The 72089-nt window shown below is 36.4% G+C and overlaps 3 protein-coding genes across 6 annotated transcripts in view; all 3 read right to left on the reverse strand.

Annotated features, from left to right (window-relative positions):
• Nucleotides 1-703: 703 nt before the first annotated feature.
• wdr54 (WD repeat domain 54) lies at nucleotides 704-8339 on the reverse strand. Of its 2 annotated transcripts, none has more exons than XM_016234472.1 (10): nucleotides 8109-8339; nucleotides 7540-7825; nucleotides 7348-7410; nucleotides 7202-7268; nucleotides 7008-7064; nucleotides 6781-6908; nucleotides 6534-6634; nucleotides 5660-5822; nucleotides 4872-4946; nucleotides 704-3047 (listed from the first exon to the last, which is right to left on the reverse strand). In XM_016234472.1, the coding sequence occupies exons 2-10, from the start codon at nucleotides 7771-7773 to the stop codon at nucleotides 2916-2918; spliced, it is 1020 nt and encodes a 339-aa protein (XP_016089958.1). In that variant the 5' UTR covers nucleotides 7774-7825; nucleotides 8109-8339; the 3' UTR covers nucleotides 704-2915. The 2 variants fall into 2 exon arrangements, with proteins under 2 accessions (XP_016089958.1, XP_016089959.1); XM_016234473.1 differs by having other exon boundaries at nucleotides 8282-8302.
• Nucleotides 8340-24112: 15773 nt separating this feature from the next.
• aqp3a (aquaporin 3a) lies at nucleotides 24113-30581 on the reverse strand. Of its 2 annotated transcripts, none has more exons than XM_016234474.1 (6): nucleotides 30313-30581; nucleotides 26015-26141; nucleotides 25760-25897; nucleotides 25543-25667; nucleotides 25151-25368; nucleotides 24113-25009 (listed from the first exon to the last, which is right to left on the reverse strand). In XM_016234474.1, the coding sequence occupies exons 1-6, from the start codon at nucleotides 30418-30420 to the stop codon at nucleotides 24826-24828; spliced, it is 900 nt and encodes a 299-aa protein (XP_016089960.1). In that variant the 5' UTR covers nucleotides 30421-30581; the 3' UTR covers nucleotides 24113-24825. The 2 variants fall into 2 exon arrangements, with proteins under 2 accessions (XP_016089960.1, XP_016089961.1); XM_016234475.1 differs by lacking the exon at nucleotides 30313-30581 and adding an exon at nucleotides 28368-28440.
• A 30333-nt stretch (nucleotides 30582-60914) lies between these two features.
• The window catches only part of mob1ba (MOB kinase activator 1Ba), an 11964-nt gene continuing 789 nt past the window's right edge, over nucleotides 60915-72089 (reverse strand). Inside the window, exons 2-7 of one of the 2 annotated variants that reach the window (XR_001604867.1) lie at nucleotides 70318-70484; nucleotides 67695-67788; nucleotides 63716-63849; nucleotides 63299-63462; nucleotides 62208-62359; nucleotides 60915-61861 (exon numbers count right to left, since the gene is read on the reverse strand). Coding sequence is in view for 1 of the 2 variants with exons in the window: in XM_016234477.1 (XP_016089963.1) it covers nucleotides 62282-62359; nucleotides 63299-63462; nucleotides 63716-63849; nucleotides 67695-67788; nucleotides 70318-70484 (637 nt within the window). In the remaining variant the exon portion in view is untranslated. Of the gene's footprint in view, nucleotides 62360-63298; nucleotides 63463-63715; nucleotides 63850-67694; nucleotides 67789-70317; nucleotides 70485-72089 lie in introns of both variants that reach the window. The other variant, XM_016234477.1, reaches the window with a different exon arrangement.

Here is a 72089-nt window from a genome sequence, read left to right on the forward strand (position 1 = left end):
ATCAGGATTATTAACTAAAACTAAAACAATTAAAAACCTTTCTGTTATATGAAATAAAGATTTACTGAAAAGAACATTAAAAACCTTGATATAAAATAACTACAAACAAAACTGAATTAATAAAAGCTATAGACAATAATAAAAATGGCAAAAACACAAAAAAAATGACAAAAGCTTTAACTCAAATTAAAATAAAAATGGAGAAAGGAAAAAAATTATTCAAAATATTACTAAAAACTATAATAGTAGTACCTTGATGAATGAATGAATTATTCACAATAAGTGCATATTATCAATACATATAGAAAATAGAGGGAATTTTCATTTTATGCTGACTTTCACATTCTTTTTTAACATTAAACAGATTATATGCATGTCAAATTCTGTGATTTTTGTCATTTCCAACATAATTTCCATTGATTCACACTGATGTGTTAAATGGCACTTTATGGAAATGACATTTACAGATTTTTGTTGATAAAATAGCATATCTACATAATTTGACAACATTTCCTCTTGACTGGAAATGATGCAGAGCAACATCTCTTACTGATTTTTATGGGTCTGAGTGAAGGGTACAATAAAAAAAAAAATTTGAATTATGATTTAATGAAACCTTCTTACAACAAAAAGAGAGAAACTGACATTTTATAATAAAAATTCCTTGGAAATAAAAGTGGCCATAGTAGAAAGCACAGAAAATAACTTCTGCTTAAGTGTAATAAATGAACATCTTGTGTCCTTTGGAACTGCATCGTGCCACGCCGACTGGAGGTGCCCCATCCCCGAAGCCCACAGATCTGATGTGTCTGGAGAGCACTATTGAATTTTACATGGCCTGTAGACCAGCCATAGTTTTTATTACCACAGATCCCACTAAACACAATAACCTTAAACACATCTCGCTGTGCTCTAGTGCTGCATGGCAGTGTTACATAATTCCATTAAACCCACAGCCAGTGGAGGTCTCATTGACGCTCTCCGGACTCCCTCCCTTTCTGTCCACCATCAAATTTGACGGTCAGCAGTCTATTCTCTACCCATTAGCTCTGTCCCTCTGTGTCATTGATATTCACCCTCTCTTCATAACAGATATAGGGCACACACAGTGTCATCCATAGGACAAAGTTAAAAGTCTTACATAAGAGACCATTGGGTTTTATCAACAACAAGCTGGAAAGAGAGGTCATGTGTGGATAATACTATGAGGGAACAACAGAACTATGGACATAAATATTATGGGGAAAATACAGTCAAATGAGCATTGTAGATATTTTAGTGGGTAACTGATAAAACAGCTTGGTGTGATAATCTGCATTCCTCTGGTGTTCTGCTTTGACCTATAAAAACAGGAACCTGCATAGATGAAAGATGTAATGACAACAAAACATAACAGTGTGAAAACAGGGTGTAAATCAAGGACAAGGGCTCATCAGGGCCTCATGGCAGGTGCATGAAGGACACATCTGACAATCAAAGTCTTCTTTTATAGCTTAACAGAGAGGCACAAAGGGACAAAAGTTAATGGTTAATAAGTTATATTAAAACAGTCATGGACGAAAATGCTGCTTATTTACAAATTTGCTCTTGAAAGTAAATTTTGTCATGAAGCTGATCTAAATTATTTTCTGTTCACTTCATACCTTAAGGTTACACAGAGATAACCCTGAGGACCATTAAAACCCATTGCACACAGGTTGGGTGACCACGCATCCTCTTTTTCAATGTCTGGTTTTTATAGATGCTGAAGTTAATGTAGCTTACACCCAGGCATTGTACATAAATAAATCGTAAATCGTTGTACATAAATCGACCAATTGTGGAATGCGAGAAGGTGGGATCTACAAACAACTGTCAAAACAATGCAAATACATGTACATATAATGTATGAGGACTGTAGAGAGCACATCAGTTGGAAAACAAAGCCTTGTCTTTTTAGGCATTTTAGACATCCCCAATTTATGTTTGATATTTTTTACATTTTGAATAGAAACGAGTGCTGGACATGTTCAAATATGTTCTGTGATGCGTTTCACAGATGTTTTCATATGAATCAATGCACTTGAATGCACTTATGCTTGAATTAAATACGCTAATTCTGATCTCAAAAGTTACAAATCTTCAAAATGTTTCAGAAAACCATTAAAGATATAAGATCTATTGCCATCTACTGGTACACATTTATAACGGCAATAAAAGTCACAGTAAACAAGTTTTTTTTTAATTGTCACTGACAATTGTTTACAAAGAAACAGAAAATAGCAAAAACTATGACAACAACACAAAATATCAAATATGTGATTTAACATCAAGCTAGATACAATGCTTTTGTTTCTAGACAAATATAAAGAACATTATAATTCCATTTGGAATAGCCTCTGCCGTATTTAATATTTATAATGAATAAATACTTTACAAACTATTTTGATATGTTTTGTTTTCTGAATCACAAATATAATTACATGCCATCTGATTCAATTGCACATCCAAAATTGTTCAATGAGGTAAAATAAATTGTTCAGTAAATACATTTACTAAACAAATGATGTGAGAAGAAAACATTAAAAGAACAACCACTTCTAACATTTTAATGCTTCATTTTGAGATATGTTCCGTTTAACCAATGTTATGTATTTTACCTTAATATCAGAGCACAAAAGAGTATTTTGAACTTAGCACAACTGCCAATCATGTAGACCTACCATACTTAACAGTCACCTGGTTTAAGTGTGGCTTTTTAGTGCCTAAGACATTAGAAGTAGATTTTAGGGTTACTTTCACTCCAACCTGATCCTGCCTATCATGACTGTACAGCAATATATTCACCAATATACTGTCAAGACATGACCTTCCTTCTGCAGGTGATCCTCATATGACCAATGGGAATGTCCTAGAAGTGCATGCTGTAATCCTGACTAGGCTTGTGTGTAGCGGATGATCTCACTCAAGTCATAGCCGGTCACTGCAAAGGCGTAGCCGTCCCCATCACAGAACTTGGCTCCACAGATCTGTGTATCAGTCACACACTCATTGTACATGTGCTCAATCTAGAAAGGGCAGAGAAAAATGTGGGAGTATATTTCAAATCAGCTGAACACACAAAATGCTTTGCAACGAATGTTCATTTAATGAAACTACTAATGAAGTTTTAGTGCATGTAGTCCACCAATCAAAAGTTTAGGGTTGGTAAGATTTTTTAAATGTTTTTGAAAGTCTTATATGCTCACCAACAGTAATATTGTAAAATATTATTAAAAAATTTTTTTATTTGAATTAATTGTTAATAAATTAGTGTTATGGCAAAGTTGAAATTTTCACCATTACTCCAGTCTTCAGAGTCACATGATCTAGCAGAAATCATTCTAATATGCTGATTTGCTGCTCAAGAAACATTTAATATTATTATCAGTGTTGAAAATAATATTCCTGCTTAAAGGGGTCATATGATGCGATTTCAAGTTTTCCTTTCTCTTTGGAGTGTTACAAGCTCTTGGTGCATAAAGAAGATCTGTAAAGTTGCAGACTAAAGTCTCAAAACCAAAGAGATATTCTTTATAAAAGTTAAGAGTTAACCACTCCTACCTAAAACGGCTTGTTCTAACACGCCCCCACATATTTACGTCACTATGTAGAAATATTAGCATAATGCCGCCCAAATGTGCATGCAAAGAAAGAAGGCGTGGTTTCAGGAACAGCAGTAGTGTTGATGCAGCCATGTCAGGGAGACGCTGTGTGTTTCAGTGCGAAAGCAAAAGCACTTTATTTGGCCTTCCGGAAGTAGATCAATTAGGAATCATTGGTTAAGATTTATTTACAACAGAACAGCACAACCCAGATGTTCGAATTTGTGCAACGCATTTTATGGACGACAGTTTTTTTAACCTAGAAGAGTACAAGGCTGGCTGTGCACAAAGGCTATTTCTAAAAAAAAAAAAAAGGGGTAAATTCCGACTTTGCTATGACAATCTGGCGCTTCTGAATCAACGACTGTAAGTATGTTTTGTTATTAGTTTTAAGTATTTGCTACTGACTGTTCAAATGCAAAGTTTTGCGCAGCGCAGAGTAACACGTCGTGTGTGTGTGTGTGTGTGAGAGGGGAACAGGTTCACATCACAACTGTTTTGTTATTAGTTTAAGTATTTGCTATTGACTGTTCTAATGCGGAGTTTTGCGCAGCGCAGAATAACGCGTTGTGTGTGTGTGTGTGTGTGTGAGGGGAACAGGGTCACATCACAGGAGAGTGAACTGTCTGTCAGAAATCATAGCACGTCAGCTGTCTTAACCGCGGCTTGTGTACGGCATCATCATTGTGTCTGTCACGCGACTCTGTTGCCCTTTCAGGCTTGAATTGATGGTAAAACTAATGACAATATTAACGGTCTTGATATTTACTTTGAAAGCTGAAGCTGCGATTATGGTAAGGGGCGTTACATTTGACACTCCTTTGACTGCGCTTGTCAAAGGAGGGGACTTTGTTGAAAATGACGTGTTTGAGAGAGGCGGCGCATAGAGGACCTACAATAATGTACAGTATTTGAAAAATAATGTGTTTTTTGAACATTAAAGCATGTCAACATATTCTGTTACACCAAATACACAAAATAATGATCTTTAAAATAGCATCATATGACCCCTTTAATACTTTTGTAGAAACATACTTTTTTCAGGATTCTTTGAACAAAGTTAAAAATAACTAATAAATAGCATTTACTTGAATTAGAGATAGCATTAACTTTATAAATGTGTTTGCTGTCACTTTTTATCAATTTAATGCATCTTGCTGAGAAATATAATTAAATTATTTAAAAAAAAATCTGACTGACCAGACTTTTGAACGGTGGTGTACTGTATTTGTCTGTGAGTGATTTTACCTCTACACTATTAGTCTCTGGAGTCAAGCTCAGATGCCATACTCTAACCCAGGAGTCTTCTGCTGCAGAGATCAGCTTTTTCATTGAACAAAGGAAAACACTATCAGTATAAGAGAGTTTACCATTATAAATAAATAAACCATAATAAAATAATAACATTTATAATCAAATACATCTGAATGCAACAACTTCTTCATTAAGACTATTTGTGTTCTTAATTACTACTTAAAATGTACATATGTATAGTTGCGTACATTAACTGTGCGACATACAGACTGTATACATAATTCTTCTCTCACCAGTCCAGTGAACGGGGCGATGTCCAGTGAGTAGATCCAGCGTGCATGGGCATTGACTTCTGCATGCAGTATACCTGTGACCCCCTCATACAAACGAATCTGTCCTGTCCCATAGCCAGCAATGACTGTGCCCTTCCAGAGTTTTACTGAAGAACAACTCGTGCTGAGAGATACGTATATACATATTATATTAATGATGTACTGGCATAAGTATAGTGGGCCTATTTCATGAAACACAAGCAGATGAGTACATGCACATGAGCTTTTGTGTAAATTGTTTGTAAATCAGTCCCACGTGAATTTTCAGATTAATGAAAAGGTTTAGGAAAACTTATGACACTGCATTTTGATCAAACTTACCATAACAATATATAATCACTAAATTAAATAATTTAATCACTAAATCAATAAATTAGTAAAATGTACATATGTATAGTTGCGTACATTAACTGTGCGACATACAGACTGTATACATAATTCTTCTCTCACCAGTCCAGTGAACGGGGCGATGTCCAGTGAGTAGATCCAGCGTGCATGGGCATTGACTTCTGCATGCAGTATACCTGTGACCCCCTCATACAAACGAATCTGTCCCGTCCCATAGCCAGCAATGACTGTGCCCTTCCAGAGTTTTACTGAAGAACAACTCGTGCTGAGAGATACGTATATACATATTATATTAATGATGTACTGGCATAAGTATAGTGGGCCTATTTCATGAAACACAAGCAGATGAGTACATGCACATGAGCTTTTGTGTAAATTGTTTGTAAATCAGTCCCACGTGAATTTTCAGATTAATGAAAAGGTTTAGGAAAACTTATGACACTGCATTTTGATCAAACTTACCATAACACTATATAATCACTAAATTAAATAATTTAATCACTAAATCAATAAATTAGTTATTTAAGGTAGGTGTAAAATAAATTTCACTGCTAAACAAAAATGAGACATAGTCCGTTTTTGATTTGATCATAAAACACTATTAATTTGAGCACCAGCATTAGTCTGCAAGCTTAACACGTTAATTATAGAATTTTTGTTAGGAATATGGCCATTTACTATTTTGCATTCATGTAATATATTGGAGTCAAACCTGAGAAGGGAGTCCAATTGATCCTACAGGATTCTGTACACATAAATCACATTGTAATTTATAGGCAGGGATTTTACTAATAATCAATGAGTGTGTAGATTAACCTCAATTCTGAGGTTTAAAAACTGTACGTGGAAACAGGGGAAATTTTTCAGGAAGGTCCACCTTATGTACAAATTTTTCAGAATATACTAATATATTTGCGAATGTTTCCTGAATGAAACCCATTGTCTCTTGTATAGTGAGTGTTAATTCCCAACATACTCAAAACCAGTGATCTTGTTGAGCAGTTGAAAATCTTCTCCTGATTTCCACACACAGAGGAGGCCAGAGTCATCAGCACTAACTAAATCAGCAATGCACTCCTAAAAAAATAAATCATTTTAATAATAAAACACTTGAGCCACCAGTAACTTAAACCAACTGAAGAAAACATGAGGGGAAAAAAAACTATAAATAAAATAATAATAACAAAAATAACACTTATATGAAAGTTACTGTAAGTTAATACCAGATTGCCTGAGCACTCAGAGGCCATGTCTGTGATTGCCTCTTTATGTTCCTCCAAAACCTCAGACAGGGTGATGTTACTGCCTTTACTGGGAACGTCAAACACCAGCACTGAGCCAGATGAGACCCCTGAAGGAAGTGTGAGGAATTGAAAAGGGCACATACTAAGCTAATATGTAAATGGATTAGAACAGTGTATAGCCACTGCTGACTGATGAAGCCACTCACCTACACAAATATATTTTTCCTGCACCGCTGCAATTCCTCGGGCAAACACTGCTTTCGCTGGAAAATTTTAACAGACATTGTCAGACAGGTACACAGTACTCACAACCTAATTCCCCACAGTTAAAGGATGTGAAAATGAAAAAAAAAATGAACACATTTACTGTATTTATAGAGACACAGAAGTGTGCACTGACCAGTAGGGGTCTCTGGCGTGTCCAGTGCATGCCAATAGACCATAATTGATCCATCTGATTCATACATCTGATGAATAAACACAGTTCAAGTCATGTTTACTGGGCAGATAAACAATTTTAATAGCCTGGCATAACACTTGACCCACCTGGATCCCCTTCTGAGAGGTGAGAACAAGAAGATCTCTTGAAGGCAGGACACACCAGGCTGCCTGTGAGACAAAAAAAGTGTCAGATTAGAAATGTAGTGCCAGCGGTTAGACACTGTAGGCAAAACTGCTCTAAACCAGTATAATCATCAGCCTTTATTAGGACTCAAATGGTACTTTAGTCTGACTTACCTGCATGATAAGTGAGGAGCTGGTGGCCACGTTGCCCTCTTTAGACTGCAGCTGTCGGTGGGAATAGTTCAGTCCGTCCCAGGAGGCGCTGACCATGTTCACCACGTTGGCGTGGACCACCGTGAAATAGGTGAGACATCGCGGCGCGATGCGCAGGACGCTCAGGTTGTTGTAGAGCGCCGACGCGCTGCTCTTTATCTGAATGCTTTTATCTTTGTGGTACATTTTCGCCATTTTTTTGGGGAAGAGCGCCACTTGTTTATTTTATAAACTAGAGATGTCGGTTCTGAAAGACAAGGCAGGACATGGAAATCAGTTGTGAAGAGTTTCCTGAGACCGTGAATTCGAGGCTGTTCAAACTAACAGTTGCGTTGCACTGCACTAAATCGGATTGTAGCAGCATGTCCAGATGGATGGTCTCTCGACAGCAAGATATGAAATAGGCTACTGCTTCTTTTACAATAACAACACTGACATTTAATTAACCTCAAAAATAATTATATACCATGTAATTGGGAATGATTCATACATATAACGTTACATAAATCTAAGCAGCTAACGTTACCAACCCTGAATGAAAGCAGCTGATGGGTTCTCCTGTTAATCCTCTTCGTTTCAGAGCAAATACTGAACTAAATGGCTCCAAATATGAAAATGACATACGCCGTTTCTGTTATTAGACAAAAGAACGGCAGATAAGAGGTATTGTGGATATACTAATTGTATTTAAGCAAGCTTTTACCATCTCGCGTCTCTTGCAGCCATAGTGACGGAGCAGACGTGTGTAGAACGTCACAGTTATCTGCGGTGCACGGAGTGACGCAAAGTTCTGAGCGTCTGAAACGTTTTAAAAACTTTCGCATCTACAGCGGGCTATACTGTATTCCATGTATTTATTTTTATGAATGTTCTTCTTTGTTTGTTTCTTTCTTTATGCATGTTTGTATGTATGTTCTAAGGCTATATCACTGTTCGTGTGCGTGTGTATTCATACCCTTCTTTGTGACGATGGTCACTCTAGTTGAGCTCCATGATCATATGTGGAGATAGGAGAAATCTACAGAAGGACAAACATCACTGCAACACTCCACCGATCTGTGCTTTATGGCGGTGTGGCAAGACTCAATCCTCTCCTCAGTGAAGACGCATGAAAACTGCAAAATTTGCAAAAAGCACCTAGGACCCTCAGACTGTGAGAAACAAGATTCACTCATTCTGCTCATCACCTGCAGAGTATCATCCCAGAAGTAAAGTGTGGTTGTAGCAGCCTCATGCTGTGGGGCTGTTTTTCAGCGGCTGGGACTGAGGGACTCATCAGAGTAGAAGAAAAGCTCAATGCACCAAAATATAGAGACAGTCTTAATGAAAACCTAGTTCAGAACATTCAGAACCTCAGACTGGGCAGAAGGTTCACCTTCCAACAGGACAATGACCCTAAGCACAGCAAGAGTGGCTTGTAGACAACTCAATAAATGTCTTTGAGTGGCCCATCCACAGCCCGGGCTTGATCCCAATCAAACAATTTTGAAGAAATCTGAAAATGTCTGTCGGCCCCCATCCAACCTGACAGCTTGAGAGGTGAAGAGGTGAGGAGAAGAATGGCAGATAATTGCCAAATGCTAATGTGCAAAGCTTGCCGCATCATACCCAAAAAGACTTGAGACTGTAAAGGTGCTTCAGCTAAATATTTATGAATATAATATTTTGAATACTTATGCAATGTACTTATTTCAGTTTTTTATTTTTAATAAATGTGCAAAGTTGTGACAATTCTGTTTTTGCTTTGTCATTATGGTGAGAAGGTTCACCTTCCAACAGGACAATGACCCTAAGCACAGCAAGAGTGGCTTGTAGACAACTCAATAAATGTCTTTGAGTGGCCCATCCACAGCCCGGGCTTGATCCCAATCAAACAATTTTGAAGAAATCTGAAAATGTCTGTCGGCCCCCATCCAACCTGACAGCTTGAGAGGTGAAGAGGTGAGGAGAAGAATGGCAGATAATTGCCAAATGCTAATGTGCAAAGCTTGCCGCATCATACCCAAAAAGACTTGAGACTGTAAAGGTGCTTCAGCTAAATATTTATGAATATAATATTTTGAATACTTATGCAATGTACTTATTTCAGTTTTTTATTTTTAATAAATGTGCAAAGTTGTGACAATTCTGTTTTTGCTTTGTCATTATGGTGTATGGTAGGGATGCACCGATATGAAAATTTTGGCCGATACCGATAACCGATTATTCTTTATTTTTGAAAGCCGATAACCGATATGTTGGCCGATAAATCTATATCCAAATTGTTATATACTTTTTGAGAGCCTGATTACAAAAAAGGTCTCATCATTAAAAGCCACATCCCAAACACTTCAACATTATATATATATATATATATATATATATATATATATATATATATATATATATATATATATATATAATTTTTCAATACAATTCAAAGAATTTTAGTTGACATGACAAATTTAATAGGTAGACAAGAGTTTGCTGAAGGATGCATGGATTGAAGACTAGACTGACATGGGGTCGTCATGCACTGTGCTGTTTTCAAAATCATCCGATTTGATGTCAAGGAGACCTGCCAGGCAAGAATACAAAAAAATTGTGACATTTGAAAAAAATGGGTGAAAGGACCCATTGATATACAATCCTGATCCAGTTCAGAGGTTGTTGCCCCTTCAAACAATTCATGCAAAGTAACCCTGTCAAATATTAAAGTCTAGGCAGCCTGTGATGCCAGTACAAGCTGTGCCTGAAATATGTAGGTCTTCACAGACAAAATTTGCTAGGGCACAGCCTGAAAAAAATCAGGACAGACACACTGTACTCCAAATGACAGCTTGTCTCCAGAGACACAATAACTTGCAACACTTTCTTCAAATGGAATGCCCTTGGCACAAGGCTTCTTCAGAGAAAATTGACCACAGTTGGAATTGTGTGTAGGAATAAGCCAAAGCTCCTATCTTTAGACAAGACACCTTGCTGGCCCATGGCACTGTTTTTCAATATGCTGGATGTTTACATGTACAATTCCTTTGTGCTGTGGAAGGAAATAAATCTTTCTTGGATTCAAGCAAAGAGCTACCTAGGAGGTTTTTCTGGATGAGCTAGAGAGCACTGGTTACCCTTTATTCAGATGTGAAGGGCACAGTTATGGCCTTCTGATGGTGAGGAAACTGGTCATCGTCTTCTCAACAACTAGGGATTCATTACCAAATCTACAGCGATTTAGTGGTTAAACCATGTCATTACATTTGGCTTGTTTCTCTCCTGATTCCTGCTCCTCCTTATTGAAGGCTGACCAACTGAGCATATGCAAAACATTTAGACAATTGCTACCAAATGGGTTCAGTAGATGTAGTGGTTGTTTTTGAAATACAATGGATCCCTTCTTGCAAACATGAACTCATGGCTGTAAAATTAAAACTCGAGAGGTTTAATTTATATACTAATTTTAATTGTGATTTGGATGAGATAATGTGATGATATGATATGGGGATGATTTGGGATAAGTGCATAGAATTTGCTGTCAAAATCCTTGTGAAATGGCAAAACTAGGTCTATGGTAATCACAAAGACCTGATGCCAAGTAGGACTTAATGCAGATGCAGGCTTTCAAATAGCCTAAACAAAATCACATATTATTTATTTACCAGTTAATCATGAGATAAAAACAATTTTTTTTAGGTTCAACAACCTCATTTTACTTTTTGCAGCACAATGGCAAACAAGAAGCTGCCTGTAACCCTCCTACATCATACAGCTATCAAAATCTCTTTTGATATCAAGTTGTGAAAGACCTAATTGTTAGCATTCTGTGGGAGGTACAAAGTTTCCTCCTTCTGAAAGACCTGAGCACAATTTTATTTTGTCCTCTCTCTGAAAAGCAAAATACAAATATAAATTCTGAAATTTTCTTGAATAAAAACTAATTATTAAAAAGGCATAAAAGCAGTAAAACAAGCATGCAACAAAAAACAATTAATGAAAAAAGCGAAAAGGAAAGGTTAACATGTAACAATATACAGTATTGTCAACCTCACACGATAACCACATTGTAAACTGTTTACCACAATGTATATGTGTGCATTTGTAGACAGCAATGGAAAATGAATGACTTTGTGCACAAGAGGTCTGTCAGAGAGTTCAAAGGTGTATATAGGCTTGTGAAAGTATTAGTGAGCATGGGCCCCATTATGTAAAGAGATGGGCATCAGAGGGAGGGAGGCAGAGAGCAGGATGGAGTCCAGGCCATCTTTTGTTGACCATATAAAGAACAAAGGCCTTAGCATCTGAAATAGTATAAACTGAGATAAACAATTCAGATTCTGTAAAAAAAGAAAAGAAAGAAAGAAAACAAATCATTTGCAGGATATGTACAGGATACTGTAAATAGCATTACTGATTAGTAGTAGGTCTACTTGTCGCACAATTCTTACAGTATGATTTAAAGTTCAGTTCTAGAGAAATGTCCTCACTTTGATGTGATATTTTCATACATCATATCTTTTGACTGAAACTGTATGGCAGTTGTCTTGGACTTATACTGAGATCTATCTGTGCAGAAGTGACTTTTCAGTTATCAGTGCCAGTGTAAAAATGCTCTACTAATAAATGTATTCAGTAACAAAATAATAGTGGTACAAAGACAAATCGTCTTCAGGTTGAGCATAGGCCTACTTTTATTTTCCTTTCAAAAGTGGCATTTTACAGTGACTATCCATACTGTTTGACGCACAGTTGGTAGTCTAGAAAAGTAGCATTTTGTAGCATTATTTTACAGGTTCGGCACCATAGAAACACAAATATGTGGAAACATGCTGTAAGTCTTTTCGTTCGCGCTCCCATTCATATGGCCTGACTCAGTCAACACCAACTTAGAAACAACATAGCAACGAGAACAGAAGCTCTGTCATCTCAGCTTGAATGGAATGCCATTCAAATCGTTGAACCACATAAAATGATCTTCCTCTTTGTACATCTGTAGATTACAGTTCAGATTTCTTTCCCATTAATGTTTATGCTGAAAATAAACGTCTTTTACATTAATGTATGTGATGTGCACAATAGTTGGTTGTTGTTTTGTTTTACTTGGCTAACTTAAAATGTAATGCCTTTCCCCAAACATAGCAGAACACTTAATTGTCTTTCATAGTCTCTTGTTAATTAGTATTCTGCACTCACTCTTTGAACACTTTTGCGCTTCATGCGCCATAAATCTACAGTCTTCTCTCAAGTGAAAATCTGGTTGTGCTACAGTGTCCACTATCGGTTGGATCAACATTGTCGCTCTTCACTCTGTGCCTTGCTTTAGGGGAAGAAATAATACTTTATTCACTATCTTTATCAGAACAGATCATAACTGTAATCTGTAAATCAACCATTTTAGATTTAGTGTTGTTATTGCGCCACAATACTCGCAGTGATGGATGTCATTTGGAGAGGATACTGCACTTTTGTTCTCACAACACTTGTTTTTCAAGGTAAATAACATGTAATATCAGTAGCTAATATATTAAATGACAACAAATATCGTTTTTTGCATGTTTAAACTCCTAGAACTAATTGTATTTGTCGATAAACAATGTCATGAATTAGCTTACTATTTGTCAGTACACAGGCTAGTCGCTAACTTGGCTGTATTACAGGAATTCTTAATTGAAGGTTTTAAAAAGTTCTGTTTCGTAAGTAAAGTTATGATGGTTACTAAACAGATAGGATAAGATTATGAGTTATGATGTTTCTACAATACAGGTCGCAGTTTAAAACAAAGTATAGCTCCACGAATGTATTTTTTAAATTCATAAATATGTAATAATGTTATTGCTACAGTGTTTAAATTTAAGGATATGGTCTTCTAACTTGATCAAGGCTGTTGTGTTTTAAGCTTCTATCTGTGAAGTTATTTGTATAGTGCTGTTTGCAGCAGATGTACTACAGACCTGCATTGGTGGCTAATTAATTGTGATTGAGCAATAATTTTTCAAAAGAGGGAAGGGAATCCAGGGAATCACTGCCAATTCCGTGATTATTGCCAATTTCCATGTATTTATTTATTTGATATGCAGCTGTGGGATAAGTGGGATAAAGTTATTGCAAGAAAATAAAGATACAGTCTCACAGTTATTATCACAACTTTAGCACCAGTATATTGATCAGGACTCAGAAGTCTCTGTCTTCTTGCTTAAAATCATTTAAAATCAAATCAATATTTCATATGTGTTAATGCAGTTATTTTGCTATAATGACTGTCTGACTGTACATTATCCCTAACATATCTAACATCTTAGAGTAACTTGCGTATTGTTCCCAAGCAAACTGACAGACCTGCATTGGTGGCTAATTAATTGTGATTGAGCAATAATTTTTCAAAAGAGGGAAGGGAATCCAGGGAATCCCTGCCAATTCCGTGATTATTGCCAATTTCCATGTATTTATTTATTTGATATGCAGCTGTGGGATAAGTGGGATAAAGTTATTGCAAGAAAATAAAGATACAGTCTCACAGTCATTATCACAACTTTAGCACCAGTATATTGATCAGGACTCAGAAGTCTCTGTCTTCTTGCTTAAAATCAAATCAATATTTCATATGTGTTAATGCAGTTATTTTGCTATAATGACTGTCTGACTGTACATTATCCCTAACATATCTAACATCTTAAAAAAATCACAGACATCTGTTAGGTTTACAGAATGCCATCCTTCTTGAATTTTGAAAAACGGAGGTTGGGTTCTGATCAAAGACAATATTCTGTACCTTGCCAAAAGGACATAAGGTACCGTCAGGTCAAATACAGATCAAACTTAACAAAAGATATACTATATAATTAACAATGAATGCTTATGTAAGCTGCATTCTGTGTTTGTGCATGTAAAATAGAGAATTAGGTATGTTCTTTAATGGAAAACAATAATACATTCAAAATATGCCTCTAAAACTGATTTAGGATTGAAGAAAGCCTGAAAGCTTTTAAAACAAGTGTTGTGTTTAACAGTAGATTATTCTTGAATTGCATAAACCTATACATCTGCAATTGTTTTTATATCCTGCAGACAGTTGTCTTGTTAGTGTGATTAGGAACTAGTTTAAAATATATATGAAAACCATTTCTATTAAAAATAACATTATTAAATATCACATGTGATATAGTAATATTTAATGTTTCTAATAAAGTACTGTTGACATACACGCTTTGCTGCAACTTGCAAAGGGGTGGAGGGGCACCTCCTTAACTCTTTTGCCAGATTTATAATCATCAAGCTAACTTTACCCGTTTCTTTTGACATACTACTTTGTAATGCTCTTCAGCAGAGGAAGAGATGAAAAACATGTCTGTGCAAGCATGTTGTTAGGGTGTAAAGCAGGCATATTTTGAGTGGGAGAGAGGAGAAAATGTGAGGTTGACATGCAAGCATTGAAATCAAAGCCAGAAACACAATATGGTATTGCAGTTTCTCACTTCTTCACAAACACACACACATAAGTTCATAATGACAAACTAAACTGTAAATATTTGATTAAATATTCTATACAGTATATACAATTTTGAATTTGAAGCATATCATATAAATGATTTACCATATGTACAAATAAATGTCTTTTGAAGGATCTGAGGCCATTGTAGCACAATAACAGATACATGACAGAGATACGAGGAGTGATACAGATTAAAGTATCACTTTTCCATACAATACTCCAGAAGAATCTCACATTTGCATTCCACTGTTATGCAGTGGTCTGGTACTGTGGGTTTAGTTGCAAGGTTTTTGCTACACAGTTAAGCAAATTGGCCACATTTACAATCACAGAACAAATGTTTGTCAAAACTCTACAAGATGCGACTATAAGATAACCAACAAGAAGTGGAAGACATGCCTGTGCAAGAGATAGGGTGTGACAGCTTTTTGAAAGTTATATTGAGCAGGTGTGTACTGAACAGCCAAACACGTTACATCAATTTGTTTTTCTGTGTTCGCTTTTGTTTTATTATCGTTATCATTATCTGTTACAACAAATATATAGACATCTTTGGATGCCCTTGAGGTCATTGTGGCATAATGGCATACGCAGATACATTCCAGAGATAAGCTAGCTTAAAATTGACAGCATTTCATACCATTGAATGTATATCTTATCTGCATTGCTCTGTTACAATTTTTTTGATGTATTTAGTGTTCTATGCAAATAAGCCAATAGGCAACAGCTGGTTTTTAGTCCCTGTCACAATTGTCCCTAATATAACAGTATCCATAAACAATAGAAAATGTACAATCTAACATGGAGCGCAAGCTCTCTCTCTCTGCTCTCCCACATGCAGTATAGGTATCATTAACATTACATGAGACAGGACCATAGAAATTGCTTGTAATTGTATATAAGCAGAAGCTCTCCCATAGGATATCTATCTAGATAACAGAGGATGTCCCCACCCGAAAGAGCATGATTGAGTTCCTATCTGTTACTGTCGCCCTCTTTCCATTGGCTGTGTATTTGTATCTCTGACCACAACCTTTTCTGTTCCCCCACAAGCATACAGTTATGGAAATTAGTCATAATGGTCATGGTGCAGCAACTGCACGTATCTTGCTTCAAAAAATGCAGCAGGAAGCTGAAAAAATGAAGGATGATCAGATAAATGAGATGATATTACCTTACAAACCATCTGCTAAATGAGATGAGTCACAGAACGAAACTCAAGTAGGCGAAACACTCTGCGCAGAACATCTAAATGATGCTCTGTTCGTTTGTACAGATTGCAGAAGTACATCTTAAAACATATCCCTGGAGGAAAATTGTGATTTGTGGTTTCCTGATTAAAGATCACAAACTTTTTTTTTGTCAGGAACTCTGAAATAAGAATAGGTGATTTTTTTTTGAAGAGCACTACATGTCATAAATGAAAAAAGAGCCATTGTGCAATTGATTCCGCCAAGTTGAGGCCACAAAATCTGAAGAGATTGCAGACAAATAGATAAGATGCAGACAACAGATTAATAAAGTACTGTTGACATACACGCTTTGCTGCAACTTGCAAAGGGGTGGAGGGGCACCTCCTTAACTCTTTTGCCAGATTTATAATCATCAAGCTAACTTTACCCGTTTCTTTTGACATACTACTTTGTAATGCTCTTCAGCAGAGGAAGAGATGAAAAACATGTCTGTGCAAGCATGTTGTTAGGGTGTAAAGCAGGCATATTTTGAGTGGGAGAGAGGAGAAAATGTGAGGTTGACATGCAAGCATTGAAATCAAAGCCAGAAACACAATATGGTATTGCAGTTTCTCACTTCTTCACAAACACACACACATAAGTTCATAATGACAAACTAAACTGTAAATATTTGATTAAATATTCTATACAGTATATACAATTTTGAATTTGAAGCATATCATATAAATGATTTACCATATGTACAAATAAATGTCTTTTGAAGGATCTGAGGCCATTGTAGCACAATAACAGATACATGACAGAGATACGAGGAGTGATACAGATTAAAGTATCACTTTTCCATACAATACTCCAGAAGAATCTCACATTTGCATTCCACTGTTATGCAGTGGTCTGGTACTGTGGGTTTAGTTGCAAGGTTTTTGCTACACAGTTAAGCAAATTGGCCACATTTACAATCACAGAACAAATGTTTGTCAAAACTCTACAAGATGCGACTATAAGATAACCAACAAGAAGTGGAAGACATGCCTGTGCAAGAGATAGGGTGTGACAGCTTTTTGAAAGTTATATTGAGCAGGTGTGTACTGAACAGCCAAACACGTTACATCAATTTGTTTTTCTGTGTTCGCTTTTGTTTTATTATCGTTATCATTATCTGTTACAACAAATATATAGACATCTTTGGATGCCCTTGAGGTCATTGTGGCATAATGGCATACGCAGATACATTCCAGAGATAAGCTAGCTTAAAATTGACAGCATTTCATACCATTGAATGTATATCTTATCTGCATTGCTCTGTTACAATTTTTTTGATGTATTTAGTGTTCTATGCAAATAAGCCAATAGGCAACAGCTGGTTTTTAGTCCCTGTCACAATTGTCCCTAATATAACAGTATCCATAAACAATAGAAAATGTACAATCTAACATGGAGCGCAAGCTCTCTCTCTCTGCTCTCCCACATGCAGTATAGGTATCATTAACATTACATGAGACAGGACCATAGAAATTGCTTGTAATTGTATATAAGCAGAAGCTCTCCCATAGGATATCTATCTAGATAACAGAGGATGTCCCCACCCGAAAGAGCATGATTGAGTTCCTATCTGTTACTGTCGCCCTCTTTCCATTGGCTGTGTATTTGTATCTCTGACCACAACCTTTTCTGTTCCCCCACAAGCATACAGTTATGGAAATTAGTCATAATGGTCATGGTGCAGCAACTGCACGTATCTTGCTTCAAAAAATGCAGCAGGAAGCTGAAAAAATGAAGGATGATCAGATAAATGAGATGATATTACCTCACAAACCATCTGCTAAATGAGATGAGTCCCAGAACGAAACTCAAGTAGGCGAAACACTCTGCGCAGAACATCTAAATGATGCTCTGTTCGTTTGTACAGATTGCAGAAGTACATCTTAAAACATATCCCTGGAGGAAAATTGTGATTTGTGGTTTCCTGATTAAAGATCACAAACTTTTTTTTTGTCAGGAACACTGAAATAAGAATAGGTGATTTTTTTTTGAAGAGCACTACATGTCATAAATGAAAAAAGAGCCATTGTGCAATTGATTCCGCCAAGTTGAGGCCACAAAATCTGAAGAGATTGCAGACAAATAGATAAGATGCAGACAACAGATGTCTATCATATGCAGACAACAGATGTCTTGCTGGTCATTTAAACCTTGAAAAGGTGTTTATGTTTGTTACAGATAAACCCTGTCTTGATTAAAATAGATCCAAACATTTTAAGCATTTCTTTGTTTCCTCATTTCACTGTTAACCTTAAAACTTGGTTTGTTGAAAAAAAAGAGAATTCTGCTGTTTTTTGTAAGGTACTCAGGGGATGTGCACACTCAAATGCCTACATGAACAAAGCTTATATCCTTCAGGTATCCTGCACGGAATGTGGTACAATTCACATACTTTCGATCATGATTTGCTACAGTATGCTATAATTACCTTTTCCAAGCAAGGTATTCATGTATTAATCAGCTACTGAAATGTAAAGATTTAAAATCAGGTACAGGTTTTTCGGTCTGAACACAATTCCTTTGGAAAACATCTGAAAAGGTGTCATCAGTATGGAGTCCTCTCAGCTTGTTTTTCCACATGTGGGCAACATATGGGTTGGCAGCATCTTAAAGGTATCTGGGTGCTGTGATGTCTTAGCTCCCAGCGAAAGATCCAGTGACCCTTTAAAAAGCATGCCTTCAGGCACGTTTGGTAGATCAAAAACAGGAAACAACATAGTAAACTTGGGAATGTGCTTTACAAGTACTTGTGTACCTCAAAGAGTGCGACTAAATCATGACTTGCACATTTTGCCCATAGAGATCGTGTTTGTTTGACAATATTAAAACAACACAGTTTGGCTGACATCAAATAAATAATACAATCAGTTATAAATCTACAAACTGCACATATTGCTTAGCTTAAAGATGAAAAGACAATGTTCTTTTGGACTTCACATGTGGTGCTGAGGCCAATGTTTATAGCTACGCCAGTCAAGTCTTTCAAGAGGATTTTCAGGTACATTACAGGTTTCACAAGAAAAAGAGGCGTCATCCCATAGGGCGTTTTATTAATACCACCCACATTCTTAGCTGACTGTTATGCTGTCTGACTTCTTAGGTTACTAAAACAGTGCTTATGTGCTACACAAAGGAGAAAGTTTCCTGTTCAGATTTTTTTTTTTTCAAACTAGAAACCAACACTGTGAAACTCCTTCTCATTGAATTTTCCAAGCAAGCCATCGAGGAAAATTTGTGTTTTGTACACAGGAAACTGAATCGGACGAGGACACATGCTGTAATTAGCTACTCAGTATATTCCTGTTTACGTAAGAACTCCACACCCAAGCACAATACTTTGTGTTATTAAGCAAAATGTTCATAAAACAATCCAAACAGATCGAGAAAAAAAAACCAAAATAACTGCAGATTTCACATCTCATTAAACCTGGCACACGTTATCTAAACGCAAGTTTAAAATGAAACACATGCTCGGAGACCTCCATGCAGGTGTGTGGGCTCTAAGCCAGCGCTGGATACCGTTGCACAAGATAAGCTTCATGGAGTCTCAACAAGGGCACGGGGTTTTGTCATGGTACTTGTTCTACTTGTTTCCCACACTGAGTGGGAATTAGGACAAGAGCTGTCGTGTGGAAGTGCTCCTCTTCAAAGAAAATGAGAACTGGTACTGAAAGTGCCTCAGGCACAGAGAAGCGGTCCGCGATAATGTACTGCAAGAAGAAAAAGGACGCAATGGCCAAGAGAGTCATTCATATTTACTAAAAAAGAGAGGGCTTTGTGAAGGAGTGCAATATGAGCCAGCTGAGATTTCCTTATATAGCTGACTTGCATAGGTTGCAGGAAGAGACAAGCTGCTCTTGAAGCAAAGAATTTAGCATGTTGATATATTAATCACGTATAGTCCAGGAACCAACCGTATGGAGGATGATTAATACAGTTTAGGCTTACATACTGTTCAAAAGTTTTCATTTACAGTTTTATTAATCAAGAATACATTAAATTAATCAAAAGGGACACGAAAGTAAAGACTTTTACTTTGTTACAAAAATCTATTTCAAATAAATGCTATCCGTTCTAAAGTTCTATTCATATCCTGAAAAATACATCAAGGTTAACCTAAAAATGTGAAGCAGCACAACTGTTTTCAACACTGAGAATAAGAAGAAATGTTTCTTGAGCACGAAATCAGCATGTTAGAAGGTTTCCGAAGGATCACGTGACACTGAAGGCTGGAGTAAAGTTCAGCTTTGCCATCATGGAAATAAATGACATTTTAAAATATATTTAAAAAGAAAATTGCTTCTATTTTCCTCATTTGTAAGTCTCTTTGGATAAAAACGTCTGCTAAGTGTAAATGTAAAACAGTATGTAAATGTAAATTATAATTATATTTTTAGCTACCATATTTTCTGATATAATACTGCTTTGGTAAGCATAAGAGACTTCATTGGAAAACATTGAAAAAAACAAACTCAAGTAGGCGAAACACTCTGCGCAGAACATCTAAATGATGCTCTGTTCGTTTGTACAGATTGCAGAAGTACATCTTAAAACATATCCCTGGAGGAAAATTGTGATTTGTGGTTTCCTGATTAAAGATCACAAACTTTTTTTTTGTCAGGAACTCTGAAATAAGAATAGGTGATTTTTTTTTGAAGAGCACTACATGTCATAAATGAAAAAAGAGCCATTGTGCAATTGATTCCGCCAAGTTGAGGCCACAAAATCTGAAGAGATTGCAGACAAATAGATAAGATGCAGACAACAGATGTCTATCATATGCAGACAACAGATGTCTTGCTGGTCATTTAAACCTTGAAAAGGTGTTTATGTTTGTTACAGATAAACCCTGTCTTGATTAAAATAGATCCAAACATTTTAAGCATTTCTTTGTTTCCTCATTTCACTGTTAACCTTAAAACTTGGTTTGTTGAAAAAAAAGAGAATTCTGCTGTTTTTTGTAAGGTACTCAGGGGATGTGCACACTCAAATGCCTACATGAACAAAGCTTATATCCTTCAGGTATCCTGCACGGAATGTGGTACAATTCACATACTTTCGATCATGATTTGCTACAGTATGCTATAATTACCTTTTCCAAGCAAGGTATTCATGTATTAATCAGCTACTGAAATGTAAAGATTTAAAATCAGGTACAGGTTTTTCGGTCTGAACACAATTCCTTTGGAAAACATCTGAAAAGGTGTCATCAGTATGGAGTCCTCTCAGCTTGTTTTTCCACATGTGGGCAACATATGGGTTGGCAGCATCTTAAAGGTATCTGGGTGCTGTGATGTCTTAGCTCCCAGCGAAAGATCCAGTGACCCTTTAAAAAGCATGCCTTCAGGCACGTTTGGTAGATCAAAAACAGGAAACAACATAGTAAACTTGGGAATGTGCTTTACAAGTACTTGTGTACCTCAAAGAGTGCGACTAAATCATGACTTGCACATTTTGCCCATAGAGATCGTGTTTGTTTGACAATATTAAAACAACACAGTTTGGCTGACATCAAATAAATAATACAATCAGTTATAAATCTACAAACTGCACATATTGCTTAGCTTAAAGATGAAAAGACAATGTTCTTTTGGACTTCACATGTGGTGCTGAGGCCAATGTTTATAGCTACGCCAGTCAAGTCTTTCAAGAGGATTTTCAGGTACATTACAGGTTTCACAAGAAAAAGAGGCGTCATCCCATAGGGCGTTTTATTAATACCACCCACATTCTTAGCTGACTGTTATGCTGTCTGACTTCTTAGGTTACTAAAACAGTGCTTATGTGCTACACAAAGGAGAAAGTTTCCTGTTCAGATTTTTTTTTTTTCAAACTAGAAACCAACACTGTGAAACTCCTTCTCATTGAATTTTCCAAGCAAGCCATCGAGGAAAATTTGTGTTTTGTACACAGGAAACTGAATCGGACGAGGACACATGCTGTAATTAGCTACTCAGTATATTCCTGTTTACGTAAGAACTCCACACCCAAGCACAATACTTTGTGTTATTAAGCAAAATGTTCATAAAACAATCCAAACAGATCGAGAAAAAAAAACCAAAATAACTGCAGATTTCACATCTCATTAAACCTGGCACACGTTATCTAAACGCAAGTTTAAAATGAAACACATGCTCGGAGACCTCCATGCAGGTGTGTGGGCTCTAAGCCAGCGCTGGATACCGTTGCACAAGATAAGCTTCATGGAGTCTCAACAAGGGCACGGGGTTTTGTCATGGTACTTGTTCTACTTGTTTCCCACACTGAGTGGGAATTAGGACAAGAGCTGTCGTGTGGAAGTGCTCCTCTTCAAAGAAAATGAGAACTGGTACTGAAAGTGCCTCAGGCACAGAGAAGCGGTCCGCGATAATGTACTGCAAGAAGAAAAAGGACGCAATGGCCAAGAGAGTCATTCATATTTACTAAAAAAGAGAGGGCTTTGTGAAGGAGTGCAATATGAGCCAGCTGAGATTTCCTTATATAGCTGACTTGCATAGGTTGCAGGAAGAGACAAGCTGCTCTTGAAGCAAAGAATTTAGCATGTTGATATATTAATCACGTATAGTCCAGGAACCAACCGTATGGAGGATGATTAATACAGTTTAGGCTTACATACTGTTCAAAAGTTTTCATTTACAGTTTTATTAATCAAGAATACATTAAATTAATCAAAAGGGACACGAAAGTAAAGACTTTTACTTTGTTACAAAAATCTATTTCAAATAAATGCTATCCGTTCTAAAGTTCTATTCATATCCTGAAAAATACATCAAGGTTAACCTAAAAATGTGAAGCAGCACAACTGTTTTCAACACTGAGAATAAGAAGAAATGTTTCTTGAGCACGAAATCAGCATGTTAGAAGGTTTCCGAAGGATCACGTGACACTGAAGGCTGGAGTAAAGTTCAGCTTTGCCATCATGGAAATAAATGACATTTTAAAATATATTTAAAAAGAAAATTGCTTCTATTTTCTTCATTTGTAAGTCTCTTTGGATAAAAACGTCTGCTAAGTGTAAATGTAAAACAGTATGTAAATGTCAATTATAATTATATTTTTAGCTACCATATTTTCTGATATAATACTGCTTTGGTAAGCATAAGAGACTTCATTGGAAAACATTGAAAAAAACTTGGTGACCACAAACTTTTGAATGGCAGTGTTAATCCATATGCTTTCTGGAGAAAGGAATTACTTGATTTCTTGCCAAATCATCAATCTGCAAGCTTGAATTAAATGCACTGCTTTATGTGTAGAGGCAGGCATTCCTTTGTTTTGTAATTGGTTTTAGAAATGTAACATCTGTCTGTGAGTTATTGCTCTGTCAACAACACTGTGTTGTTAGCAACAATTTGTTTTCGTAGGGTTCTCGGAAATATATCAGGGATAACAAATATTATAATTGAGTTCAGAGAACTTTAACCTGGCGTGTTGTGGCTTGGTTGAAGTAATTGTATTAATTCCCTTTTAAAGATTGGTTTCTCTAGATGGTGTAATGTATTATGTTTTAACACACCCATGTGTTTTTCCCAATAGCCTTAATATGATTGAATGTGAACCTGAGGGAGACTGTAAATGTTCTTTCTCCCTCATACTTAAGTTTAAGCCTCCAATAGTCCACACCTATTGTTTTGTAAGCCCTTAATTAGACTTGTTTCATTCATCTTGTGCTTTTTTTTGATAATGAATGGCTTTGGCATAATGTTAAATTCCGCTACAAATGGATGACAACCCTGGAGGAGAACATGAATGTGCACATCCTTAGCAAAGAAGCAGCAAGGGTGGTTTCAGCTAAACAACATAAAAATGACAAAACATCACATCACATTGTGAGACTTTAAAAAAAAAAAACTTTATTAGGATAATAATCCATTGCTTCAAAACATTCAATCACAAAATTAAAATGGTTATGACATTAACAGATACATGAAAGATGAAATGAACATAGTCTAAAGACTGTAATGCTATACAATTGAAAGATTACTACGCTATTGACTGTGAGCTGTTTCTTGAAATAAGTAACGTACTGCTATGTAATAGAAAAAAAACTTTTTTTAAATGAAGATGACAATACAAAATATTTACAACAAAAAAAAATTAAGTATTGAAGCAATTTTTTTGTTGAATTGCTCACCTTCTCAACAGGAATGGCAACATATTTGGATAATAGTTGTACAAAAGTGTGAAATACTGGAAATATTGATAGGTGCTACACTACATTTTTACTAACTTTAAAAACAGTGAATTAATATAATTCGTGTTGTTGAAGAAACACCTTTTTCCCTTAAAGGAGGAATCTGGAGGATGTGTGAAGAAAAAAAGGAACATGCTAAAGAAAATATATATGAAATATCTGCTGGAACAATTAGGAAAACTTTGTAATCTTGACATTTGGAGCATTTTATTTTAAGTCCATTTAATGGTTTGCAAGACTACCAGAATCCCCTCTGAAAGAGAAGAGGGAGCCTCTGGTGGAACAAGACATATCTATTGAACTCAGAGACTTAAAGCAGAAAGGTTACGTGGATCTATGGGGCGAAGGGCTGATGCAGATCACGCAGAGCAATCCTTGCTGGTGACGTCATTAAGTTTCATAGACTCTTCCTTAGCTTTATTCTTATTGTCCCGTACTTCTCCCTCCACATGCCACCCCACCATCAGCTGGTACACAAGCACACCAATAATGGATCCCAGGAAGGGGGCAAAGATGGGCACCAAAAACCAACACTGTCTGGTACTGTTGCAAACCAGAGAAATATTCGTAAATGTTTACTGAAGTCTGTTTCATCACTGACAAATGCAGATCTGCTCGAAAGCATTGCGAGTTGGTTCATGATGTACCTAATTAGTTCATGTTATGGGAATTAACTGTACTTACGTGAAGACTTCACCACCCCAACCAGCCATGGCAGTGAAAAGACGAGGCCCGAAATCCCTAGCTGGGTTGACTGCATAACCAGAATTGAAGCCCATGGAGAGTCCAATGATAAGGACGCTGAATCCCACCGTGAAGGCCTCAAGACCTTGAGGGATTGGGTTGTTGTAGGGGTCCACAATGGCCAGGATGCAGACAATCAGAGATGCTGTGCCTATCACCTGTGAAGATGGTTATATTTTATAGATGTAAATATAAAAGATAATAAATATAGCACATTTATTATAAACTACAGAGCTCCTAAGGGGACATGGTGATGGGGGAAAATTATATTTCAATGAAGTGCGTTCACTCAAAAATAGCACTGAAATAGTTAAAAGCTTGCAGTTACTGACCTGGTCAAAAAATCCATTCAAGATGGTGAGATGAGGGTTTGGGTACGTAGCAAAAATACCAGCAGTGGCTTTCTCCCCAGTTACAAGCAACTCATTTTTTTCTCCAGCATAATCATACATTGCATCTAAAATCAAAAATTTAAAAAAGTGTAAGAAAAAGAAGAAACATAATATACACTTTCAACAAGAAAGAGAATTAATATTACATAACATGTACCATGGTATTCAGCAAAGATAATTGCGGCACCCAAGAAGGCTCCAATTGTTTGGAACAGAAAGTACACAGGGAACTTTCTCCATTTTTCTCTTCCCAAGAGGCAGAGAGCAAATGTAACTGCTGGATTTAAATGTCCGCCTAAAAAAAAGAAGAAGAAAAAAAAGTTATTTCTTCCCATAAGTTCATCCACAAAGAAGTTTTTTATAAAAACTCAGTCCAACAGCTTAGGATGCAATTTTAGAGGAGTTTACCAACCTGACACCTGGCCACAAACCAAGATTCCAAGGGTAGCAGCAAACCCAAAAGCAAGGTTTACAGAGAGAAAGCGACCGTGGCTTTCTCCACTTAGTACCATTTGGGCCACCGCACCACAGCCAAACATCTGAAAACGTTGTTAGATAAGAACATGTGTTAATCACTATTTGAAAACAACACAATTTTTATGTGTACCATTTATATCAGGACAATGAAGAGTCCAGGTGAAAATAAATGCTTTTTTGGCTCATTTTACCAACTAAGTGTAGGCCTTTCACATCATTGTGAGTCGCAACATATACTTTAAATTGGTGATGAAAATAGCAGGTTGCCGTTTCAAACTCTGCTAAAAATACACTAAGTATTCCCTTTTGTTCAAACACTACAAATCTATAGTTATAAAGGGTTGCATTTTTTCACATAGATCATCTTAGACAGGTCATTACAAGTCCGTTCTGACAAACAGCAATTGCAAGTTGCTGTTCAGACTTGTGGCTGAAGTTTTCATGGAAAAAGTCACCTCAGAGTTGAACTGAAATACCTGTGGCATTATACCAAATTATCAGGATCAAGCAACGACTTTACCAAAGTCATGTAATTGCCAGGGTACATTGAAGAGCTTTCATGAGAGTAAATCTCAGCAACAACGTCAACACAATTCTAAAAAAGACATCTCACAAAACCAATTTATCACCTAAACATGGCCCTAAGTATCCTTTCGAATTCAATAATGCCAGCTAAATGCAAACCTTGGGTTATTCAATTTATTTAGGTTTTCTGTGACCAAAGACCCATTGTTCCTGTTTCTACTCTAGGAAGAACATCCGCTGATAAAGTCACCTTCACAGACAAAGAGCATGTTCAAAGTAGCTCGCACACAAATACCTTTTTGCCGCTCAGCAAACATCACACCCGTTGTGTGATCCAGTTATCGCATGACCTCTCTATTTAAGTATTATCTCTGGTATAACCTGTGCCACACACCTTAAAAACAAGCTATGAGTGTACTTCTTGAAATGTGTTGTTGTTTCTAAAGTCCTTGTAAAATTGCATAATTGCCCTGTGAAGACTTTGTAGCAGCAGTTTGGTGTCAATTCCCTCTTCAATGAGGGTCATATTTCATACCACATTGTAACTGTCATGTCACAGCTCTAACTGCAGTGGCAGTGGTTTCTTTACTGTAGTCTGCTGCGTGTGACGCATTTATCAAACATCCAGTTGAGTGCAGTGTTTGAGAAACATTTCCTTTTAGTGATATCACTGTGTAGAAAACTAGTGGTAAATTGTGAGTCTGCCAGGCATGCTTTTCTATTAGTCATTTTTTCACTACAGACATTCATATCTAAATGTCTAAATGACTGCATTAATTTCACAGCTTAAAACAGATTTTGCATGTTTAGAATGAGATCAAATGGATTTAGTGATGAATGAATACTTGGTGTTGGTGTGGCAAATGCGCACTAATAATATTGACTCGATGCATTAAGGTGATTTATTAAACCTCAGCAAATTATCATGTGTGAATTGTGGCATCATTATAGATGTGATGAAACAAGTATTACTCATCGAAAGCTTTGGTACACGCCTCTGTTCTGCTTCAAGTTGCATTATTACAAGCCTATCTGCGCAGTTTGTCACAGAGAAAATCGCTACTAAATTAAGGAGGATGTATACTCGTATTTTTTCTGTTTATCATGTGTGTCAAGAGCATTTCTCATGAACAGGACTGAGATACTATCCACCTTTCTTCTTATCTATTTGCAAATGACTTCCTTTAAGCATAGTTCCTCAGGGCATAATTAATATTTGTCAATAAAGGTCCATGCAGGAAACTTCCTTTATAGGTTGTAAAGGTACGTTTCAATTGTTTTTGAATGCTTTGTGCATACAATCAAAGTCAGTGGGATGCAAAACTACTGACTTTCATTGTATTTAAAAAAGTCCAGGTTTGATAATACAGGTTTGAGCGACTTTTAAAATGGTCAATTTTAACAGATTTTTGGATACTTTCTAAAGTATTCCTTGGACTGAGGACCAACTGCAGGAAACTAAAATTCACTGGTGTAAGATCTGCATTCCAGAATCCACACCAATGTGTGCACAATAATGCAGATATAAATACTAATATGCAATAATCCACCATTCACTTGTTGTTTGCTTGTGGAAATTCTGAGTGCATGTACCAAAGTAAACATTACAGTCTATCTTTGTCATCAATCTGAGTGAGAAGAAATTATGTGAGACATAAACATGCTGTTTCAGACTATTTGACAAACTGCATTTGTATTAAGTTGCACTGACCTCAGCTTTGATGCTGACAATAAGAAATTCATGATTGAGGAGAAATACCCACCACTAGCAAGAGAGTTCCCAAGCATTCAGCCAGTCCCTGGCGCAGCAGCTTGTTGCGGATCTGGAAAGTGTGTGCAAGACTTGTGGCTGAAGTTTTCATGGAAAAAGTCACCTCAGAGTTGAACTGAAATACCTGTGGCATTATACCAAATTATCAGGATCAAGCAACGACTTTACCAAAGTCATGTAATTGCCAGGGTACATTGAAGAGCTTTCATGAGAGTAAATCTCAGCAACAACGTCAACACAATTCTAAAAAAGACATCTCACAAAACCAATTTATCACCTAAACATGGCCCTAAGTATCCTTTCGAATTCAATAATGCCAGCTAAATGCAAACCTTGGGTTATTCAATTTATTTAGGTTTTCTGTGACCAAAGACCCATTGTTCCTGTTTCTACTCTAGGAAGAACATCCGCTGATAAAGTCACCTTCACAGACAAAGAGCATGTTCAAAGTAGCTCGCACACAAATACCTTTTTGCCGCTCAGCAAACATCACACCCGTTGTGTGATCCAGTTATCGCATGACCTCTCTATTTAAGTATTATCTCTGGTATAACCTGTGCCACACACCTTAAAAACAAGCTATGAGTGTACTTCTTGAAATGTGTTGTTGTTTCTAAAGTCCTTGTAAAATTGCATAATTGCCCTGTGAAGACTTTGTAGCAGCAGTTTGGTGTCAATTCCCTCTTCAATGAGGGTCATATTTCATACCACATTGTAACTGTCATGTCACAGCTCTAACTGCAGTGGCAGTGGTTTCTTTACTGTAGTCTGCTGCGTGTGACGCATTTATCAAACATCCAGTTGAGTGCAGTGTTTGAGAAACATTTCCTTTTAGTGATATCACTGTGTAGAAAACTAGTGGTAAATTGTGAGTCTGCCAGGCATGCTTTTCTATTAGTCATTTTTTCACTACAGACATTCATATCTAAATGTCTAAATGACTGCATTAATTTCACAGCTTAAAACAGATTTTGCATGTTTAGAATGAGATCAAATGGATTTAGTGATGAATGAATACTTGGTGTTGGTGTGGCAAATGCGCACTAATAATATTGACTCGATGCATTAAGGTGATTTATTAAACCTCAGCAAATTATCATGTGTGAATTGTGGCATCATTATAGATGTGATGAAACAAGTATTACTCATCGAAAGCTTTGGTACACGCCTCTGTTCTGCTTCAAGTTGCATTATTACAAGCCTATCTGCGCAGTTTGTCACAGAGAAAATCGCTACTAAATTAAGGAGGATGTATACTCGTATTTTTTCTGTTTATCATGTGTGTCAAGAGCATTTCTCATGAACAGGACTGAGATACTATCCACCTTTCTTTCTTATCTATTTGCAAATGACTTCCTTTAAGCATAGTTCCTCAGGGCATAATTAATATTTGTCAATAAAGGTCCATGCAGGAAACTTCCTTTATAGGTTGTAAAGGTACGTTTCAATTGTTTTTGAATGCTTTGTGCATACAATCAAAGTCAGTGGGATGCAAAACTACTGACTTTCATTGTATTTAAAAAAGTCCAGGTTTGATAATACAGGTTTGAGCGACTTTTAAAATGGTCAATTTTAACAGATTTTTGGATACTTTCTAAAGTATTCCTTGGACTGAGGACCAACTGCAGGAAACTAAAATTCACTGGTGTAAGATCTGCATTCCAGAATCCACACCAATGTGTGCACAATAATGCAGATATAAATACTAATATGCAATAATCCACCATTCACTTGTTGTTTGCTTGTGGAAATTCTGAGTGCATGTACCAAAGTAAACATTACAGTCTATCTTTGTCATCAATCTGAGTGAGAAGAAATTATGTGAGACATAAACATGCTGTTTCAAACTATTTGACAAACTGCATTTGTATTAAGTTGCACTGACCTCAGCTTTGATGCTGACAATAAGTAATTCATGATTGAGGAGAAATACCCACCACTAGCAAGAGAGTTCCCAAGCATTCAGCCAGTCCCTGGCGCAGCAGCTTGTTGCGGATCTGGAAAGTGTGTGCAAGCTTATCCAGCATGGCCTTCTGCCAACCCATCTTTTAGCCAGGTCCGGATGTCTTCCTTTGCCTGTGTGAAACAACCTGTATGTCCCTCAGAGATGTATGCTCATGTGAAGGCCAGTGCTCTGGTCTTATAGACATGATAGACCAGGACCAGCCCTTCATGCATCTGCCTGCCCCCTTACAAACTTCTTCACACACAAACACGCACACACACGCACACACGCACACATGCACACACACACACATGAACACTCACCTATACACCACATTAACTCCCTCGATTCCTCCCTGTATTATTCACGTATGAACACACACCCCTTCACACTGCATTCCTGTCCTCTCTATTATAGAACAGGTTGTTCCCTTTTTTCTCTTCCCTTTCTCTCACATCTTTGTATTTTTGAAAACTGCTTAAACATCATTACCCACTATTAAGCCTTTTAGTTAAAAAATGGGCCTGAGTGAAACTTTAGTGGTAGATTAGGCTCATTTCTAAAGGGCCAGTGGTAGGAGAAAAGTTTCGTTTTGAGTTGACATGAAACATAAGGCTCTGGCTCCAGGAATGGGCAGGGCCATTTGCTTAGTTGTATATGATTCATAAAAATCTGTTACTAATTATGCTGATTAGGCACTAAATGAATCTAAACACATGTATTATTCACGTATGAACACACACCCCTTCACACTGCATTCCTGTCCTCTCTATTATAGAACAGGTTGTTCCCTTTTTTCTCTTCCCTTTCTCTCACATCTTTGTATTTTTGAAAACTGCTGAAACATCATTACCCACTATTAAGCCTTTTAGTTTAAAAATGGGCCTGAGTGTGAAACTTTAGTGGTAGATTAGGCTAATTTCTAAAGGGCCAGTGGTAGGAGAGTTTTGAGTTGACATGAAACATAAGGCTCTGGCTCCAGGAATGGGCAGGGCCATTTGCTTAGTTGTATATGATTCATAAAAATCTGTTACTAATTATGCTGATTAGGCACTAAATGAATCTAAACACATATTTATTTATTCATTTATTTATTTTTAATTTACAATTTCAAGGCCATAAATATTCTGGAATGATTTAAACCGCAAAACAACAGAATTGGTTTTACATCAGTGGTAGCCAACTAGTCGATGGATAGACTGGTAGATCTTTATCTTTATAGCTGGTGGATTTTTTTTTATCTGCTCACACACTGTGTTACAGTATTGTTACTGAATTGCTACAGAGTTTTCTTGGTTGCATCAGTTTTAAAGTTTAAAGCCAAAGCATGAAATGTAGGCTAATTCAAATACAATTTAAATTAGAGATGCAAATCTGAATAAATCTCGGTATTGTATTTTGTTTTATTTTGACTATTCCGGAGTTCTGTCGATTTGTTCTAACGTTACCCTGTCAGATTTTGCTACCTCCCATTAAAACAGGGGGAAGTACAATTCTACAACGAAAAATGCCACCTGTAAAATTATGGTTTATTAACGTCTACACCTACCCCAACCCTAAACCTACCCTTACAGTAATGCAGATACATTAAATATTGTTGTTTAGCATGAGAAAAAGAACGCAATATTGATGTGCGCATGCGCAGTAAACCTGGTAGGACACTGACGGGTAACGTTAGGATAAAATGTCAGGACACCGGAATTGCACGTTTGCATTGCAATCATTTCCCAAAATGTAATTTGTGTGGAACTATTACGAAGTCTGTAACGACCGTTAACAGAGGCCAGATACGGTCGCCAAAACTGAACCAGGCAGAGCCAGCTCACTGTTCACAATAGGTGAAATATAGGAAAATATAAATACATATTGCTTTGGAGGTTTATATTAATGTATCACTAAGGGGAACTGACTGTGTTCAGATAAGTTTCAATGGCATTTTCTTTTCCACTTACCTCTGTATAAACTAGTAGTATTTTGAAGGGCAGTGCTGCTTTGTTTACAGCCGTAACCAAGGAAACGCTCCTAAGCGCCACCTGCTGCTGTCATCAGAGAGTGAATTTGCGTCGCATTCAGTTCGTCTGCTGTTTTGTTTCGGACAGATGTTTTATGTAGTATAATTTCACAAAGCTAAAGTCAGACCAAAGTTTTGACCAAAGCTAAAGTTGTTTTTGCTTTTAAATCTTGATATTATGCAGTCTGATTCAAATAAAATACAGCCGCTGATGCTACATGTGTGCAGCATCTTTGTTTGGACCATCATTAAAATGCAGTTGTTGCCTCTAATTTCAAATGGCTACAGATATTTAACAGTTTGCCTGTTATTGAGCAAAAAAACAATAGATAAATGTGTTAAATAAATAAACAGATAGATAGATACTTAGACAGACAGACAGACAGATAGATAGATAGATAGATAGATAGATAGATAGATAGATAGATAGATAGATAGATAGATAGATAGATAGATAGATAGATAAAAGGCCTCAAATTGGAAGTACAATCTGTCTTTTTCTATCAGTTCTCCAATAGGCATATTTTGTCTTGCATTAAGACAGTGGTCAGGGATCTTGGGTTTAAAAAGGCTGATAATAACTGGTTTACATGAATGGTATACAGTATAATGCATTATGGTAAATTTTGCATGGATTAAATAATTTAGGTGTAATGACCATTTAATTGCACAGGGAAAAGGGTTATGTAATATTTTCTGAATAAATTAGATTTTCTTAAAAATGTAAAAAGTAGAATGCCTCAAAATGACTACAATGGTCATCCCCAGCACAGCCTTTTAACACTCCTACCATCAGGTAGATGCGACAAGAGTGTTAAAGCCAGAACATCAAGGCTGAACAGTTTTTACCAGTGGTGGGCCGTCAGGGCCAGCAAAGCCTCTGCTGGCCTAAACATTATCAGAATCACTGATTTAGTTTTAATATATTTTTCCATGAATGTGTATTAAATGATTTCCAATAGTCTATTCTCTTCATTTCATAGCCTTTCTCTTGGTTACACTGCTTCCAGCAGTGTATGTTTATATTAGAGCTTTTATCCAATCATATTTCAGCAATCGTGTTGCCAGGGTCAAAGAAATCTGCCTTAAGGCCTTCAGAATCCACAGTGCAGGCGTCTGTTAGCTTAAATCAATGGCAATGAAACCGTTGCTTTAACCAATCAGATTTCGAGTTTGCAACACCTGGGGCAAGTTCAAGCTCAAACCGGTGTGCATCGTTTTGCTACGGTTTCCGATTTGAACGACATGTTTCCTGGAAACGGTGTGCAACGGGGTTTGAGATGTGTTTTCTCTTGTTTGGTGGGTGTGTCAAACATGTCAGCCCAATCAGCAGCAACATGTATATAAACCACGCGGTATTAAAGAGACAGCTCGCACAATGTAATTAACATCCAAATAAATTCACAAGAGCAAGTATATTGTTTGCACATGTTTATTTATATTAAAGGCAAAATAACTGAAATAATAAGGGCACAAGTATAGATCTGGAACTTCTTTAAGTCTGTCTAAATATAATTTAGTAATTGCAATGTCTTCTGGTCCATATCCTTTCCTTAGGAAGGTGTGCTAAATACTGATTAATGTAACAAAAATCTATACATATTTATATATTTTGCTATCGTATTATGGAGTGACATTTAATAAACTTTTCTATACCCCTCTGATTATATAATGGTAAATATTACAATATCATAGCACAACAACCGTGATCAGCAATAATGATAAGCCTAATACTAACAATAAAAATAATAAGGTCATATAGATCATAACACAGTCTTGGAGGTAAAAAGTGGATTATCCTTCACCTGAAATGCGAGGCAATGTTGGATCACAATAATTAGGAACCACAGTTTTCCCTTCATTTGATTGGGATGTCCTCTTTTATTCTGGAGGGCAAGGGCAATGACTGTAACATCGAGCGTATATTGCAGTATTAAACACGTATTTATACCGATTTCATCAGGCTCCAAAAATTCTTCAAAAAGAACACAAAGAATGGCCTTCTTTGCTGCCATAGTTGCAGCTCTTGCGTCATCAGAACAGGGTGTTCAATGCAACACAGTTTTCGTTTAAAAAACGTTTTGCACCATTTTTGTCGGGGCTGAATGCAGCCCAGGGCCATCTAGCTGGCTAATGATAACATCAGCACCTGAAATGCGAGGCAAATGTTGGATCACAATAATTAGGAACCACGTTTCCACAAATCCCTTCACTCGATTGGGATGTTCTCTTTTATTCTGGAGGGCAAGGGCAATGACTGTAACATCGAGCGTATATTGCAGTATTAAACACGTATTTATACCGATTTCATCAGGCTCCAAAAATTCTTCAAAAAGAACACAAAGAATGGCCTTCTTTGCTGCCATAGTTGCAGCTCTTGCGTCATCAGAACAGGGTGTTCAATGCACCACCGTTTTCGTTTAAAAAACGTTTTGCACCATTTTTGTCGGGGCTGAACGCAGCCCAGGGCCATCTAGCTGGCTAATGATAACATCAGCATTTTCTCGTCTGTAAATCATTTTATTATATTGCGCAAATAACATCAGCATACAACGCATCAAGCGATAAAAGAGTCAAAAATGAAAATTAACCTACCATACTCTAGTGGTTTTTCATCTTCACGAGTCTTTCACAGAGCCGGTGCCGAGGAGGTGTGTGGTTGTTTTTCGCAGTTATTAGGACTACTGTTTTTAGATTTACTAAATATAGTAGGCAAATATTTTTTCAAAATGCACTGAAAATCTAAACCTGAGAAACAGAAATAAAAGTTTTACTAAGTTTTAATAAAATGATTTACAGTGATGCTGTTTGCTAGCTAGTACAAGAGGACCATCCAATCAAAGGACGAGAAAATGCTGATGTTATTGTTAGCCAGCTAGATGGCCCTGGGCTGCGTTCAGCCCCGACAAAAACGATGCAAAACGACACCAATCCACTGCCTCTACCACCATCACTGCAGACACAGATTATATGTATATACTGTGACGAGCGTCCCGAAGTTTCATCAGCGTCACCCTGGAAACAAGTGAGGAGCCCCTGGCCATCATCGTCACAGCTGCACCTCATCAGACGGCGGCTACATAAGCCACGCAAGCCCTGCCATCTAGGAGATTCACCTGGACCGGTTACGGAGTGTGCTCTCGGAGCTCAGGAGGGCTGGACTCACCGCCAACCCTCGCAAATGCCACCTTGCCCTCTCCGAGGCGAAGTACCTGGGTTTCCAGATGGGACGGGGTCTCATTCGGCCACAGGAGAAGAAGGTGGAGGCGGTATGCTCCGCTCCGAGACCCGAGACCAAGACCCAGATACGAGCCTTTCTAGGGTTGGTGGGGTATTATCGCTGCTTCATCCCCCACTTCTCCTCTTTAGCCGTGACAGACTTGACCAGGAAGGGGCAGCCGGAGAAGGTACAGTGGACACCAGCAGTGGAGGAGGCCTTCCAGAGGGTGAAGGGGGCCCTCATCTCGGAGCCCGTCCTCCGAGCCCCGGACTTTAGCTGCCCCTTCCTGCTGCAGACAGATGCCTCCGACACAGGACTGGGAGCCGTCCTGTCGCAGCTCCAGGAGGGTGAGGAGCATCCGATCATCTACATCAGCAGGAAGCTGATCCCGGCCGAGAGGAACTACGCCGCGGTGGAGAAGGAGGCCCTAGCTGTCAAGTGGGCAGTCCTGGAACTGCGGTACTACCTCCTGGGCCGGAAGTTCACCCTGGTCACGGACCACGCACCCCTTCTGTGGATGGCCCGCGCCAAGGATACCAATGCCAGGGTGACCCGATGGTTCCTCGCGCTCCAGGACTTCCACTTCGAGGTACGTCATCGGGCTGGAGTGGCGAATGCCAACGCGGATGGCTTCTCTCGGATCTGGGCAGCTTTCGCAGGTCTGTCAGGTGTCACTCCCCACCCACCCCCTATCTCTCCCCTACTATCTCATATCGTTAACAGGACCAGGACGATGCTTGGGGGGGGTGGGGGGGGTGGTGACGAGCATCCCGAAGCTTCATCAGCGTCGCCCTGGAAACAAGCGAGGAGCACCTGGCCATCATCATCACAGGCTGCACTGCAGGAGCACTGCACGGACCCTCTGCACTGGGAAGACGGAAGAGAGCACTCACGGCACCGGAGCACCTACCTGGACCTTTCTCATTAGCACCCATCACCCCAATAAATCCACCCTCCGGGGTATTGATTGATTGATTGATTGATACTTGTCGTGTGATTCTTCACCCTGTTACAATATGTATAGGCCTATATATAAATACATGCTCTAGGGTCTTACCACATCCTACCACAGCCCATTCGTATTGCATGGCCTGCCTAATGCACTTGCAAAGTGAATACAACATGCCCAAATACAAGAAAGCTCTTAACTTCACACAGATAAACTGCTAATATTAGATATAACAGGTGGGAAAATATTTATACTCTCTTGTACAGTGTGGACTGTGGGTCAGATAGTTAAAGATAATAATGTTATATAAATATTAAATTAAATAATGGATGTAAATAATGTTCATTTTATTTGGCTGAGTAAAGTGGTTCAACCCTTGTCTCATATTTAACTTTGCCCTATGTAAAATAGGTGTTTATTAAGTTTCAAGGCATTGATGTTTGCCTACAAAACAACCACTAGCTCTGCACCCCTTTACCTAAATTCACAGTCTTATGTGCCCTCTAGAAGCTTGCGTTCTGCAACTGAACAGCACATTGCCTCCTCTATTGCCCTCATTTGTAAGTCGCTTTCGATAAAAGCATCTGCTAAATGATTAAATGTAAATCACTTGTGATGTTCCTCATTTCTATGTGTTTAAATAATGATATCAGCTAAATGCAAAACCCATTGGGCATGACCTGCAAAGAATGTGCAAAAACCTTTTAAAAATCCTTGCATAGTTTTTCTCTTCTTGGAAAACAGAACATTTTAGACACAAATAAGTTATGTGTCTGTGAACGCTCCTTAGTCATCGTCATTGTTTTGTTTTTAAAAAGCAACTTTTTTGACAGATTTAACCCTAAAAAGGGCAAGACCATAAAGAGACAACAGAAAATTAATTTATTGGTATCTTAATAGGACACAAATAATACAACCTCATGCTTTTTTTAAAAAACATAAGTTTTATCATTTTTTTTATTTAAAATGTTGTATTCCTCAGGATATGTTGCACCTTGAGGGATATAAGTTGACTAAAAACAGAATGATTTTTTGGTCATTTTAGTTACAACATTACTTACAGTAAACATTCTGTTAAACAATAAGTATAATGTCTATTTATGAATATATTAGCCTACTGTATTCAATGATCAAAACTTTGCTGACAAACCCACAATCTACTGTACTTCATGCCTTCTGACCTTTGATTGATGGCTTTATCAAGTCTTTTTGCTGTGAAAACTTTAATGATTTTTATGAGGTAAAAATAACTTTTATATTGTTTAGTAATAATAAGAGGCTAAAGTTTGTGAACAAACTTTGATGTTGGCTTGAGAAAGCCAACTTGGGCAGCCTTGAGGCAAAAAAACAAGATCACATGTGAGTTCGGTGTTCTTGAGCTGGCCCTGCCACAAAATAAGTGCAACAGTTATTGTTTTCAGAATATTTTCCGATAGACCCTTGCTATTTTTCATTCTAATAAAAAAGCTTATGACAACAAATTTGATTTATTTCTCAACCGTTTATGTTCATTTGAGACATAAATGACTGTTTTCGATGATATTTGCCAAGATACCATGTCTTTTGAATCTTGTGTTTGTGTCCGTTCCAGCGGCAAATGAAGCGAAAGTGAACGCGTCTTCTCTGTCACACAAAACAGCTCACAAGCACTGAATTTAGCTATTTAATGTGTTATTGTGCTTGAATGGTGTAAAATAGCTTGAATGTTCTAATGAGAACGGCTTAGAAACTCAAAGAACTGACAAACTTTTGTGAGGAAGCAGCACTGGTCCATTCAGAGCCGTGACAGATCAGTCATCTGTCCCAATCATTTTTTAAACTTTCTTCTGGCCATTAGACGGTCATTACATTGGAGACCTGACTTGGCCACGATTAAATATGTTGGCATAGATTGGCAGCATAAAGGAAATATATGCATTTATTTGTAAATGTAACCAATTTAAAACGAAAGTGAATGTGGGGAGTTCAAAGATTTCTTGTCCTGTCTTTTCCTCTCGTGGACTGCAATGTCCTCTAGTCTAGAGGGGGCATTTTGCTCGGAAAATATAAGTCTATAGGAAATTTGTGATGTTTGATAATTATTTATACGAAAACTAGGAGCAAACTACACATCAGGGCCCAGGTCTCTGCCAAGTTTGGTTCTTGTAGCATTAAAGCCCTATAGGAGAAGATTTAAAAAAAAAAAATCTCACTATGTGTAGGCCTACTGCGTTAGACTAACCGGGACTTGTCACAACACTTACATATTGTTGCTCTTTTGATGTTTTGATTGCTTTTATTGCCCTCATTTGTAAGTCGCTTTGGATGAACGCATCTGCTAAATGATTACATGTACTGTAAATGTAAATCACTTGTGATGTTCCTCATTTCTATGTCAGTTTAAATAACAATATCAGATAAATGCAAAAACCATTGGGCATGACCTGCAAAGCAGAATGTGCAAAAACCTTTTAAAAATCCTTGCATAGTTTTTCTCTTCTCGCAAAACAGAACATTTTAGACATGAATAAGGTATGCGTCTCTGACTGCTCCTTAATCACCATCATTGTTTAGTTTTTAAAAGGCAACTTTAGCAAGATTTTACCCTAAAAAGGGCAAGACCAGAGATATCAGAAAATTTATTTATTGGTATTCCAGATCTTACTACACAAATAATACAATCTCTTGGCTTTTTTTAAAAACATGAGTTTTATTATTTAGTATGTCGCGCCTTAAGGGGTATAAGTTCACTGGAAACACAACGCTTATTTGGTAATGTTAGTTACAACATTTTAGCCACATTTTAGCCACATTTTATTCTCTCACAACTTACAGTAAATATTCATTGTAACTTTCTGTTCAACAATAAGTATAAAGCCTATTGACTATGTCTATGTCTTAAGTCTATGAATATATTGGTCTACTGTATCATAGTTGATATGCATTTCTAGGGCCAATAAATTCAAAGATCAAAACTTTGCTGATAAACCCACAATCTACTGTACTTCATGCCTTCTGACCTTTGATTGATGGCTTTATCAAGTCTTTTTGCTGTGACATCTTTAATGACTTTTTATGAGGTTTATTGTTTAATAATAATAAAAGATTAACATTTACTGGTCTGGAGCAGCTTGGGTTTTCCTGATTATCCATATCATTTTTAGCATTACATATTATTATTATTATTATTATTTTACATTATTTTGATGTTAAAATGTAAATGTCAAATATGACACAGCAAGTGTTTGAGGATGGTATATATATTTGCATATATGAGCCATAAAAGCCTGATGTATTAAATACGATATTTAAGTAAACACACACACACACGTCAGTGGTTAATGTGGTTCATTTATTTCCCCTAAACTTGTTTACTAGGGAAAATATCTTCTCTAAAGTTAATTAAAGAAAGTCCATTTCAAAGACTTTCTGAAATATAAACGACTTGTGTGGAAAAGCTATGGGCCTAGACAAGTCACTCTGGTTAAGCATGCGCTATACACTTGATTTATATCTATCTATGAGCATCTATGTGCAGTTAGGGATTTTAGTCCATCAAATTCAACTTACTACTTATTAACAGTATTTTAGCTTTTGTGTTCAGCTTTGACCAATACTCATTGAATGACATGCACAGAAACTGATAAGATTTACACCCTTGTGCAGGTACATATTGCAAGTCCATGCAAGCACAGCGGTGCAAAATCCTGTCCAACTGGGGGAAACTTCTCACCAAAAAGAGTACATGAAAACACTATGACTAAAGTTTTCCCCTGACATAATGACTGACTCCACCAAAGAAGTCAGTACACCCTGTGTAGGCACCATTGCATAACCTGCTGCTATTAGGACTGCATGTAAGCAACTGCTTAAAGTGTGAGAAACAATTGTGGAACATGCTGCTCAATAAGGTTCTGAGAAATTATTGTTAAATGTAATAAATCATGATGTTTATGATCTCACATGCTGATGTTGTCAGTCTTCACATCTTTTGCATTACAGACGTGGGGAAGTTGTGGCCTAATGGTTAGAGAGTCGGACTCGTAACCCAAAAAGTTGCAGGTTCGAGTCTTGTACCAGCAGGGATTGTAGGTAGGGGGAGTAAATGTACAGCGCTCTCTCCCACCTTCAATACCACGACTGAGGTGCCCTTGAGCAAGGCACTGAACCCCCAACTGCTCCCTGGGTGCTGCAGCATAAATGGCTGCCCACTTTTTGGGGGGGGGGGGAGTCATGGCCTAATGGTTAGAGCAGGGGTGTCCAAACTCGGTCCTAGAGGGCCGGTGTCCTACAGAGTTTAGCTCCAACTTGCCTCAACATACCTGCCTTTAAGTTTCTAGTATGCCTAGTAAAAGCTTGATTAGCTGGTTCAGGTGTGTTTAATTGGGGTTGGAACTAAACTCTTGAGGACACCTTCAATACCACGACTGAGGTGCCCTTGAGCAAGGCACCGAACCCCCAACTGCTCCCCGGGCACCGTAGCATAAAATGGCTGCCCACTGCTCCGGGTGTGTGTTAACGGTGTGTGTGTGTGTTCACTGCTGTGTGTGTACACTTTGGATGGGATAAATGCAGAGCACTAATTCCGAGCATGGGTCACCGTACTTGGCCACATGTCACGTCCCTTTTTTTCACTTTTTAAGATTCGTATTATTGAACTTTTTAATTGCACTGTATGAGAACAACACTTGATAACAACTTTAGGGTTTAGCACAAGAGCTCCTAAGGAAACAGGGGTGGCATTATAATGAGCCAATATAAACTTGACTTATTAATCTTGCTCGTGCGCATAGTGCTCCGTAGAGCAGTGGGTGCAATCGTGCATTGTTGTGCAATTTGGGAGACCGACTGTTTACGGTCTATAGGGAGGGTTGTGACGGCAACAAGCTGGAACATGCTCACACACTTTCAAAGCATAGTGCATCCAGACATGACAGGTGTGGCTGTTTTGAAAAGCAGAATTCTTCTGATAACAGGATCAAATTTAAAAGATGACGTGTCTCAAATAGAAAGATTCACCAATGTCTTCTCAAGAGACCCTATTGACAGGCCTGCTATGTTATATCCCATTAATACAAGTGTGACGCACTGTTTATATACAATTCCATTCAAAAGTTTGAACAGTAAAAGAGTAATATTGTGAAATATTATTACAATTTAAAATAACTTTTCTATTTCAATATATTTTAAATGTACAGTTCTTGTATGTATTTTTTCCAGTGATGTCACATGATCCTTCAGAAATTATTCTGATATGCTGATTTGGTGCTCAAAAAACATTTCTTATTATTATCATTGTTGAAAAAACAGCTGTTTATCATGGTTTCCATTTTTGTGGAAACCATGATAAACAGCTGAATAAAAGTATTAAATTCGTCTTCTTCTTCTTCTTTTTTTTAAATCACTCACTGACCCCAAACATTAGGAACGGTAGTGTATATTTACTGATTTAGCTTTTTGCAAACTGCTCATCGAGTTACTATGAAAGTTTAACAAACTACGTTTTTCACATCATGTTTCCGGCTTCTAAAGAAAAATGTTTCCTGTGGTTCAGTAAATACCAGCCGAAACCAAAACCAGCCAACCTGGACAGAGTTCTCTGGAAAGTATGTATTTGAGTTGAACTGCAATAGTATCACTGAAACTGATAAATGTCCAGCAAAACAACCTCTCTGACTGTCAGATCATGTCTTGGTGGGTTTCTGCCAGGACATTGTGAAATTTTGTTTCAATTTACCAAAAATAGGCTTTTAACATAGAATGACTCATCAGAATTAAATGGAACACACCATCAACATTCACATCTAAAATATGAATGAACAATTTGATGATTGATGATGTTTGGGTCAGCATGTATGAGCAAATGTGGTTCTACCACACATACATAAACTACATTTGCAGATACTAAAAACAATATTGAAGTATTGATAGAATCTAAATCGTAAACGATTTATATATGATCAATTTACTGACAGTGTAAAATATTTACGTATCCTTATTTAATCTGTGAATATTTACATTTGTGGTCAAAATATGTTATACTTAAAAATCTTATATGTGAAATGTCTTATTCGGGTCAGTACTACATAAAAATAAAATGCATTCCCTCTTATTTTGGTAAAATAATGAACATTTTGTGGATACTGCAAAGTGCATGTAAAATTTGGACCATTATGCTCTTTTACATTTTTAACTTCCTTTAGGGTGTATTGTCGCAACATATACATGTTTGTGCATGAAAAACATCTGCAAAGTTGCAAAGCACAAAGTCCACTCTATTTCTGAACATCAGAAGGTATGTTGAAGGATACAGTACAACTTACTGAAATGTATTATCTGTGTTTTATCTCCGGTATAAAGTTAACAAAACAGCTTGTGAAAAATATGACTTTAAATGTACCTCAGGAATACCTTGTTATTTAACTAGAAAAAAAGATTCACTACACTATAAATGCATGATATTTTTCTCTTAATTATTTAATATGTGTTTGAATAAATCTCCTAATTCAGAGACAAAACAAGAATCAACATTAGACTAAACACAGAAACAAAACCCGGAGCCCTTTTTTCTAATCTTCTTTTTTTTTTATATATATATATATATATATATATATATATATATATATATATATATATATATACACTGTATATAAGTTGTAAAAATCCCTGCACTAGATGGAAATGTGTCTTATATGGAGAGACTAAGCAATGTCTCACATTAGATCAATGTTAAACAAACTTCTCTGTTTGACTCAGAAGTTATGTTATTTATTTCAACCTTACAATACTAAAAACATTGATTGCAATATTGACACATGACATTAGACTACAGCTTTTGTACATACTGAGGTGGTGAGCTTCAAGTCTCCTCGGTCTTTCTATGAATTCTCTAATTACCTCATCTGGATTCCTGCAGCAACAAGTTTTGCCCTGCTGTCTGGGCTGTTGTCCAGAAGAGTAGTTGTCCCTGACAACCCAGGGAACAACAAAAGATTTCAACAAGGACACAAACTATGCTTTATGCTCAGTGAAACCAGACTAAGCTAAACACTCACTTTATAAAACACATTCAACTTGTTTTCTTTTAAACTTAGTTTGTTCTCTTCACTAATTACCTCATTTTAAATTGAGCTAATATTTTAACGATTGACAACATATTAGATAACATCAAGATTTAAGAAGACTTTCAGACCAAAACAAGAGTTATTTCTTTTCAGAGAGGACACAATTCGAGGGCCCAGTGTGAAAGCAATTACATAAAAAATATATACTACAGGCGAAATGTCAGTCAACATGACATTCTTCAAAGGGACTTTATGTTACAAATCATTTACAGTTATGTTTACACACTAAAACTGGATCTTGAGGCACCAACAACAAAACAGGAAATTCAGGGTTTTTTTTGTCTTTCTTGAAAAGTCTGTGTACTCCCACCTCAGCTCATCCTCTGTCAAGGCATTAATTATGAAATCTAAATAATCCTGTCGGTTAGATCCAGTCCACACCTTTATTCTTAGTGTACCTGATATCTTTGTCAATATCTGACATATTTTTTCTCACTGTTCCATTGTAACTAAAAACTGGTACAGCAACCTCACTTCTTGAGAAATCTAATTTAAAAGAGGCCTATCTCTATAATTCTCTTTTTCATGTTATATTTGCATTCTAATAATTCCATGAAGATGATAATAGCATCACTGGTAGGCTACTATACTGTTTACTTGTTTCACAGATAATATTTAAGTTGTTTGTTTATCCAGAAATCGAACTCCTCCTCGCACAAAATGTTGAAAATGTTTATGTTCTTGCTCACTCTTTTTCATATTATGCATGTGTCACCTTGCTATACAACCACTGTCATGGTCTCAGTTATCATCAGTCCCTTTCCATTTGCACTGCATGAACATGTTTACTCCAGCTGAACGCTGATATATTCGAACTAAGTGTAACTGAACCAAAACTCTGCAAGCAGGTCATATTTACATAATGAAATTGATGGCTTCTTGACAAATGCTTTTAAACACACATTAAACACAGGCGTGTTTCTATGGAAGCTTGTTTCCGGCACATGGTAAAAAAAAATAAAATAAAAAAAGTAATTATCTCACAATATAAACTCAGAATTGCACGATTTAAACTCAAAATTGTGAGATACAAACTTGTAATCCTGAAAAGAAAAGTCAAAACGGTGACACATAAAATCACAACTGCAAGAAAGTTTGAATTGTGAATCTGTGAAGAAATTTTGAGATGTAGGAGTGAACAGGGCACAACCTAAAATGAGGCTATTTGTAACACACACGCTTTAAATGTTTCAACATATTGTAGGGACAAAAATAGTGTATTTACTAGTTGACATATCAGCACTATACAGTGAAAAAATTGTGCCAAAATAAAAAAATAAAAAAACATATCGCCAGACATTTAACCATAGTAAAAGTAAATACATTACTAAAGATATTTTTCTTTTTAGATTTTAGTCTTTATTTAAAATGATAGTTTTAATGTTCTATTATTTTAATCTTCAAACTCTTATTTAGCAGTTCTTTAGTGCTTAGCTAACTAGCAGAAAACACTAGCCAGATTTACATCCCACTTGTGCAGGTAAGGTCTGAGTGTGTTTTTACATCTGTTTGTCTAGGGTAAACGTGCCTATTAAGCTCACGTACCCATTAAGCACACTACCATTTCTGAGCTCAGATTATAAAAAGAAAAAAATAATGTATTATCCTACTTGATGTCTTAACAAATGGATGTGTTTGTTACTACATACCTCTTGTAATTTCAAGTCTGACACTGAGATATGAGTCTCCATGTGTTCACACTGTCCAGCAGCCATTTTGAAAGCTGCCTGAAAACTTTCACCAAAAGTGGAGCCCCTTAAATGTGCATTTTTTAGATGTTTAAGCATTTATTTTGGGTACATTTCACTACTTACTGTAAAATTAAGAGATTAATGTTAAGACGTTTGCATATTATAACCTGGAACTTGGATGTGAGAAATAATTACAGCTAGATCCAAAAGATAGTTTTAGCAACATGCAGTTGCTGCAGAACACAGTTAGCTGACTCGCTGTATAAGATTGTGTGCAAGCTAATATATTACTTCAGAGGCATTTCTGGCTTGTACTTTTACATTCATAATATTATAAATTAACAGTTTATTGCTGGTCTGTGGTTGTACACTGCTTTAATTTTTAAAGATTTCATATTATTTTAAGGTGAGCTTAAAGGCTGCACTACTATGAAAATCACACAGCTTCAGTGTGACATCAATAAGAAAAAGTATAATTTCATAGATATTGTTAATAATAGTTGTTCATAATAAAATATGTATGAACTTAATACATGGCCTAGATTATTTATTTAGCTAAATCTTGTCATTTTAATAAATATTACATGAAATTTATTAAAAATTGTTGCTGCTCCAGTTAAGCTCAGTGTGCTCTCTTTAAGCTCTTCCACATTGAACGTCTATGTATTTACTTCATAAACAGACTTTAAATATTAAATGAGGGTTGTCACTTTAAGTTAATCTTTATAAAATTATTAATAATATATTTTGACAGCTTTAAGATAACAAAATCTAGATGTAACTATAGTTTATGCCCAAAGATGAAAGAGGCATGTCGTCCATACAAAGGAGGAGCCATCAGAAACCTGTCATATCTGTACAGGAAAAAAAGTGGCTAAAGGTTGGAATACACTACACGACTTTTAAAATTTGAACAGATTTTTAAAACACCAGGCATCATACACTTACAGACTTTGTAAATAGTCACAAAGGAAAACTGAGGATCACACACTACCAGACTTTAAATTCCTTCCGATCACAACAGACACACACAGAAATGTGTGCATTGTTGCTAGGAGACGCGTGACAAATGAAAACAATATGTGTATCCGCTTAGTGAATGGGTCATCTGAAAAAAAAATACCCTGAAAAGTTGCTCAGTGGGGTGTCAGGAACACAATTTTAACAATAAATAATTGTGCAAATGTATTTCTTAGTGTGACTGTTAAAGGTTCTTTTTTTTTGTACTGAAACTGATCTCTTGTGCATTAAAATTGTCTCAATGTAGATTTTGGTGAGCTTAATAGGCACGTTTACTCTACATTCTTTTGAACTATGCTGTATAGCTATGTTTTGCTGTGTTCAGTGTCAAACTCCAAAGCTAGTATATTTTTAATTATTTAGAAATTCCATTATTTTATATGAAAAAGTTAGCATTAGTGTTTTATTGAGCAACTTTTTATGCCTTGTATGTTTTTTTATTAGATCAGAAAAACATTTAAGCTGTCATACAGTCATGTTACAACAGGGCCCCTATGGGGCATGTTGTTACATTTCACTTCCATTCTTATGGGGTACATAAAGAAAAAAGTATACTATTCAATGTATTAAAGGTGCTGTATGTATTTTTTTAACTGTACTAAAAAATTAAAATACCATGTTTGTAGATATTTAGGCAACATGCTAAGTTCACATAGTTCCTCTAAAAACAATGCTACAGCCAGTTATAGATGTGTGTTTCATGTCGGAATGTCTGTTTGTTTTTTTATCTATGTAATGCCACCTACTGCCAATTTGCCCTATAGTATTTTGACACCCCGGGTTACCAGTATTTCATCCACACTGCGTATTTTAGCCATTGAAGCTAATAAAGGAACCCGTCAAAGATCAAAGAAAGTCTACCCGACCTAAAAAGCCCCGGCGTTTATCTAAAAAGCTCTATGACCAGAGCAATAGTAAAACTCAGATAAACCAACTCATTAACTTACATATTTACATATTTAAAAATTAAATATGACCTCATGTTGTGTCAATACACACTGCCTCCAAAACTTTCATCTGTCATAAAAACGGATGGGGGATCGAGAGAAACAGCTCTCCGATATTTTGAATTTGGACAGCAGTAACCATTTTAACTGCTAGCTGTCAATATTACACAGCCTACTGTACCTTTATTGAAAAAGAGACCACATAATTGTACTAGATGTATTAAATGAATGTGGAAAAAACTAATATTCTAAACCCCCAAATGGATTTACACAAACTGAGAAACTGATTTTCTTCTGAACTGCTTAAAAAAAGAATTGAAATGTTTGTGCAAAGCACAGTTTAAAAAAATCTACTGCCCACTTAGGGATACTTCTTTTACATTAACATATGAAAAAGGAGTGCAAAATGGCTACAGAAAGTGCATTCTGACAGTTTCTTTAGAGCAATGTAATTTGCATCTTACACTGTGCAACTAGGGTAAATTATGCAAGTGGTTCACACATTTTTAGCTGAGAACACAAGTCTATCAACGGTTCTGGTTTAAGAGATGCTCTGTGGCATGACACTATGCTGCCAATGGCACTAAAAAACTCTTTCAGATGGCAAACTGGTTGCGCTAAATTGTAAGCACTTCTTAGATATTTTGCAGAGGTAGTGAAATCGCCTACTGGTGCCATCTTTTACACATCAATCTTAATTTTCAACCATTATGTTTTCAATTCATGCAGTTATATAAATGATTGTGTATTCTAGTGCTTAATTTTATTCCGTGTTAATTGCTGTAGTTTGATGCTACAACCTAATTAAGATTTTCATTCATTGAAAAACTGCTATTGCTCAGATTAAATTATATGTTATATAAATATATCCTATATATCGCCCCCTTAAGCAATTTAGAGTGTATATCCAACTAACCATCTTTCAGAGTACATTCATTTTGATAGTTTTTTTTAGAAGCTTTACAAACACTGGTGCTCTCTTTACTTCCCACCATGTTCATTGCAATGACATTTTATTTGCTTATCCAAAACAAACAGTGCTACACAATATATTTAAAACAATCGAGCTAGAGATCTCATACATTTATCATGCTTTAGTGTCAGCTATTATCTCTGTGTCATGTAATTTACACTGGTTTTTATCTCATCCAGTAAGCTAAATACTACTCTCAACCACCAGCTTCCTGGCCTGTCCTTCATTATGTCTGAACTGCTGCATACAGACTTCTGCACTTACTCATTTCAGTGAGCCATTATTTGTTATGGAACTCAAACAGTGGAACTCTTATAACTATACAAGGTGTCCATATTTAAATCATTTAGCAGTTATTATACAACACTTAGTTCTGATCCTCAAATTCAGATTGGCAGAGCAGTCACCCTACCCTACTTTCCTGAGTTGCTTTTTCTTTGGCATGTCAATGGAAAATGTTTGCCTGCTAACAGCATGTTTAGCCTCTTCTCCAAAAGAGGTGATGTAGGAGGCATGTGGTGATGAGAATCCGTGAACTGTCCATGGATCTGCTCCTTTAGTGGGATTATCCTTCATTCTTCTTAAACTAAATCTAACAATATTAAATAAAATCATACCTGTGAATACATCTTTGAGAGAATTTAAAATAAGAAGAGCAGCTGAGATCAGCTGACTGTAGGATAGTGATTACATAAACTATATTACCACCTGAAACTCATCCAAGTTCTGAAGAGTCTTCCAGAAATCTGTCATGAGAGATATGGAATGGAATGAAGTGTTCCTGGAAAAGTAATGTTTTCAGAGAAGATACCATGAACCAACAGGCCAGCATATTACTTTCCAACTCAAAGCAAAACAACAGCAAAGGAAAGGATGAAAAAAGTCGAAGAAAACCTCAAAATCAAATCAATGTGCATGGGGAGATAGAGGAAAAAAACTAAATGTCTTATTATTGCATGTTTTCCAAATGTCAGTACTCCTGCTCCAAAAATAGAAACAAAGAAAAAAAATTAACTAGCTAATACATGTCAGAGAAATACTTTAAGGAGACTGAAAAGCCATGAATCTATAAATCCAAAACATGCACTCTTTACTCTTGATGAATAAGTTTTATGTACGTATGGCTGAATCAAATCAAAACCAAAAGTTTCCGATTTTCAAGAAACCCCACTCCCTCTTCAGAGAAAAGGTATACCTGGGGCAAAATCAAGTGATCAAATATGAAGAGAGAGAGACATAATGATCTGTGGTTTACAGAAGCATGTCTGAACATAGACTGGCATGAACAGAAATTCTAACAGTAGTTCTTACACTCCAAGATAGGAAATTTCCATTCATCCTTTCTTCGAACCACTTGTGTTCAGAAGGGTCCTGTTTGAAAGGAAATGTAATGTGAAGAAATCCAAAAGACAAGTATGTGATATTAAGTATATTTTGTACCTGTGTAGTACTAATCATTATGCTTTTCTTTAACCTTTTATGAAAATGTATGTTTTACACCCTAACTAGTCTTCTTTACATTATGAAAACTACTATTGAAAACACATTTCTTGGATCATCTTACAGATTTGTTTTAACATGCAAGATGTGTAATATGGACACAAATAAATTGAACTATCTAACATTTTATTACATTACATAATGGCAAATGTACAGAGAAATATTTTAGTTGAGAATTTAGGTATGGGGTGTCATTCTCACATGCTGCCCTTCTAAATTAAATGTATAAGCTGGCCAAAATAAATCTACCCACCATGACCATCACTGTAAAAACCTAACAAACGTCCAAAATAACACTTTTTAGTTGACTTTACTTAATGTATAAAAATTGGTCGGTTTTAATTGTAAAAATCTAGTAATCTGCACTATTTGCGTACTATGACTTTGTTACTCAGAAAACTGTTAAGATAAATTGATTGTTATGAATACTGTTATGTCAATCTATTCTAAAGTTCCCAGCATGCTTTGCTTTAGACTCCAGGAGTAAATGTTGAAATTATGTGTTATTTTATGTGTTTTTGCACAAGATTAATATATGTTTAATGTTCTGTTATGTTTGGTTTTAAAGAGGTTTCTGTTATGTCTGCATTTTTTAGGTTACCATTGTGTTAAGAAGTAGAGCCTGTGGTTAGGTCGAGGATAGGTTTATAATCTTTATAAAAATAAGACTGTAGACTACTCTATTTAAAAAGCATTCAGTTGTTGATACAGTGATAGTCTGTCTGTTTGTTATGACAAGGTGTTTTTAATTGCCAAGTAGACATTTGGAACAAGGAGATTAATATTGTCCTCATTCTCATTTCTTTTCACATCCCTCTCTTTCGTGTAAGGCTGCACAATTATTATAATATATAATAATGTCAGTTCAGAGCACAGCACACCCATAAGCGCTTACATGTTCAGATTCATGCGTTAATTAGCATAATGATGTGCAGATGAAATTTGGAGAGTGTGAATGGGCAGGAGGTTCCTCATTTTAAGTTTTTGCAATCACGAAGGTTGTTATTCTTTGAGCTTAGGAGTATTTCCTCAGCTGAAATGATTATACATCATTTATTTGTTAAAGGCCATGGATGTTCATTATAATGATCATTAGCCAGTATGTTTATTAAACATACTGTGAGAAAGCCAGGAATGTTTTCTTGTGAGTTCTCACTCATTTCAGTGTTGTTTTATATTGAATGGGTGTTTCAAGTTCACCTTTCAGTATGGCTAACACTATTTTGGGTTGTCATTGCCCTCGCAGGCATCCATGAGCCTATACTTGTGAAGCTTGTATATTTGATACTTTCATATCATGCCCCTCATAATTATCTTGTCAAGTGGGGAAAGTTGGCACAATTATGATTTTATGTGATGTGATCCTTCTTCTAAAAATATAATGAGGGGACAGAGTTGTAGAACATTGGTCGTTAAAAACTAGAAACAGGAAAGTACAAAAATAAATCATACACTGTAAAAAAAAAATGTAAATAAAGTTTTAAATAAAACAAAGGTTATCAGATATACAGAGCAAAGGGTCTGAATATTTAGGACCATGTGATATTTCAGTTTTTCTTTTTTTAATAAATCTGCAAAAATGTCAACAATTCTGTGTTTTTCTGTCAATATGGGGTGCTGTGTGTACATTAATGAGGAAAAAAAATTAACTTAAATGATTTTAGCAAATGGCTGCAATATAACAAAGAGTGAAAAATTTAAGGGGGTCTGAATACTTTCCGTACCCACTGTATCTTACAAGAAAACACTATTTCAGTTTTTCTACTTCAAAATTCCATGTTTAATTCAATGTTTTATGTTGACGTTTCTTTGTAATTGTTTGTGAAATTACTAGCCATTTCTGAGTGAAAATTGTTTCTACAAACAATTGCTGAAAATGATATGGAACAGAAATGTTTTGAGGTTAATTTGTCCCTGACTCTCATATACAGCACATATACAGCACTTTGGCTCATGCTGGGTGTTAAAATTGAAAGAGCGCTTGCACACCGCCTCAGGTCAGTGACATTCACTGAACCTGGCATCCGTTCAGTGCTTTTCCTGCTCATTACTGCAATGAAGAACGTGTATGTCAGTTACAGACATGATGGGAATGTTTCCACATTAATAGATGAAATTGATTTTATATTGTTTTGCCAACCATTTTTGAAAGCATTTGTAAAGAATGTGGAAGAGGCCAGTTCTCTTAAAAGTGAGCCTCTGCGTAAAATACGCTACAGGGATGATAAAATAAATAAAAAGTCAATAACAAAAAAGAAAGCTCCATACACACGAAGATCAATCCTTGCTATAAGTTTTTTGATCTCGTTTATACTTTTATCCTCTGGCAGGCTCAGAGAAATCTGTTCATTGCTGTTTTGTGGAACTGAAATGATTTGTGCGGGATTTCAAACACAAAGGAGACATAAAAGTCTTCACCTATTGACTTTCCTATTGAAGAGAGGGGGGAAAAGCAGAAACATCTTGGTTGAATTACCATGGAGATTCAGCAGTCAAGCAATAACAGACAGGAATGATATGAGGTATTTGCCTGGTGCATCTCCTTTTGACAGTTGGAAAACCTATATGTGAAGATTTAAACAATTTCCAATAAACCAATCAGCAATCGCATGCACTTTGATATAGCCTAATAGAAAAATAGTAGTAGTAATAGTAAATACTCTATTAAATACTTTATCTCTTTCCCTGCCATTGACAGGGTTTTCCAGCTTTCTGTGTTTTCACTGTTATACGGTAGGAGACGCTATTACACATCTTCTGAAAGAGTACTTCATCTCTGGCTCAAACACAGGCGAAGAAGAAGCAGAAACAAGCCATCGTGTATGTAAGCGGATGCATATGTAAAATAAAGCTGTAAACTGCAATTAAGGGGCCAAACACAATAGAGTCAGAATGAGGAGCAAGCATGGTAGGGATCAGACCAAATGCAACAATGAGCAATTAAAGACATTTTAAGGTGATTTTACTCAAACCGGCTGAAAAATCATAAATTCAGTCATTAGTAATATGATTTAATGGTTTATCAATTTTGACCAATGGGTGGCAGTTGTACCAAATTGATGTGGTGTGGTGACAATGACACACATAAGGTTTGGTTGTCAGTATGTCAAAGCCTTGCAGAGATAAGCCTCAGATGCAGTTTGGCGTCATGCTATCAAATTTGTTAATGCGGTAAATGAAAACAATTTTGTCAATCAACGTGAAATCCATAATATTTTGGCGGCATGGTCTGAAGATGATTTGGGTTGAATTTGGTGAAAATTGGACTAATGGTCTAGGAGGAGTTTGAAAAGGAAGGTTTTCAACATAAATCAAGATGGCAGACAGAAAGTTCGGCCAATTTAGGCATCATTGATGTTCTTGGCATTCCTTGGATCCAAGGAATCTATCAAGACAAGTTTAATGACAATAGGCAAAATTACTCAAAAGTCATTAGCATTTATTGAAATTTAATTAAAATTTTTGACCACAAGATGGCGTGCCATGAAACCGTTTGAGTACCTTCAGGGCATGGTGCAAAAGACACATACCAAGTTTCGTAAGGATACGCCAATGCATTCATAAAGTAGAGTCTTTTTTGACAAAATTCAAAATGGTCAACACTCAAAATGGCTGACATGGGAAAACTGGGTACCATTCGAATCGGTATACTGCTCCGAATGTAAAGAGACCAGTCTTGGGATTTTTGGCCTAACCAAAAAAAAAATCAGTTTTTCATGACCTTTAGGTGGAACTGCAATTAAACTGCGCAGGTAACCTCAGAGCATGGTTGTCATAACACAAGTCAAGTTTGGTCTGAATCAGTGTTGCCAATTTGGGGATTTTGTCGCCAAATTTAGCTACTTTCTCATTGTAGCTGCGACTTTCTTTTTTTTGCGACAAGGAGCTATTTTAGCTATATTTAAATAAAACTAGCGATGTTTTGGAGATTTTTTATTTTTTACTTGGCCACACCCTGCCGTAGGCCCGTGACCTCTCACGTTTGCTCTCAATCATGCCAGTAACGTTAGGGGCGTGCGACTTGAAGCACGGCTACAGACGGCAGTCAACGAGAGCAGCCGCCTGCAGTCGGGGGCGGAGGTGAAAACGGAGCGTCAAGCCGGACACTTTCTGCTCCCGTTAGTGACGCTCGCGCGGTGTATGAATACTCTATCACAGATGAAGTGAATTAAATGCAATATTTGTCAGATATACAGACGTTTCAGAAACGTTTTCATGAGCAACAGAAACACTTTGTATATACTGCTTAATACATCGCCATCTGTTCAAGAATAAAGTTCAATATATACTATTTAAATACTAATAAAGTGGGGGAATATATGATTTCATCAGTGTTTTATGATAAACGTGACTCAATATAGCATTGCGACTACAGTAAAAAAGCTTTTACTGTTTTACAGTAAAAAAGCTTTTACTGTTCTAAAAACACAGATTTGTGGCTATTATTGGAATTGAAAAGGTTAGAATAAACCCGAAACACACGTGATTGTTGTCATGCGGTGAATCTGGCCCATCGTCGTCAACGCTCCTGCAGCCGCTCTGGAGAAACTGCGCCGGCCCTTTCTGATAAAATGATAAAAACGAAACAGATCTTTAACATCTGGCTTCAGAGAGATCTTTCATTATATGGTAGAGTTCTTTTATGTAAAGTTGAAGGGCTCTCTCACTTTGTATATTCTGCTCTTTCTTTGTTTGTCAACGATAAAGCTATAAAGGAAATTAATAAAATATTGTTGGATTGTGTTTTGTCCATGGTTTCTCCCCCCACAAAGTTCTTCTTTGGAATAATGCTGATATAACTGTTAGAAATAAGTCTCTTTTTTCCCCTAGATCAGGGATCCTCAAATCTGGCCCACGAGATCCACTTTCCTGCAGAGTTTAGCTCTAACCCTAATCAAACACACCTGAGCATACTAATCAGTGTCTTCAGGATCATTAGAAAATCACAGGTAGGTGAGTTTGATCAGGGTTGGAGCTAAACTCTGCAGCGCATTGGCCCTCCAGGGCAAGATTTGAGGAACCCTGCCCTAGATGGTTTAATAACAACTTGAACAGTATTCTATCTGTGATTGATGATTTTGGTAATATTTTAACTTACGAACAATTTATGACTCTCCATCATTTTCCAGTCCCACCAAAGGAATATAATACTTTGATGAGAGCCATCCCAGTAGGCTTAACCCGCAGTTAATTAAAAGTCACCTTAAATTCAGTAAAGGCAACAGTGTTTATCCGGCTTTATGTTTGGGTGGTATCGGTATTTTAGATCGGAAATGCAATAACAGACATATCCGCAAAATATTTCAGACAAAGAGAAAGATTACTCCAAGAGGAAAATTCTATTGGGATTCCTTCATAACAAATACAAATTGGAAAAAGGCCTGGCTTTTGCCAAGTAAATTTTGCATTTCTAACAAGGTTAAGGAGATTCATTATAAAAGCCTTCATGAAATTTACCCCGTTAATTTGTCTATTTCTAAATATTCTAATGTTGATGAATCTTGCTCGTTTTGTGGTTTTGTTGAGGAAACAGCTGCCCATTTGTTTTTTGATTGTGGTGTTACCAAGAAATTATGGGTTGACTTAAGCACCTATGTTTCTAACCTTACAAATGTGTCCCATACCTTCGTCCTCAAAGATGTTATCTTTTGTTATGAAAATCCAAAGCTATTATCTGTTGAATATGTTGTTAATTTTCTTATAAGCAAAAATGGCTTAAATATCCTGTCTTTCCCCATTTTTCTTGTTGAATTGGACTCTCTTGTTTCATCTCTTAGACTTACTAATAACAAAAAGAGTGCCAAACTTTTGATGTATTATGACAACTTTTCCAAAAGAATGTAAGTTTATTTTTGCACTTTTATGTATCGATAATAATTAATTTGACATGCAAATATAGAATATTTGTTTTCTGTTTTGATTTTTATAATTGCTTTTTGTTGGAATATATTCATGTCTCGCTTCCCTGTTCCTGTATGTTTCTACAAGTTTTGTAATAAAACAAATTAAAAAAAGAGAAACTGCGCCGGCTGAGTCAGCATTTGACAAGCATTTCCTAATTTCACTTCAGAATTTTTTGTTCTACTTAAACTTTTGTTATATTTTTTTATACTGTCATCATTTGTAAAGTGTATATATATATATTTACTTTCTTTTACCTTTACCAAATTTACCTGTATTTACTTTGTTTTCATATTTGGCGACTTTTTGTGAAAAATTGAGACTTTTGAGGGTGGTTCTAGCGATTTTCTGAGGGAGGGGTTTGGCAACACTGGTCTGAATGCACTAAAGCGTTGCGGAGATAGCCTCATGCCCACTTTGGTGAGCTCTTCAACAAATTTGCTTGTGTGTTATTTGTTTGCGCATTATTATTGCATATTGCACAGCCTAATAGAAATTAGTGTAAATACTCTTTTTAGTCGACATTGTCTGAAGATATGTTTTTTTTTTTTTTACGAAAATTGGACAAATGGTCTAAGAGGATTTTGAAATAGTAGGTTTTATGAAAAATTCAAAACAGCGGAAAATTTTTATGATGGAACATGATGTCATAGTCTTGAGCAAAATAAACTAGAAAATCTGAGGAAAAATTTTTTAGAGACTCAGAATTTGGTGTGGTTAATGTTGAGACTGTCCTCTATCTGCGTGCCAGATTTCACAACTTTTTACCATAAATTCTATGAGACACACAATAGGTGCCTGAATACATAAAGCTAGATTTTAAAAAAGCAGAGGCTCTGCTCTTTCTTTTGACATGTTCAGAATAGTCATTACATTTTCAAAATATTAATACAACAAAATATTCTGGGGACCATGAAAATTTGGGGGAAATTATCAAAGATGCTGGGAGTGGCTGGTGGGGAAAGAGTTAAAAGTCCTTATTATTACTGAGGTTTAATCTGATCATGACACTGAGTGAGACAGAATGTTCAAGTCATCATACATACAATATGTGTAATAAGTTTCAGAGTGACGACACTCTGGTTTTACATTTAATGTCACTCACTATGACTGTGTACACATACAGTATATCCATGCATGTTAAGACAAAGGCTTTGACCCTTCTAGTTCTCAGAAACTAAATGTATTTATGTACATGTTCTTATTCATAAAGTCAACTCCCAAATCTCAGCAGACAATGACTACATACATTCAGAATGATTGCCACACATGAGCAATAACTCCAATCAACTATTGTTAAACTGATTTATGTGCCCACTGCAGTTTACAGACGCATTTAAAAGCTTTATGCTATATACACTTAATAAGGTTCGTCATCGTCTAGTCATTTAAATATGTCTCGTTCAAATGCATTGTTTGTCTGTTTCCACACTAATGAATATCACCTCAGTATTTGTGATGTGATCTAGCCTGTCCTTCATTCATTTGATGTATTCAATATAATGTATTTGGCAAATTGTAGCATTCTTTCTAGTTGATGAAAGTTTCTTTTAAATATGGATTAATAATATTTGGAACATGAATTATAGATGAGATTTTAAAAGAGGAGGGCCAAATATATTATGTCTGAGTGTATGTATCTGCATCTGCGACTCAAGGAACCAAAATACTTCATTTCTGCATTCTTGCATCCCATAATAAACATTTTTGCATGCTTTCGCTATCACAAAGAGAACAGACCATCATTGCTCAGTGGAGATTTACTGATTAGAAGAACACGATTGTTTGGCGCCGGTTCATTCTAGTCGAGCTAGATTAGAAAGATATCCATCTGTGTGAAAGTCTGCAAACCCGGCAGTGGGTGGAAGATCTGTCACATTCAAAGATGTGTCAAGAGTTGTATCATTTCTCAATGAGAACAAAACGATGCCAACCAACCAGTACTACACTCAGAGTGAGGCTCAATAGGGACCAATAAACTACAAATGACTACTACTTATGACCTTATGACAGTCTATTCATTGTGCTGCTGGTAAAAAGGAGGATCTATGTGTTGTTTTGTGCATTTATTGTCATCCAGAGGTTCATCTAAAATAATTATATCCATTTCAAATTGTGGATTCAAAACTAAAACAAAACAACTTTATATACTTTGACTAAAGACTTAGAATAATACAGTACCGCTCAAAAGTTTGGGGTTAATAATTATTATATAACTATTATTGAGAAAGGGTGGATTAAACTGATCAAAAGTAACAAAACAGATCTATAATGTTTAAAAATATTCCAAATAAATGAGGTTCTTTTGAACTTTACAATCATTAAAGAGAGTTTTTTTTTGTGTCCACAAAAACAGTTTCCAACATTAACAATAATAAATGTTTGAGCAGCAAATCAGTGTATTAGAATGATTTCTGAAGGATCATTGACACTGAAGATTGGATTAATTGCTGCTGAAAATTCAGCTTTGCCATCACAGGAATAAATTACATTTTAAAATATATTAAAATAGAAACTGTTTATATTAATATTACTATTTTTTATGTAAAAAAAAAAACACACAAAAAAAACCTTAACAACCAAAAACGTTTTGAATGGTATGCGAGTAATCAGATATCAGAAGTGTGGTGATCAGTAATCTGTAATCAGTGACCAGATTCTAATCTTGTTCTTGGTAGTCATGTAACATTCACTGAAGTGATGTAGAACAACCAAACTATTTTTAGTTGTCATTATAGTAAACTGCTGTGAACGTTGGAAGTCTTGCAGAATAAGTAATGGATTGCAAAAAAAAAAAAAAAAAAATTATAGAGCGCTGCAATATCCATTTAAATAAACACTCAGAAATGCTCAAGATTAAATCCCAATGCAAGAAACTGTGAGGTGGCTCAGCGCAGACAGCAAGATGGCATGGAACCAAACCTTCAGGGAATAAACAAAAGAAACAGACTGAATGTTGTCAAGATGAAGTCGCTCAGAGGTACAGAAAAAATCAGAAGCCCAGGGGTCAAGTATGCAGATTGTAATCAACACAGAGCTTATGCAATAGGGAGGAAAACACTTACTCACACTTCCAGAAAAACTGCAGACTTAAGACATTTGAGAAAGCACAGAATAGCACTGGGGACATTTGCACAATATTACACAATTGTTCCTACGAAAGCAGAAGGACAAAACTGTTCTGTATGGATTTTACCTGTGACTAGGGATATAGAAAACGACTGGTAAATTAAGATAAATAATAATTCGGTCTTGATTTTCTTGACTTCTTGAAATGCAAAGAAGACAAGCTGTGGGCTATAATAGGTTCCACCTAATACAACTCACATGTCAGGGCAACATATGATCACATTAATTCTTGATGACATTATTGAGCTCATTTTAGCTGGTACTGAGACTTACCCATTCTTGAAGAAACTTCAAGAACGTGAAAGAATCTGATTTTTCTAATTATGAAATCTCTGGCCTTTAACAATCAGGTCCATTGAAATCTCTGACCTTTACGAACAAAAGCAACTCGGGGAATGATTTTAGATGGTCTTTTTGTTCTCGTCGCTACTTGTCTTTTTATTGAACCTTGTTGCATTAATTCAGCATCAGCATGAAGCCAGTCACGAGATGAGCTTCAGTAAATCAGTTTTCAGTCACAAATGTTTTGTCTCCCTCTACTGTGAGCTTAAGTCTGCAGCTGTAGACTTACTTCCAGAAATCTTGAGTACAGGGGCCTACTTTCATATTTTTGGTTAAGAATTATTACAAAACACAAGGTTGGTTAAGATAAAGTGTCCATAGAGAGAGAGGCTAGAGAACAGTAGTGGAGGACAAACTTGACCAGGAGATCATAAACTTTCATTTTCTGATCCCCCGAAACCTCCTTTAAAGATGGAGAACATCTTTAAAGCTGATGGTTACAGTTTAAAACAACCTTGTCTTCCCTGAATCTGTGCTATCAAAGTGCCAACGGTCTGAAGACTTGTGAGAGCCCAGGTCTTAGACATAAAGAGCTGAAATGGAGCTCACAGTCTTTCAAAAAAGTGCTCAAATGATAAAAGAACTCAATAGAAACTGTAACTTTCTTATTGTAATGGGTTGATATGTTGGTTCACAGATTGTGACTGATTGTTGTGTTTTGCATCGATTTTCAACAAACATTAGCCAGGACAGGAAAATTATTAACAACACCACAGGCCTGAGGGATGAATCAAATCATGGCCACATACACTCTTAAAAATAAAGGTGCTTCAAAAGGTTCTTCAAGCGATGCCATAGAAGAACCATTTTTGGTTCCACAAAGAACCATTCAGTCAAAGGTTCTTTAAAGAACCATCTCTTTCTTACCTTTTGTAATCTGAAGAACCTTCTTTCGCCACAAAGAACCTTTTGTGAAACAGAAAGGTTCTTCAGATGTCAAAGGTTCTTTATGGAACCATTTATGGGGAAGTCGTGGAACCATTAATGGTTAGAGAGTCGGACTCATAACCCAAAGTTTGTGGGTTCGAGTCTCGTACCGGCAGGAATTGTAGGTGGGGGGAGTGAATGTACAGCGCTCTCTCCCACCTTCAATACCACGACTGAGGTGCCCTTGAGCAAGGCACCGAACCCCCAACTGCTCCCCGGGCGCCGCAGCATAAATGGCTGCCCACTGCTCCGGGTGTGTGTTCACAGTTTGTGTGTGTTCACTGCTGTGTGTGTGCACTTTGGATGGGTAAATGCAGAGCACTAATTCCGAGTATGGGTCACCATACTTGGCCACATGTCACTTTCACTTTAGAATTTAGAAAAAAAGGTTCTTCTATGGCATCATGAAGCACCTTTATTTTTAAGAGTGTATGACTAAGTTGACTGACAAGATTAAATGGATTTCAAGACTACAGATTTTGTCACACCCAAATGACCATGTGCTCCAACCTTTTTAATTTGTTTTTATTGATTAAAGGAGGGGTTATGGGAAAGGCCAGACTGGTATTAAAATAATTACGTATTAATTAAGTACTAAGTAAGTACACTTTATGGGAAGTATTTTTCTTGGACAAACTGGATCTCACCCAGCCCCTGCTTATTTGTGGAGTTGGTCCAAAAATTGTATATTAATTTGGGACAAGAATATTGTTTATAAGACATACTGTATATACACATATTATATATATATATATATATATAGGCGTTTTTAGTAATAGCTGGTATGATCCATTCCAAGAAAAAAAAGCAAACACATGCTGTTGCTTGCACTATTAAAACAAAGAACACAACACCAAATTTTGTTCAAACAGGTTTATTATCCTATAAACAGTATTCAGCATTGTACCACAAAAGTTCAGCAAGTTACACATCTCGTGTTACAGTATTTACAACTTGCCATCAAAAATGTTTAGTACATTTGTCTATAATCAATCTTATTCTGTTCTGAAATAAAAGTGATGTGAAAATCTCTGAGAAACATTTTAACCATGTTATTCAGGATAACACATTTTCTGTAACATTCAGAAAAATAAACATTCATGGGGCGAAACTTCATAAAGACCAAACGTATGCACTGCTTAAATTATACAGAGGACCACCAACTATTTTGACAGCAATAGAAGTGTGTGTTGGATAAGAATCAGTTATTAAAGTTATTAAACTAGCATCAAGTTTGAATCAAATCTATCACAGATTTTATACAACTTGCATTCACCTCCTCATTATATAGCTTGTGTTTCAAGTGAAAGTTCTGGATCTTTGAAATACGAATACAGCTTGGGGCAGCTTAATTAAGATCTAGAGAAAAGTGTATCTTTCCCATTAGATTTGTTGTAGTTATATTCTTAAAAGGTGCCCAGCGTTTCCACATCCATGAATAGAAGAATGTAAAAGCCTTGTGTTTTATAGTGTATGAAAAAATTAGATCAAACAGGACATACCGATCTTGCATAGTCAGCTCATTTCATCCCAGCTTCTAACAGACAAACCCGTGACGTCTGGGAGAGAATCTGGCTCATCCACATAAGTACTTATTCAACAGTATTGTAGTGGTTTAAAAGCAATGGCAGGCCAACTGTGGGCCCAATGTTCTTCAGGAAAGACTGAAATGTGTAACAATAAGGAGACATTCATTGAGGGCTGGATAAAATCTGAAGTGAACAAAGCAGTTCTACTATTGAAATGGATAACGGAAATCCCAAACATGTCATGAGATACAGGGAGCAGTTAAAATGAGTACTTAAGAGAAGCCAAGACATCTTCATCTCTGTGAAAAAAAAAATCAATGAATGCTTCATTCAGTATTTTTAAATCTATGCATTTCTAAATAAATCCATTACGAGGAAAAAAGCTAACACACCACTAATTATCATCAATGTACTCCTAAAAAAAAGTGTAATCATAAAGAAGTTTTATAGCAGTGGTAGCGCTTTTTTTACAGATGAGCAATTTTGAAAATGGAAATATCAGGCACTTAGATCGTGTTTGAGACGATGTCAAAAGGAGTACAATTCCACTATGACTTTGACCTATGGTTGAGTTCTGGCTTAAAACATTTTATTTTTTTTGGAGTCAGCCTTTTCCCAACTCTTGAAGGAAACATTCCCACACACCTGTCGAACACAGAGACCAACGCCAGGCCGCCTGTACAGAGAAAATGGAGAAGATGTTGATGGGAAGAGCAGATTTATCTGTCCTTGGATGTGAGCTTCTCGATCAGCTCCTGAAGGGGCGCAAGTTCCTTCCGATCAATCAAATTAAACTCCTGGGGGAAAAAAAGACAGAGAAATGTTTATATTGGAAGTAGCCAAACATTCATCTACTTGTGATAAGCAAAATCAGCCAACTAACACATCTCAAGGCCACAAGTACACACGAGAGGTTGCACCGACTAATCGACTAGTCGACTTCAATGCTCTGCCATGACACTTTAAGCTTGACGTCGACTAGTCGCTGGTCCTATAGAGGGCGCAACAGGATAAGAAATCTTTGAAGGACTTCTACATTTACGCTCCGTTCCAAACAGTTAAAATGACAAATAAATGCATACTCTGAAAGCACTCCACAAGACATGTATTATTATATTACTGGATGCTCGAAATCGAATGGGAGAATGCACGTTTTAAACAGCTTATTGTACAGGTACATTAATTGCCGTTCTAATCTAATGCTGCTGCACTGTAACACACACACATAGGCTACAGACAGTAGCGTGTACATCACGCGCAGATAATAATTCAGCGCGGAAATGTATTGTCAACACTGTTCTGTGATTTCTCAATAAAATAGCTTAGAAACTGAAAAGTTCAAGCATACATTTCTTAACTAAATTCCACAGCTTCACTACTAGTAGAGATGGTGCCAGGTAGAATTAATTCAGACACGCAATCGCTCTCACTAATGCATTCATATTAATGTAATCTTTACTGTGCTACATTATCTGTATCTGATTTAGAATGAGCAGAAATCTGTGAGAAATATAACGACCCAAAGACAAAAGAACTGATAAAAAAGCTCTTATAGGAGCAAAAGCAATGTGGGCAGCGCTGTCATATGCCATAGCTGTGCACAAAGTGTTTGTCACAGCTCCAGACTTATTTGTTCATTAATGACGTCATCAGCGACTAGTCGACTTCGACTCGACTTTCATCACATAAAAGTCGACTTCAAAAAAATCAGAAGTCGTTCAACCCCTAGTACACACCTGAACGAAGAAGATAAAGTGCTTGAAGGAGGTGTTGAGGTGCGCCTCCTCCTGCAGCTGGATAACTGAGTCAAAGTGCTGATGGTAGATGTGAGCATAAACACGGAAGAGTCTCTTCAAAATGGTCTTGGCCACCGACATAAAGTTCTTTGGGAAAGGGACCCCTATAAAAGTCACAGAAAAGCATCTTAAAAATCTGTTTTAGGATCCAAGCAATAGGGAATGATGGAAAAATGACCAGTAGAATATATGCTGTGGAAATGGTAACTAGTATCCTTGAGAAGACTGAATTTTTTTCAAGCATGCTTTAAAAGCACCACCATGTGGACAAATCCCTCCATGATCATAATGAGCTATACAAAGAAAAAGCATGCCAAATTTCTAGATCATGCACAAGAAATTAAAGGAGAAGCACGCCTATTTTTGAAGGGAAAAGTGTCTCATCATCAAGCTGATCTTGGACCCAAGTCATCAGGTAATCAATATACTTCGGAGCTGAACATTTAATTGGCTTTTTTATGTTGGTTCCATCGGCCCAGTGATATTCATACCTGAAGACAACATAGAAGAAACAAGTGAAAAGAAATACATTTTTTAAATTTACATTACACATGCAAGCACTTTCTAAAGTACACATTACCAGTCAGTAAGATGTGTTTTGTAAAGAAATATATACTTTTTTACAACAAGAAGGCATTAAATTGATCAAGTGACAGTTTTTTCCATCGCTGTTTCCACAAAAATATTAAGCAGCACAACTGTTTTCAACATTGATAATAATAAGAAATCTTGGTAACACTTTACAATAAGGGTACAGGAATGCCTACATTAATACTTAATTCATCAAATACTAATGATTATTAAAGGTGTTAACTAATCATGAACTAGTGAAGAGCTATCCTCAACTACGACTGGATTCATGCATGAATAACGGCAGCCTCAACTACATGTTAGTACAAGTTTGATAGATAATGCGTTAATTAACATTTATGGGTACACTAAATCAAACAGCCTCTTTAAGAAGGAATACAAAATACTCTTGACTTTGAAATGAATTGAAATGATTAAATATCATAATTTGAGATTTTGCCATCTTCAGCATTGTCATAATCATTACTGGGTGGTGAAGGATTAGTTGATCCTCCTCATCAAGCATAGAAAATACTAAATATGCTCTGTTTTGTGTTGTTCTCTTTCCCTTTAAATTCACCCTACTGTGACTTATATGCAGCTAAATAAATAAATAAAAACTCAAAACCCACAAAGAATATTTGTAGAACAATTCCCAAAGAAATGGCCAATCTAGAAACATGCAAGTTATGGTTTGCTGGGTGTCAGTACAGTTCACTTTCCATCCAGACGCAGGCTGTGATGATCCTGTACCTCCGCTCTCTGACTTCTTGACAAGCCACACCACATCTCTTAATACTCAGTGTTAGTACATGTGTATTTGATAGAAAGTATGAAATAAATCATGAGCTGAGTTTAGTAAGTAGTTAACAGTTAATTGATTATGATTGGGCCCCCTCAAGTAAAGTCGTGTCAAAATAATGCATTAACAATTAGTAATGTAATTAACATTACTTGAGAGGGCCCATAATTATTCATTCATTATTAACTATCCATACACTAACTCATGGCTTGTTAATGCATTATTTTGACATGACTTTACTTGAGGGGGCCCAATCATAATTAACTAACTGTTAACTACTTACTAAACTCAGCTCATGATTTATTTCATACTTTCTATCAAATACACATGTACTAAATCTGTGAGTATTAAGAGATGTGGTGTGGTTTTTCAAGAAGTCAGAGAGCGGAGGTACAGGATCATCATTTAAAGGGAAAGAGAATAACACAAAACAGAGGAGATCAGTTATTAGCATATTAATCTTTTCTATGCTTGATGAGGAGGATCAACTAATCCTTCACCCAGTAATGATTATGACAATGCTGAAGATGGCAAAATCTCAAATTATGATATTTAATCATTTCAATTCATTTCAAAGTCAAGAGTATTTTGTATTCCTTCTTAAAGAGGCTGTTTGATTTAGTGTACCCATAAATGTTAATTAACGCATTAACTATCAAACTTGTACTAACATGTAGTTGAGGCTGCCGTTATTCATGCGTGAATCCAGTCGTAGTTAAGGATAGCTCTTCACTAGTTCATGATTAGTTAACACCTTTAATAATCATTAGTATTTGATGAATTAAGTATTAATTTAGGCATTAGTACATGATTAGTCATGTACCCTTATTGTAAAGTGTTACCAAAATCTTTCTTAGGCACTAAATCAGTATTAAGTTAAGTACTTAGCAAATAAAATGCCTTTTATCATTCTACAAATGTCCACCTTAAAGCCACGTGCACATCGGTGTGGCTATATACATATACAGGCTTTTGATGAAGGTTTATTTGTCCATCTCTAAATCATTGTATTGCATTATATGTTTTACCATAATAAATAAATAAAAAATGTGTCACTAATGACAACTTACATTTATTTATATGTATGTCACATATGTAGTCTGCTATAATGTTATATCATAGTCTGCTATAATGTCATATCAAATTTGTATTTATTTATTTTCTTATTATTTATTATTTATTTATTTACATGCTTAGAATTTTATATGTTTTGGCCATATGAATAATAACATTTGCACAAAAGTGCTCTTTTTTTTTTTCTAAGCCCGGTCCTCTGAATAACATTGAATTGTTTTCCCCCTTCTTGAGTATCAGCTCCTCATTTGAGAATGAAATTAACTTTGAACTATTGAACTAAACTATAGTACTGTATATGGGCCATAAAAGCCTGATGTATTAGATATTATGGTAACACTTTACAATAAGTTACAATAAGCAACCATATACTAATGATTATTATAGGTGTTAACTAATCATGAACTAATGAAGAGCTATCCTTAACTATGACTGGAGTCATATGGATTCACATATGAATAACGGCAGCCTTAACTACATGTTTGATAGTTAATGCAACTTATGGGTAAACTAAATCAAACAGCCTCTTTAAGAAGGAATAAGAAATACTTGAAATGAATTGAAATAATTTAATTATCATAATTTGAGCTTTTGACATCTTCAGCATTGTCATAATCATTACTGGGTGGTGAAGGATTAGTTGATCCTCCTCATCAAGCATAGAAAAGATTAATATGCTAATAACTGATCTCCTCTGTTTTGTGTTATTCTCTTTCCCTTTAAATGATGATCCTGTACCTCCGCTCTCTGACTTCTTGACAAGCCACACCACATCTCTTAATACTCAGTGTTAGTACATGTGTATTTGATAGAAAGTATGAAATAAATCATGAGCTGAGTTTAGTAAGTAGTTAACAGTTAATTGATTATGATTGGGCCCCCTCAAGTAAAGTCGTGTCAAAATAATGCATTAACAATTAGTAATGTAATTAACATTACTTGAGAGGGCCCATAATTATTCATTCATTATTAACTATCCATACACTAACTCATGGCTTGTTAATGCATTATTTTGACATGACTTTACTTGAGGGGGCCCAATCATAATTAACTAACTGTTAACTACTTACTAAACTCAGCTCATGATTTATTTCATACTTTCTATCAAATACACATGTACTAAATCTGTGAGTATTAAGAGATGTGGTGTGGTTTTTCAAGAAGTCAGAGAGCGGAGGTACAGGATCATCATTTAAAGGGAAAGAGAACAACACAAAACAGAGGAGATCAGTTATTAGCATATTAATCTTTTCTATGCTTGATGAGGAGGATCAACTAATCCTTCACCACCCAGTAATGATTATGACAATGCTGAAGATGTCAAAAGCTCAAATTGTGGTATTGAATTATTTCAATTCATTTCAATGTCAGAGTATTTTGTATTCCTTCTTAAAGAGGCTGTTTGATTTAGTGTACCCATAAATGTTAATTAACGCATTAACTATCAAACTTGTACTAACATGTAGTTGAGGCTGCCGTTATTCATGCGTGAATCCAGTCGTAGTTAAGGATAGCTCTTCACTAGTTCATGATTAGTTAACACCTTTAATAATCATTAGTATTTGATGAATTAAGTATTAATTTAGGCATTAGTACATGATTAGTCATGTACCCTTATTGTAAAGTGTTACCAAAATCTTTCTTAGGCACTAAATCAGTATATTAGAATTATTTCTGAAAGGGTCATGCGACACTGAAGACTGTTGAAAATTCAGCTTTGCCATCACAGGAAAAAATTCTATTTTAAAATATATTAAATTAGAAAACAGTTATTTTAAATTGTAATAATATTTCACAATACTAAAGTACTGTATTAAAAGACAATTCAAAAAAATTTCAATGGTAGTATGCTCAAAATATTTCACATGATAATTCCCTGTAAATACTTACTTGGGTCCAGCAGACATTAGTGGGCAGCTTTCCTCAGTGCAGAAGTCTGTGATGGTCCCATACAGCATGTTGATCTGGTTAAAGAAGTCCACAGCTACGAGCACATCAAACAGCATTATAATACAAACCTATTCCAGCATCTTTAGTCATGTTAAAACCTGCGGTCTAAAATAATCATATTGTCAAGACCAAACAATAGCAACAAAAATATCTACCCCTGCAGTTCCATAACAAACCTCAAGGGGATTGTGAAACCCTGCTCTAATAATTATATAGCAGATGTTGGGTACACCCAATATTTCATGAGCTGCAGCAACTAGATGAAACCCTAAACCCTAGCAACATCAGTGCTGCCAGAGTCTGTATTCAACCCTCTGTCCCTGCGGCTAATAATCTAAGAAAGCTCTATACTGTCTCTATTGTTAAAAATAGAAGGAGGCCAGAGGCTATGAATGAATCCAAGCGAATGTTGCAAAACTGACCTACAAGCAGGCCTTATAAAATGGATGTTAAGTGGAAAGACCCCTTTGGGGGAGTCCTGATTTCGGGTGCACCTATTTTAAAGGGTTGTGATGTCAGCATTTGTTTTGATTGACAATTCTTATTTAATATTTAATTCTGCAGTAGCAGACCTATATTCAATTAAGAACAAAAAAATTAAAACCTTTATAGCCACAGCAAATTTTCAGGCTTTTAGCAGCACGCACTGAGGACGCAAACACAGGTTTTTTTTTCCTAGATTAAAGTCACATGCTTACTGTTGACTGCCACCCATTCATTGAGGTCCTCTCCATCGGGCAGCATGACAGCCATGCGCAGGTTCCCGCTGCCCAGCGTGGCCTCTGCATGCTTCAGTAGCTCATACTGGTGTGAGCCCTCGGGAATGTTCTTCTTCGGCTTGAACGTCTTTGACGAGCGGCTTCCACTGTAGAACGGCAGAAGAGTAATGCTGGATGTTCAGGCTTTAATGATTACTACAAACTTACACCGAACCAAAAGATACTAAACTCAGTCAAGCAAAATTGCAAATCACTAAACATTTACATTTAGAAACTCACTTTACAAGAGTGAAAATATAAAAGGTGAATCTAAACCTGATGCACGTGCCTTCTTTACAGCAAATTACAGAAGCTACAATTATCTTTTTAATGTTGGGACGAAATTTGCAATCCAGGGCATTTGATGAATTACTAAAAATGTATAATGTCACATTATCGAACAATATTAAACATGTTCTTTCAACAGCTTTTTGTTTGAATTATTTGATTAAGACCATATGTATACTACAGTTTGCAAAAAATAAATAAAAATAACACCACAATGCACATTTATCTTTTAAAATTAAACACTTGAAGAAGTGGAATTACATTTGACTAGAAAATTTTACGAGGTCAGTGTCAGCAGTGTATTTATATATATATAAAAACAACACAAACTCACATGCTTTTTGCTTTTCTTACAATATGTCATTCCAAAATGTGGCACAAATACTACTAAAAGCTGTTTTTGCCTTTATAAAACTCATAGACCTTTGGACAAGCCAAAAGGATAGTGAAAAGTTCTACATGGAGGTGTTCAACACTTCATATACATACAGTTAAAACCCCCAAAGCTTAACACCTAAGTGGCTCCATAAAACTCTTCCTCTGAGTTGAGCCTATGTGCATTTACTGGTCTATCAACACCTCAAAGTGAGCCTGTCTTCACCAATTCAACAGCTGCTCTGTTCAGTATGTCCACCTGTTCAGACACAAATTTGCACAGCAAACAACGAAAGGGACACTGGAAGTGATAAACAAATACAGGCAAACCTTCTGAAGGACTCACTTGAATGACCAACATGCTTCAAGCCAACAATAAAGAGGATCAGAACAGACCCATTTTCAGGTTGTGATGGTCCCAAATGACATTATCTTTTCCCATAATGATATTTCCTTGAGTCAGGCGACTGCATCAGAGCATCAAGCAGAAGACAGATGGGGAATTCCAGTCTTCACAAAGCAAAAAACATGTGCATGCACAAACTGTTTTGAGGACATAATAATGCCAGCAACAAAACAATAGTTAAAAACACACTCTTTGCACAAATTAATTCAAATTTAACTCAAATGTCAAAACCATGATTCCACTTAAGAGGCTTTACTGAATTATCTTGCGAATCACGTGGCCTGATTTACAGCACAGCCTACTTCCCATTTTCAATGGAAAGCAGAAGAGAGAAAAGCATTACATCTTGCTGACATGATTATATTTATGCCTCTGAAGACATTAGAGCAAAATATTATACTTGTTTCTATGATTTGGCGGTCACAACATAACTAAATCAAGCGAATGTTGCAAAACTGACCTACAAGCAGGCCTTATAAAATGGATGTTAAGTGGAAAGACCCCTTTGGGGGAGTCCTGATTTCGGGTGCACCTATTTTAAAGGGTTGTGATGTCAGCATTTGTTTTGATTGACAATTCTTATTTAATATTTAATTCTGCAGTAGCAGACCTATATTCAATTAAGAACAAAAAAATTAAAACCTTTATAGCCACAGCAAATTTTCAGGCTTTTAGCAGCACGCACTGAGGACGCAAACACAGGTTTTTTTTTCCTAGATTAAAGTCACATGCTTACTGTTGACTGCCACCCATTCATTGAGGTCCTCTCCATCGGGCAGCATGACAGCCATGCGCAGGTTCCCGCTGCCCAGCGTGGCCTCTGCATGCTTCAGTAGCTCATACTGGTGTGAGCCCTCGGGAATGTTCTTCTTCGGCTTGAACGTCTTTGACGAGCGGCTTCCACTGTAGAACGGCAGAAGAGTAATGCTGGATGTTCAGGCTTTAATGATTACTACAAACTTACACCGAACCAAAAGATACTAAACTCAGTCAAGCAAAATTGCAAATCACTAAACATTTACATTTAGAAACTCACTTTACAAGAGTGAAAATATAAAAGGTGAATCTAAACCTGATGCACGTGCCTTCTTTACAGCAAATTACAGAAGCTACAATTATCTTTTTAATGTTGGGACGAAATTTGCAATCCAGGGCATTTGATGAATTACTAAAAATGTATAATGTCACATTATCGAACAATATTAAACATGTTCTTTCAACGGCTTTTTGTTTGAATTATTTGATTAAGACCATATGTATACTACAGTTTGCAAAAAATAAATAAAAATAACACCACAATGCACATTTATCTTTTACAATTAAACACTTGAAGAAGTGGAATTACATTTGACTAGAAAATTTTACGAGGTCAGTGTCAGCAGTGTATTTATATATATATAAAAACAACACAAACTCACATGCTTTTTGCTTTTCTTACAATATGTCATTCCAAAATGTGGCACAAATACTACTAAAAGCTGTTTTTGCCTTTATACAACTCATAGACCTTTGGACAAGCCAAAAGGATAGTGAAAAGTTCTACATGGAGGTGTTCAACACTTCATATACATGCAGTTAAAACCCCCAAAGCTTAACACCTAAGTGGCTCCATAAAACTCTTCCTCTGAGTTGAGCCTATGTGCATTTACTGGTCTATCAACACCTCAAAGTGAGCCTGTCTTCACCAATTCAACAGCTGCTCTGTTCAGTATGTCCACCTGTTCAGACACAAATTTGCACAGCAAACAACGAAAGGGACACTGGAAGTGATAAACAAATACAGGCAAACCTTCTGAAGGACTCACTTGAATGACCAACATGCTTCAAGCCAACAATAAAGAGGATCAGAACAGACCCATTTTCAGGTTGTGATGGTCCCAAATGACATTATCTTTTCCCATAATGATATTTCCTTGAGTCAGGCGACTGCATCAGAGCATCAAGCAGAAGACAGATGGGGAATTCCAGTCTTCACAAAGCAAAAAACATGTGCATGCACAAACTGTTTTGAGGACATAATAATGCCAGCAACAAAACAATAGTTAAAAACACACTCTTTGCACAAATTAATTCAAATTTAACTCAAATGTCAAAACCATGATTCCACTTAAGAGGCTTTACTGAATTATCTTGCGAATCACGTGGCCTGATTTACAGCACAGCCTACTTCCCATTTTCAATGGAAAGCAGAAGAGAGAAAAGCATTACATCTTGCTGACATGATTATATTTATGCCTCTGAAGACATTAGAGCAAAATATTATACTTGTTTCTATGATTTGGCGGTCACAACATAACTAAATCCATTGCAAGGCAGGGTCTCCCTATAAAAAAGATATAGATATAGAGAGAAACTGATGCATGATTTTGAAAAATACCCATGTAGACACCAACACAGGTTGCAGATAAACACAAATCAACATTTTAAAGCAAAATGTACAGTATTGTGACTTATTATACTGGGATATGCATAGTACAGTACACAGTATACTGGGATTATAGGGGAATT

Source organism: Sinocyclocheilus grahami, unplaced genomic scaffold (genome assembly GCF_001515645.1).
Source record: "Sinocyclocheilus grahami isolate Dianchi unplaced genomic scaffold, SAMN03320097.WGS_v1.1 scaffold453.1, whole genome shotgun sequence".
In the NCBI taxonomy this organism is placed as follows: Eukaryota; Metazoa; Chordata; class Actinopteri; order Cypriniformes; family Cyprinidae; genus Sinocyclocheilus; species Sinocyclocheilus grahami.

Coding starts and splice junctions, on each gene's coding strand:
- wdr54 (XM_016234472.1), bottom strand. CDS start 7,773: ATGGCGAAAATGTACCACAAAGATAAAAGCATTCAGATAAAGAGCAGC. Junction 7,411..7,539: donor GCTCCTCACTTATCATGCAG/GTAAGTCAGACT, acceptor TTTGTCTCACAG/GCAGCCTGGTGTGTCCTGCC. Junction 3,048..4,871: donor CAGAGACTAATAGTGTAGAG/GTAAAATCACTC, acceptor TGCCCTTTCTAG/ATTGAGCACATGTACAATGA.
- aqp3a (XM_016234474.1), bottom strand. CDS start 30,420: ATGGGTTGGCAGAAGGCCATGCTGGATAAGCTTGCACACACTTTCCAG. Junction 25,668..25,759: donor TATCTTTGCTGAATACCATG/GTACATGTTATG, acceptor TTTTGATTTTAG/ATGCAATGTATGATTATGCT. Junction 25,369..25,542: donor TGAATGGATTTTTTGACCAG/GTCAGTAACTGC, acceptor CCATCTTCACAG/GTGATAGGCACAGCATCTCT.